Below are 72,089 nucleotides of genomic sequence, written 5' to 3'. Positions count from 1 at the left end.
TCATACAATGCAAGGGGCAAAAATTCCTTGGGACTCCATAGAATCAAATAGAAGGAGACAAATCCTGCTTTAAGAGCTTTCATCTTTGAAGATAATTGAGGGCAAAGGAAAGTGAGATTTCATGTAAGTGGACCATTAAATGCGTGATAGTGCCTGTCCCCTTGGATGTATTTAATTGAAGGCTGGGGAGGTAAAGTCGGGACTTACAGCAGATATAGGGTTAAAACAGTCACAGAAGTATAAAAAAGTAAGTAAGTAAGTAGAGTAAAACTATTTAGATGAAACAAATGAAAAGAACTATAGTGCAGAGCATATGGGAAGATTAAAAGACCTACAATCCTTTAAGGAAATACCACTACCTAAAATGCAAATCAGTGGAGAGTATTGATCAAAAGACCATTTTTCTCTCCCAATTTCCTAACTGATCTCTCTGCTGAAAGCTTGATTCATCTAGAATTAAAAGGAGCAAAAAATGGATAAAAATTAAATAAAGATCTTAGAATTTGGCCTCTAGTATTTTCACCTGACCTATTTTTCACATCATCCCTAGCCAGCTACAGCTTTATGTTAGAAAGGTAAAGCATCTGTGTGGTAGTAGTCAATAGTGTTCTCATTAAGAGTAACTAATGTTTTTACAATTGTTTGAAACACTTTATTTGCCATAGCAGCAAGGTCAAAGACTTGCACAAGTAAATTAATTGTAGTAGGGTTTGTCCTAGTTGGAAACACCTGCAGCTACTCCTGAGACCTGATGGTCAATGTCACTAACCTAATCTGGGAAGCAATGATATGAAAGGTAACGATCTTGGCAGAGAAATAATCTTGTTGCTTTCAAAGATGAAGACTTAAAAAAAACCAAACACACCTCAACAAAAAACACCACCCTACAATAATATTTTAGCATAATAACATTTAAATAACTATCAAGCCACTGTAGAATCAGCATCACGGGATCAGTACTTCCAATGGTGCATTATGACCTACATTTATTCCTTTGTATTTCCTTTGTTTATTGGAGTTGCATGTGTTCGACTGCACTAAATATCCAAGTGTTTCACAGCTCCATGTTTACACTGCATGCAACGCTCCGTGACCTTTCCATGCAGGTCTGTTCACAAGTCTATTGAATCTGACCACAGCATAGGTGCTCTCCCTCAAACAGCGTCCAAATGCTTTTGCAACATTCATGTAATAGTTGATCTTGGTCGTGATTTGAGTCTGTATGCTACAGAGCTAATATCTTGTTAGTCAGTCATGAAATGTTTCTCAATGAGAAAATGTTTGCTGCCTCAGGCTATGTTTCAGACAATTTAAAATCAGATCCAGTATTAGGTTTTTAGGATAGTATATTTTTACTCTTCCTGAAAGCTCTTAACACCAATAAAAATAAATGAGAGATTCATATTTTGAACCATTTCGATATTTTTGCGTAATTTTGAAGTCATCATGTCAAGTAACTACTTCCTCTGAAAATCAATACCAAAATAATTCCATCTTGTTCATACTGTGAAGAGATGCGAATAATGGTGAATCCTTCTGCCTCTAGCAGAGCAGACATTACTGGACAGAAGATCTGTGTGCTACGTGAGAAACCAGAGGTAGGACACCTGACATATATCTTCCCCGTATGACTTGGTTTAGCAGGGATTCTCTGATTTGCACGGGATTTCACACCAACTGCCTCTCTTCAATTTAAGTGTTTTTGTTATGGCCCTGTTCTTCTCTCGGTAATTCCTTAGCAGCTAGTCTGCTCAAACAGGGTGGAAGAGAGCAGGACCCAATTTTCCTTTACCTTGGGGGATTAAAACTTACTTTGCAAGGAAACTTTATCACTTGACTATAAGTTAAGGGTAAAGGAGATGCTCTGCACTCTTCTCGGTGTGATTGTGCCACTGCGCAGCCAAGAGAACATAGATTCCTTGAGAGGCAATGTTTCAGTAAGACTCTGTTGCTAAGGCTTAAATCTTCTCAGTTTGCCTTATCAATTAGCCAGATTGCCAGTTCCCACATGAAGAATAAAGTCACTTTTTTTAAATGACCTTTACTTCCCCACTGTGACTCTTACAGGCTTCTAGAATGGGCAAAAGCTGGCTGCGCTCTGGTGCATCACCCAGTGTATGGATCCCAACACTGGAGTAAGGACATACTCGTGGTGTCACCAGGCAGCACCCGTGCCTGATAACCTGGTGCATCAAACCTCCTGGAATGGGACAGGACTGCTTTAGCCAAAATGCAGTTCATGAATCTAAATTGGGATTTTAATTTGTGGAGCTATAAATATTGCGTGCATATCTAGATCCTCACTCAACACAAGGATAAGGTATTCTAAATATCCTCACTGAGGTGTCTTTTCACAAGCGCAAAGATGAAAATAGAAAACAAACATAGGGCCCCACAGACCCTCAATTAAACATACAAGGTTTCCATCTGTTACCCATTCAGTTAATTTAACCCTTAACAACTACAACTCAGTGCCAAATGTCTGAAGCAGTGCTGCCAGCTTACAAATACACATGCACGTCTTGAGAACCGAGCATATACTGCACAGCCAGATACCTTATATTTAGTAAATAATTTGTGTTTAACATTAAACCTCCTTGTGCTTCTGATGCAGTTGCCTAGTTGCAAATGCAATGTCAGGTATTTTTATCTTGTGCAAGACCATGCTTCCATGAGCAATTATAATCTAATTAAAGTCATTAATGTTTATGCCCGAGGGAAACATTCAGTTATTTGTAGGCATCTGAGTTTTTCCTGTCTTCTGATTCTTGTTGTAATTTATGCTTTATTGAGCACTTCTAAATATCCACAAGTTATTTCACTGCCACCCCAAAGCAGTGCCACCCTGTACCCTATAACACTGTTTTCAGTGCTTCTATTTAGAGTTAAATTGAATAAAACCAAGTAATATATCTATTAAAGTTTCAGAACTGGAACTACAGCTTTTGAAGCCAGGTTTTATAAAGTTTTCCCTTATACCTAAGGATGTTCGAGATTTTCATGCTGTAAATCATGCCTAAATCAGAGTTCAGAACTCTCTATGCCTTTCAAATGCAAGCAGATATCTAGGCATGTCAGAGAGAATGCACTGGTGCTTTCAAAGCCTAGAGCAACCACAGGAGATTTTATAATGCTCTATAAAAATTATTTTGGAGCTAGGAAGAGCACACAGCAAAGTATCGGTAAAGATTTAAGGTAGTGTTGGAATATATTCCGTCGGTTATTTACCGATTATATAGCCAATCTTTTCATCACTAAATTAATAATGTTGCATAAAGCATTAAGGTTTTCTTCTCAAAGTTCTGGTAGGACTTGATCCATAGACATTAAAGCCAGTATAAAGGATCGTACTCATTTAGTTAAGCTCTAGAACAAACTTCAGTGTCTTACCCAGCAAACGCACTCAGGCCACGAGGCAACAGAATGAAGGGTGCCATCAATACCAAAGGATGTCACTAACAGGTTCCCAGGTTAGGACCTTTCCTACTTGGAACTGAGAATGTTTGGGTGCAAGGTGAAACAGCCAGGGAAAGAGCACATGATTTCATTTCAAGCAATCTAACTCAATTACTGCAGAGGGTGTGGGAAGTGATCTGTGCGTATCATTGCTGTCAGCCCGAGGGAGGATCATTGCTGATGGCCTGTGACAAGCAAAACATTTTCCCAGCTGTGTCTATACTAGCCTATCACCAAAAATGTTCCTCACCACTTCAGAGAACAAGGTACTTCAACTACAGCAATGAAAAACGTATTTTCTCATTCCATGTAATTCCAGTTTTCAAACATTTTTCACCCCATGTTGCTGTGAAACCAAAACTTCTTGAAGGTTTTCACAAAGAGAAAGCATGCTTTCCCTGGCACTCCCAGATCAGGTTCAACATGTTGCACAACCTGGTCTAAACAAGGGATGTATGGCTAAGCCTTTTTCAAACTATGAAGAGAACCAGGCTGTCATGGGGCAGATATTAATCTGTACCGTTTGAGCTGTTACATATATATGCTATCTATAAACACTCAAGCATTTTACTGCAGCCAGGACTTGATCCCAGCAGAGTCGATGAACTTGATTGTTGTGATTTGGGACTACATCTACTTGTCCATCTTTATCATTCTTCAGCATGTGGCCACGATAGTTGTCCCATACTAAGCTAAATATACTTCAGTTTGACAACTAGTCATTTTATGATAAAAGTAATTTCATAAAATATTCCCAACCAGTGGCAGTAATGCTTCTTTTGGAACAGGTTCTAAATAGCAATCAGCATAGCCAGCCTGACCTTGTCTGAAATCTGCTTGGAATCGATTTAATTAACATGACTAGAAAGCTAGAATACAGCCTGACATGGCCCGTGTTCTCCACAGACTGTTTTTTTAGCTAAAGTGTTCTTTACTAGGGGTCTGATGCCCATATAATACAGTCCCATGATCAGGGCAGCACTTAATTCTGTCGTTAACATGAAATGAGTGGGACTTAAGCACATATTATTATATACAGGTTGTCCTAACTATGGATTAAGAAATCATTGTTCCTTGGGAATTAATATGTGTAGAATTAAGAAATGCAGGAAGAGGTTCTGTGGGGCTTTAGTCCAAATAGCACTGTATAACTTCATTTGCAATGCTTTTAAAGCTGACTTAAGAATACATACAGAAATGGCCTTCTTTCTACATGCTCTTCCATTCACCACCCTAGAAAAAAAAGTAAAATCTAAAATAATTTTTTCTGTATTTTCAAACAAGGAACACATCAAGCAATTCTGAACAACTGCATTGCTTCTATCAGCAGAAGTGATTGTCAACATTTAAGCATAAAACCCCCATATATTTTAGGTTCTATCAGCATACTTTGTTTAGCGTGCATATTAGGACACTATAAATTTAAACATTATGCTTAGAAGTTTAATTATCTGTTACTTCCATCACATATCTCCATTCCACACTTTACTGTCCAAGCTATTATCTGAAAATTTGGAATACAACTACAGATGAAAATGGATTTATTTGATTAATGTGTGTATACAAGTGTGGGTTCTCTTGTGAACTATTCAAGTGTTGAGTTTAATTGAGCTACAGCTGGTGCTGACTGTGTTTTCAGAGAGTAGGGATTTACTGACTGATCGACTGTCTCTCCCTTTTAACCTGGATGAAGATGCGTTCAGTAAGAAGTGATATTTCCTGATGATACAAAACCACAGGGAGAATAGTAAAAAAGAGGAGAACAATAAATTGAATAGAAATAAGAGCACATAAAATCAAGTAGCTTATACAGAAGCAGGGAAACAAGGCATACCAGTTAGAAAATGCATTAAATCAGGGATTTTATTTGTAAATCTTCAATTCAACTTGGAAAAAAAAAAAAGAAAAAGAAAAAAACGAACAGAATTACTATTCCAATGACAATGCAAATCTCCTTTGGAGAGGCAGAATAAATTAGGTCAATGAACTTTTAAAACCCCTCAGCTGAGAACTCTCCCTGTTGCCAGAGTTAGATACAGCTGTTCAAATGGTATCACAGAGAGAAAGCTAAAAAAAAAGCAGAAAATCATAAAAAGAAAGTAACGAAAAATTTGTCTCCGCTGTTCATGCAGGTCAAACATTCTGTGTAATGTGAGGTAAGTACTGCTTATCCTAAGAAAAAGGCGTGAAACCAAATGCAAATTGCTAGAGCACCAACAAAAGTATAAAATGCAATAATGCCACCCAGTTAAAAGCAAAAAACAAAACCAAAAAACCTCCACAGCCTTTAGTGTCTGCAAAAAAAAATCCAAAACTTAACCCTTTCCATCATTTTGGCCAAACAGTGGCAGTTCTGGATAATCATCCAGAAAGAGGCCACCACAAGGGCTCTTTCCAACTATCCTGGGTGTGCAGAACCAACGCTCCATTTCCATCCTGCCTCTACTCCATCTTCCAGCATTAAACAGAGCCCACCCTGCCCTTCTGTAGGTAGGAAAGTCACTTCTGTATTTCAGGTATTTTCTTCTGTTTGACCTTTGTTCTTTTTCACCAGTAATTTCATCCTGGTCTTTCCATAAACTGTGATCTGTTCTTTACATGCAGGTTTAACATACTCCTCTTTTTTCTTTTTTTTTGTCTTGCAGGGGAAGAATACTGTAGTTTCTAATTCTACAAAATATGTAAGTCTTGTTGCTGCCCATGGTTATAAATTCAGATATTCTAGAAATATGGTTTGTTTTCACAATGTATGTTTTCATTCACTTGGAAAGAGTGGGTTCTATGCAGAAATAATTGAGGAAATGCAATTATTTAGAAAAATCTTAGTAGTTCTGAATAATGTCCCTAATATGATTTTGTATGTAAAATCTAGGAAGCTGTAACACCAGAATTTCCTCATTGTTCTGACTTTTTCATACCAGGATAGAACAGTTACAGGAAGACTCTGGGACAGGTTTGCCAGTGTCTCAAGGGCTTGAAAATTTCAACCAACATCTGATTCAGTGGGTCATGGGAGGAGATGCACTTCTAAATGGACACGAGAGAGCTGTGAGTAAAGACATACAATGTCTGGGACTCTAATGCTATTCTGTCACTGGGCATTTTGTCTTCTAACTTCATTTTTAAAGCACAGACCCCTCTACCTGCCTAATCTTAAACTCCACTCCCCCAGTGCTGTGGCTTCTCTTCTATTCTATAACCCTGGTTGCCAGATTCATCTGTCAACAGCTGGCTGATTGGGACAACTGGCTTCTTCTGGCACATGGGGTCACCAAACAGGAAAGAGCCATGTGCTCAATATAGAAATAAAATATGAGGCTGGTGCTTAAATGACTATCTGTTCCCAGTAAATGAGATTTGACGAGTCTAAAGAATGTATTGGAAGTGTAAGACTTTATTCATATGCTAGTCAGAGCAACTCCTCAAAAGTATCTATCCTTATCCATCTGTCTTAAAGCAATTCAATGCAAACAAACACTAAATAACGAGAAGGAAAAAAAATGCCAGCGAGTACACACACACTCCCAGTAATAACCTCTGATCATTGAGTATCATGATGGCAGAGCGCCCTATATTCCCCGAGTTCTTTGTTACAGTGTGCACACTAAATACAACACAGAGTAAGAATCACTATGTGCTTCTACTGTTGACACTTCTTTAAATACTGTCCCACGCATACATATAGAAAATAAACAAACTGAGGAAAAGTTGCTGGGAGTTCTCTATATTCAGCAGAGTATAGAGAAGGTATTTACAGTTTGGTATCCTCTCCTTTTTTCCCCTCTAAGAATTCTCTATTCTCAACACCAGAAATAAATTAGGTGCCTTTCTGGATTTTATGAAGAATATTTAAAAGAGAAATACAAAAATGGCATAAAAAAAACCCTACAGTGTGTAAACTGTTAATAAGCTTAGCATTAACAACCTGAATTTCTTTAAATTGTACCAAGATTGACAGCTATCGCTTCAACCTCACAGGTTTGCATGTACATTCCCAAATATAGCTACAGTGTATTCCCATTTTATTCCAGCAAAAGGAGATAGCCTTTGCTTCAGCCAGCAAGTCCTTTAGTTCTCCTGTGCTAGAGTAATTAAAAGCAAACCCGTAAAACTTCTAATTCCTCCAAGGATTTATTGAAATCCCACATATTTTTTTATTATCTTTCTCCAACATACTATTTATAAATCCTGCCTTTGAGACCTTTTATGCGAGCTATTTGCAAAGCACATTCAATTTGCAGAGTAATCTGGCTCCACCAAGTGACGATTGCTGTGATTGCTAGTCAACACCTGGACCTAAGATAACACAAATGGCCATTAAATATTAAACTAATTTGGTAACATTCGGTTTCTGTTGGAGAGCTTTGAGCTTCAGTAATTCATACATTTTAAACAGATTATTTTGCTGTAGTGTAGACGGTAAGTAAATAAAAACACCAAAGTATTGTAAAGAACTTACGTGCCCCGCTTCTCCTGGATGATGCTGAAATTTTATCTTAAAAAAGTACCCATACTATTAGTAACTCCAACAATAATACCTGTGAGAATAACTGTAGTAGGGTAGAAGGGCGGCAGGAGAGTAAATTATCTCCCTCAAATTCATTCCACAGCTTCCAGATGCTGTGCAGGTAGACAACTAGAGAAAGTTTGCTGGAATATGAGGAACGCGTGTGAATGAAGTTACTATGCAGTCTTTAATATAAGGTCTGAAAGAACATGCTTCAGATGGCTCAAAACGAAGTGGAGAATCTCGCTGAAAATCACAGGTATAAAGAAGGCTATTCTAATATGTTTTCTGCATACTGTTTTTGAATGACCTGATATTCTGCAAGCTTTTTAAAGCACTCAAGAGCAAAAAGGCTGAAGGCCAGGGACAAACCACGCACAGCCAGACAGTGAAAGTGATACTGTTTTGGATTCTGCCTGCATAGGCTTTGTGAACCCACTCAAAGATCCCAGGCTTAGCTTTTGCAAGTTCACAGAAGCACTAAAAATTAGATCTGCTGAAACTTGAAACTACCATGAGGCAGTTGATACATTTTAAATATCATTGTTAGAAAGTTGTAAATTTTACCATAAACAGTAGGATTTCCTTTATCGTCATTATTACTTGCAGTTTTGTTATTTTCAGTGAGGAAGACTATGGAAAGGGTGAGGAAGCTATCTGTTGCTAGCTCAGAGTTCTACTTCAATTAATTATTAGCAGAGATACCAGTAAAATGGGTCAGCAGCTATCGGAAACTATCATAAACTCATGCACAGAGATATGCATGTGTGCGCACACATATGGGGCGTACAGAAAGGAATTCAATGTCTTCGGCATTCTAGTTCTTTCTGCCATTGTCCCTAGCTACAGAGTACATGGACTATAGAACAACACAGACAGCATTTGTTCTACTTCTGTGTTCCCAGCTTCATGTTCTGTTCCTTCGAAAAGACTGGGTGAGGAGGAAGCCCCTTCAAGACAATGAGAGATAACTCAGCATGCTCCAGGGAGAGAAAGTCAGAGGGATCACGAGAAGGAATAGAACAGGAGATTCTCAAAAAAAGAATAGCCTGGCTCCAGGAAGACTGGAAAGAACTTCCCGATCAGGACAAGAGAGAAATTGTGGGCACTCAGCAGCTGAAACCCAGGATCAGTCTGCAAAGTGATGGTCAGCAAGAGGAGAAGAGTGCATAAATCTTACTTCTGTTCTGTTGCCTCAAGCTGCCTTAAGTTTTCTTTACATAAAAAAGTAGAAGTGCAACTTTTCATTTAAATTGAGCGTGTCTTCTTTTTAGTTTAGATTTTTTTTTTGGTCTTTTGGGGGAGCTCATTATAAGATGAAAGTCTGAGGCATTTCCACATCAAAGCTGTATTCCACTCTGCATCTTGTCACAGGAGGGAACAGACAACCTTGCAGACCAATAGAAGCTGGCAGCGTCCTAGATCCTGGTATTATTCTGAGGAAGGGCAGGGGGTTGTGAATAAAATAACAGGGGAAATCACCTTTGAATCTGAACCGATTCCTTTTGAAGAACATATTGAGGTGCTTCCTGAAGCCAGATTTTCACTCGGGTTCTTTGTCATATTGTGTTAATCTGTCACTGCACATAAAGTTTAAAAAGAAAAAAAAAAAAAGACAACTCTTACTCTCCTTGCTGAAGATCGGGGAAAAATAAAAGTCTTGGGTTTTTCCCAGATTCAGACCAGGATTCTGTCCTTAGCATTCTGGGACTTTATTCTTTTGGAGTTATAGACTGTGATTTACAGACTTTTGATATATGGACTTAACTATCAGTTAGTGGGAAAAGAACACTTGGAATGTTGAACAATAAGTGTTAGTGTTACTGTCTCTAACAAACACTAGCAACACCAAATTCCACTAGCCCCTAAGAAGACACCCACCCTAGGGTTAAAATCATATTTACCCCAAACTGTAAACTGACTGTCCAGCAAATAGCAGCTTAATCAGGGAACAGAAAGGAAGGGAGCAGGTAGGTAGAATACAATACAAATAAAAAGAAGAAAGTGTAGGTCCTGATAAAATCTGTGCTGAAGGATCCACTGAAGTAAAGAAATACTCAGTTGAAATGTTTGGGGAGTAAGCTGGTAATTTTGCATTAAGGTTGTATTTTGGTGCAAGATTTCAAGATGAAAAAAGCCAGAGTGGGTTGGTTTTTTTTTCATGAGGCAACAAAGAAGCCACAATAAGCCAGTACCAAAGCAGACACATCAAAACATCATCTTTAGCAAAAAAACATACGGCGAATGCAGACTTACTCACTACTTCCTGACTAGTAATTACTTTCTGGTTGACTACAGAAGACCATGGACTAAGACCCGAGCTTCTTCACCATCAAATAATGCATAGTTTGATATATTAAATAAAAATAACAGAATTAAAATTGATTGGCAGCTGGGTAAAATGGGGTAATTCAGCCTATGGGCAATCAGATAAAATATGATGTGCACATTGAGCTTCTATTTTATGTGTAGCAGTACCTTTCTCCTATTTCTATAACTTCCATGTTCTATAACTTCCATTTCTACATCTATTTTACAAAAAAAAAAAAAAAAACCCAAAACCAAAAAAGGCCCAGGTTACCTATCATTTCTCAGCTGGCCTAACTTGACCGAGAGAGTGTGTGTGCGCGTGTGGCTTTGTATTTCCTCTTCTGACTGGGGCAACAGCCAGCATATCTGATGAGGAGAGACAGTATCCATAGGAATGAAACTAGGAGAGCCAGAAATAAGTAGTTTTATCTAGATGTACATAACAGGAACCCAGGCAGACTGTCTGTCCTGTGACAGTCCTGCACCTACTCTTTCCAAAATAAAAAAGCCAGGAGAGATGTGTAGGAAGGTGACTGAATGTTGAGTGGGCTCAGTGTCTGCACTTTCATTTTCTCTACATCATAAGCACAGAAAACTGTCATTTGAGCAACTCTGTTTAGATTTGTGCTTATTTCTCAGCAAACAATTACTTCATTCTAATTTCTCTCATGAAATTTCTACAAAATTGCTTTGTTACTAAAGCATTTTGAAAGTTTCCTATTGGGTCTTCTCCCAACCTGTTTATATCAGAAATTGTCGTGTTAACTACAGTGAAAACCTTTCTGGGAACATACTGATTACGTCAAAATTTGTGACATAAAAGCTTAATTACTTTTTTTCACTAATATTCAAGCATTTCACAATGATTTTATCATGACACAGCCTATGCTCTATTTCTATTGATTTAAATATTGTTAAGATTGAAGGAAATTTGGTCACAATATCTCATTTTTCAAACGTTCTTAAATTTTAAAATACTTAAGTCACACAAAATAAACTAAAAGACCCATGGAACATCCATTTAAAACAGTCTTTTTCAACATACTGCTTCTGTGCCTCCTCTTTGTTAATACAATCTTTAGTTCTTACTAGTGTATCTGCATATAAATAGAAAATATCTTTTTATTCTGATTTCTCCAATAAAATTGTGGGAGAGTATTGTGAAAGGAGAGAAAATCAGACAAAATTGTGGGAATGAAAAGCTGTAACACTGGACACTATAATACAGTTGCAAAGTAAGATAATAGAATGATAAAAGGTAGCGAGATACAGAGCAGCAGAAGTAGAGAAAAGTGCAAAGATAACAGCGCTTGGAGAATTCTGCCACTGTTATGCTTTTCTGTCAGTCAAAAATCTTGCTTGTCATGTTTGAAGTTCACATCAGCTGCAGTTCAGTTGCCTTTCCATCTCTCTCTACCACTGCCATGCCACTTACAGCTTTCTCTGGTGACAGATTTGCTTCAACTCTTCAAATAAACATCAGAATGTTAGTGGCAGGGTAAGTTACAGAAACTAAACAACTCCAACTCTTATAAGCCATTTTAATGTCAAACCTTGTAATGTCATTTTGGCCATATAGCTATTTGGCCATAGTAGCATTCTCATGAGTGCTACTCTTTCAAGTCCCTCACTTCTTATAAAGAAGCAGGAGCCTTAGCGTGAGCTGAGCTAAATTATCAACAGAAGTACCGAATGATGGTTGGGGTGCATTGCTTTGTTAAAGCACTGACCACTCATTTTTTGCTTCTGTTTTCTGTCTGGTATTACCCACACCATTTCCCACAAAGTGTTTAAGTAATAAAATGACCCCACTTCTTTTCATATGGGCAGAGTACCTAGAGCAGAACCGAATGAACTACTACTGGGTAACGATGTTTGCTTCTCTGTGTATCCCTGGTTATAAATTATACCCTACCTTCTCTCCCTTGTTCTCTGTGGTGGACTGAAGTCATTAAAAAGTGCTTGCGCGGGGCCTGTTGTGAGAGAATAAATAGTCAATCTATATCTATGTCTTCTACGTGTGAGCAATGATTAGCTCTTTGAAAGTCATTCACCCATGACCCAAACCCCTGAGAGCTGACTGCAGCAATACAACCCCAGCAGGAAGGAAAATTGCTTTTCCACACTTCATAAAAATCCTCCTTCACCGAATATTCTGATCTAGAAGCAGTGATGGTGTCTAGACATTTTTTCCCTGCCCAATGCCAGTGTGTTCTAGACAATGTGCATGCAGAATGTTGCTAGTAATTTCTTCTGTCCTTCCATCCTTCATTGTGTTTTAGCAGTGGCTTTAGGAGCCAGTAAAGATTGTACCGTACCTACTGCTCTAAGGCCTCAAATAAATACTTGTATTTAACATGTACCTATAGAATAGTCGTGTTTAAAGAAAAGTAAAAGAAAAGAGATCAGTTCTAATCCTAGGTTTGCCCAAATAAACCAAGACCCTCTCCACTGACATTGCAAAATCTATAGAGGGGAGGTATATAAGAGCAGGAAGTTGGTGGCACTCTGCTCCATCAGGATCCAGGGTTTCCGCGCATATCATTACATGGTTAATATTGACCTCTCAGATTATAACAGGTGTTTTAGCATTAAAAAAGCTACACTAAGATATGCTCTTGTATCCATGAATGAGTTTCTTTCCATTATGTCAGTATCATCATCATCATCAAGATCCACTACGCAGATAAGAGAGCACATTTTTCCCTTTGTCTCTTTATGCCACTGTTCTACTAGTGTGTCTCTGAGCTACTTATCTATCAGGAAAACATGGGTAATAATTAGTGGAAAGCCACATATTTATGCAAACACTATAAGGAAAGTAAATATGTCAGTAAATATGCCATTCAATAGTTAAACAAACTTTAAAGCTTTTTTTTTTTTAAAAAAAAAAGTTTACTTACTTAAAACTACCTGGAAACCCAGAATCAGTGATAAGTGGACCGATGGGCTGAGACCAATGGTATGAGGTTCAACAAGGCCAAGTGCCGGGTCCTGCACTTGGGTCACAACAACCCCATGCAGCGCTACAGGATTGGGGCAGAGTGGCTCGAAAGCAGCCCGGCAGAAAAGGACCTGGGGGTGTTGGTTGACAGCCAGCTGAATATGAGCCAGCAGTGTGCCCAGGTGGCCAAGAAGGCCAACAGCATCCTAGCCTGTATCAGGAATAGTGTGGTGAGCCAGACTAGGGAAGTGATCATCCCCCTGTACTCGGCACTGGTGAGGCCCCACCTCGAGTACTGCATTCAGTTTTGGGCCCCTCGCTACAAGAGGGACATTGAGGTGTTGGAGCGTGTCCAGAGAAGGGCTACAAAGCTGGTGAGGGGTCTGGAGGACAAACCTTATGAAGAACGACTGAGGGAGCTGGGGTTGTTTAGCTTGGAGAAGAGGAGTCTACAACTACCTGAAAGGAGGCTGTAGAGAGATGGGGGCTGACCTCTTCTCCCTGGTGACAAGTGATAGCACGAGAGGAAACGGGTTCGAGTTACGTCAGGGGAGGTTTAGATTGGATATTAGGAAACATTTTTTCACTGAAAGGGTTATTAAACATTGGAATAGGCTGCCCAGGGAGGTGGTGGATTCACCATCCCTGGAGGTGCTTAAAAAAAGGGTAGATGGGGCACTGAGGGACACGGTTTAGAAGTGGCTTTTGTCAGGGTAGGTTAAAGGTTGGACTCGATGATCTTAAAGGTCCCTTCCAACCTCAGCAATTCTATTATTCTATGATTCTAACTCTCACTTCAGTAATGTGAGACAGAGGCTGGTATGAGATTTTGAGGTAGAAAATTTGAGGGGGAGGAGGTTGCTTCTGACTGCATGCTCTGTAACTGCTGCATAGTGGAGAAAGTCAGGATTCCAGTCAACTGACAGATGGTATAATGAAATTAAGATACATACTCAATGGAAACATTGATAAAACATTAAATGTTGATATACACTTTATTGACTCATGATTCCTCCTTTGCTTATTATATCCATGTAGTTTCAATATTTCAGATTGCTACTTATACTGTTGTAAAAGTGCCATGGGATCAAGACACCCTTCTGGGATTCAGGATCTTCCCTTGCACTGAAAGGAAAGATTTTGTGGCAACTCGGGACGAGTATATATCACATTACATAGAATAAATTATGTCTGTAGCGGAAAAGACAGCTGTTATCTGACCCATATAAAAATCATTGCATATATTTTCCTGTCTGGAATCTCTCTCATGAACAGATCAAGATACTTATTAACCTTTCACCTCTTTACTTATATTAAACTGATTAATAATTGAAAACATTTTAGAATATACATGTACATCAAAAAGACGCTGATGCAATTAATGTAGGTATGCCGATTTATAGCTTATTAATTTTAGCTTAATGAAACACATGTTGTCTCACGCTTCAATTAACTCATGCTTGTTTTCCTCTTATGTATGTGGTTTTAGTTATAAGTAGAACAAAGTATTTTTGAGAAAGAAAAATATAAAAATTGTAATTAGAAAGTGTTTATTGATAACTTAGAATAGAGAATACACTACTAATAATATATTCCAAAATAAAAGTGGCCTGAAATTTAGCAGCTTGTGGGCCTGACGGACAAACATCAATTGGCTGGTTGTGAAAATCTTTTCAGCTCATTATTTTTACAGGATTTTCAGCCAAACTTGGTCAAGTTAGTACATGACCTTTTTGCTCAGGTAAGTCTGTGCCAGCTTCTCCAAAAAATGTTTGCTGCTTTTCTGTTTCTTGGGGAAGCAGTGGGTGCACCAGCATCTTACAGTCCCCACAGCTCTCACCTACCAAATATTCCTAGACTTCTGATATGACACTTCCAAGCTGATGATAGGTACACACATCCTACTCAAAACTGATTAGAACTGAACAGTTTGAAGGCAGCTCATAAATGAGACACCTGATAGTCAAGGAGAAAAGCACTGCAAGGCAGCATGAGTGTGCAAGTCACAAGAAATTAGAACAAAGCTGACTCAGCAAGCCATAGGAGCGTAAATGATCTTCCCCACGTCCAGAGGTAATGGAAAGAACGACAGTCCTGTGTGTCACTCACCAGTCTCGCTCTCCAGCTAAAGGAAGGAAATACTGGCAGTGCATAAGAGCCACTTCTAAGGATGTCCTCTAACAGAGAACACTTTGCAGTGTTAATTTGGTATTACACATATCGTAAATACTTTTTCTTTGTCCTCACAGCATGCAATGCATTGCAAATGTTTGAGTTTCCACCTCAGTATCTTGTTTTGACAGAGGTAGTGAAATATGAGTCACATCTACTACCTTAACCTAACTGAGCTACTTTGACGGTTAAAACCGGATGGTATAAACATCATCACTGCCATTACCTGATGTAGGGCTGGACATGAGGCAGTTGAAAAGATGGGTGGGGTATTTAAGTTGGGTATCTGGAGGTTATCCAGCTGCCTGCATCAACAAAAGCTTGCCATTGGTCACCACATCATGGCTGCTCTCCTGTCCCCTACTGGTGATCAGCAAAAGTGAGTGAAGAAGTAGGTAAAGGGAGTTTAATCATCTGTCCTTATAGAGACATATAAATTTATCCTGTTATTGAAACCAATGGGAGTTTTAAAAACATTTTCCAGCAAGGACTGGATTATCGAGACCTCTCATGAGCATCCACTAAAAAAGCTAGCTAATGTTCCATTTATTTGAAGACTTTGACATTGGTAGCAATAAAAGTAACTAATTAACATTCTGTAAGATATTTCATATCTGACTGGCTTGCTTAGTTGGGAAAAACAACTTACTAACTTTGTGCCCTTTACATACACCACCAACAGAATGCACTGGACATCAGCGTGTAACATCACACTCAGACTTGAATCTCAAATGCTCAATGCTCAATAACGCAAATGCTCCCAGAATCACAGCTCCAGTTCCTGTAATTTGCTGTAATTATATGAAGCAACTCTTTCCATGTAATATGTCAGTAAATCTAAGATGAGAGCAAATCTTTTAATACGCCACCAACTCCAGTCACAGTAGCAGCTGTCTTGCCACACAAGCACACCCGCTAGAAATAAACTAATAATCTAGAGCACCTCTGGCATCAATCACAGCATCAATCTTCATAGAGGAAAATGTGAAATTGCTTACAGCAAAGAGTCAGTCGAGCTAAAAAATCCACTAGTTGGAATCCCACACTATAAGTAAATAAAGTAATGCAGAGGGTGTAACCTGCAATAACCTAATAGAAATACGACTGTCTTGAGAATAATGCAGAAATGAGCGCACCTTGGTAACAGTGAAAATGAGATTATCAGGATATAGAAATTCAACATTAGAAAACAAAAGATAATCTGCAAAAACATCCCTAAGTGCTTCTGAGAGAGGTGTAACAAAATTGGTAGGTAACATTAAATACAAAAGAAAGAAAAAAGGTAATGAGAGTTTTTTTAATCTTGATATAGATATACTCAGGGAAAACAAGTAATTAAGAGTAGCACTTAGATAGCAATAAGGAAAGCATTCTTTTTCAATCAAAGCATGGTTCATTTAATCACAATCAGTGTATTTGTGTCAAGCAAATGAATGGCTAATGTCTAAAAGACCTTACCAGCATTGCTGGGAACTACCAATTGCTACTTGGCCAAATGCAAAACACCTGCTAGCTCCAAGGGAGACAAAGTTTGTAGGGAGAGGTATTACTTTTGGTTAGAACAGCTGGTGCTTAGCTGAAAAAAAAAAAAAAACCAAAACAACAACCCCCCAAGCTCCCAGAAGTTGAGTTCAATGAGATAATGTCATCTAATGTTTAGAGAGAGCTGTTTGCAAGGGTCCAGATGAGGCTGTTAGCTGCTGTCGAGTGGAGGAGTGTGCCCAATTATTCCCTGTAAAACAGTGAGAGGCCTGTAGGAAGTGGATAGGAGGTTAATTGTACAATATCAGAAAAACAGTATTTCTACTGGGTATGTGATTTTTAATCGCCAGTACTTTTTTCTTTTTCTTCTTTTTTTCCTCAGGCCTATGGCATTTTTTATTTGGTTTTGGGAGGGTTGTTTGGGGGCTGGAAGGGTGAGTTAGTAGGTGTTTGGTAGACTCAGCAAGCAGACAGAAAGAAGTAAAAAAAATGTGAAGAGAAATTAAAATTGTGTTGTTCTCATTTTGTGTAGCACTACTAACTAAGGAGGACCTTACTTACTAAGTAAGGTCTTGCATATTAAGTTGCTCATAACTTCTCATGCCAAATCCTATAGGAATTGTGATTCTTTCTGACATGATCTCATGTTTCAAAAGGGATCTTCACACTGCAAATTAAACTGTATTTGCAGTGCAACTTATTTGCTGAGAGGAAACGCAACCCCAATTTTATCAGTATCCATTGATGAAGTAATAGAGTAAGTTAAACGATAGTTACTTACACTACTGTAAAAACTACATAAATGAGACCAGCTATTCTGAACTGTAGAAACAAAATATATATAATCTGTCAAGGAGTGGGAAAGGATAAATGCACACATATCACAGACTACAGTTTCTGTCACGATCTATGAGAATTTTTCAAGTTTGAAATCAGCTTGCCACACCACATCCAAGCTGTAATGAACAAAATCAAGTAGGCAGGAGTAGCTGTTAGAGGAGAAAAAATGTAGCAGCTACAAAAGGCTAATTTCTCAGATACAAGAATACTATTTATTCTACTGTTAATAAGATATTGCTTAGCTGATTTTTTTTTTCTTCTCCCATCATAAAGCAGTGTTTAATCAAAGTTCAGCACTCTGTATTCAATATGCATAGATATTAGCATATACTAATCAGTTACAGTTGTTACAAAAATTACATAATCAAAGAAAACGCTCATGGGGTGGCAGGGAGGTGGACAGTGGCCTCAAGCCTGGCACTCCACAGGGAGGGAGCTTCCCTCGCAGCCAGGCCACGAGCCTCACCTCAGTCATGCTCGTCCTATGCCTCATGGCCTGGCCACGTAAACTGCACAGAGCAGTAGTCGCCACCATCTTATCGATGAGATTTTTGGAACAGTTTGGAAAATAGGTTTAACCCTGCAGCCTTTATAGAATTTTCATTTCATAGAATCATCTAGGTTGGAAGGGACCTTTCAGATCATCAAGTGCAACCATCAACCTAATACTGATGAAAATCACCACTAAACCATGTCCCTCGGCACCACATCTACCCATCTTTTAAATGCCTCCAGGGGATGGCAATTCTACCGCTGCTCTGGGCAGCCTGTTACAGCGCTTGATAATCCTTTTGGTATAGAGATTTTTCCTAATATCCCATCTAAACCTCCCCTGACACAAATGGAGGCCATTTCCTCTTGCCCTATTGCCTGTTACTTGGGAGAAGAGGCTGATCCCCACCTCACTACAGCCTCCTTTCAGGTAGTCGTACAGAGCGATAAAGTCTCCCCTTGGCCTCCTTTTCTCTAAGCTGAACATCCCCAGCTCCCTCAACAGAAGGGGTTAGGAACGCTCTATGAGAAGCATTTTCCAGGAGGAATTGGAAAGACTCATCTTGCTGCCTGCTGCACGGGCAACTGCTGGATGTACAATGCCTAAAATGAACGGGTTTTCTTTCCTCATTTTGCTGTTTAGTAACCGGCTCCTCTATGCCCTTCTACTACAGCAGCTGAGGTGGTGCCGGCGAACGCACTCCCCGAGGCAAGGGTCTGGCCGGGGGAGACACGACAGGGCCCAGCAGGCGCCTCTGCCCTGAGCCGTGACCGCTAACAGCCGCAACAACCCCCGAAAAGCTGCCCCAACTCAGCGTAGCCGCCGCCGCCGCCTCAGCTGTTGGCTCTGCCGGGGGCGGGGGGGGGACCTCCGGTGCCGCCCGGAGGGGGGCGGGGCCAGGCGCGAGGCCCGGATGAGCGCGGAGGCCGGGACGTGACGCCACGCGCCGGCCCCACCAATGGGCGGGCGCAGCGGTGGATTTTGAACGCCGGCGGAGAGGTGCCAGCCACCCGGCCGCGCGCGGGGACGCTCTGCCGCGGCCCACCCTCCCGACCCCCGTCCTGAGGCTGAGCGCGCAAGCAGCCGTTGCTGCCGTTATCAGGTAAGCCGGGGCTCTGTCGGGGGGCGCCGGGTAAGAGCCGGCTGCTGCCGGTGGGGCCTGGGGGGGCGGCCGGGGCGGTATCGCCTCCGCTTGGGGCTAGGGCAGCCGCGGCCGTCTGTGGGAGGTGCCCGGGGGTGCGTACGCCTTTCTGAGGAGGGACTGCTGGTCGATGCGGGGCGTGGGGGGGGCGGCAGAGCTGGGAAGGGGTGGGTGTCCTGAGGGTTTTCAGAGTTAGAGGAGCTGGGGACCCGTTCCTTGAGGCCTCAGGGACCCTCCCGTTCCTTGAGGCCTCAGGGACCCTCCCGTTCCTTGAGGCCTCAGGGACCCTCCCGTTCCTTGAGGCCTCAGGGACCCTCCCGTTCCTTGAGGCCTCAGGGACCCTCCCGTTCCTTGAGGCCTCAGGGACCCTCCCGTTCCTTGAGGCCTCAGGGACCCTCCCGTTCCTTGAGGCCTCAGGGACCCTCCCGTTCCTTGAGGCCTCAGGGACCCTCCCGTTCCTTGAGGCCTCAGGGACCCTCCCGTTCCTTGAGGCCTCAGGGACCCTCCCGTTCCTTGAGGCCTCAGGGACCCTCCCGTTCCTTGAGGCCTCAGGGACCCTCCCGCTAACCGCTGCACTGCCCCGATGCCGGCGCTTGGAGGCCTTGGCCTGGTCTTCGCCGTGGACACCATGTGTTTTGCGGTTCACATAATGGGAAATAGCAATGGTAGCCACGCTGCAAAAACTGTTTTGAAAATGGCTACAGCTGTATGTCTTTTTGTATTTGTAAGTCTCTTTTGTGTGTGTATATGCAACTTAAAAATGCCATAAGCTTTACTCCTGTTTCTCTGTGCCTTTTCTTGCATTGGGGAGCGTTGTGCAACACTAGCTTAATGAGTTCTTCACCGTTTATATTTCGAAAGGTAGAAGATGGCTAAATACCTTAAAAAGCCCTTCAAAGACACTCTGGATGATATAAAAGAACGAATGAAAGAAAAAAGAAATCAGAAATGGACAAGGTTGGGTAAAATTAGCCAGATCTCCACTGCAAAGTGCAAAATAGCAAGTAAGATGATTAAGTATCTTAATATTTTTCAGAATATTTTTTTTTAAAACCAAGTTGAGATACTCACTGTTATGTTGCAGCCAACAGCTCCATGCAAATGAAGAGCATCCAAGCAAACAACAAAGCTCTAGCTCAGGCTTTGCAAGAAGAAAAGCTCAAACTGAGGGATGCTGAGGTTACCATTCTTCAATTAAAGAAAGAGTATCAAGATCTGAAGGTTCAGATGTTTGACTTGCAAAGAAATCTTAGGTTCAAGCAAGCACAAGGATTTATTGAGGTATTTTTAATAATAACTTTATTTTTTAGTGAAGCTGAACATCAGAATCTGTGCCAATCCACTGATCTCTTTATGATCTTAAATGTTTCACAAAAAAATAACTCAAGATATAGAACAAATTGTCTCATATTTTCATCTAATCTGTTTTTTTCTGGCTACTCTTTCTTCTTTAATTAAAATCTATATTCTGTGATTTTTATGTGTTTTAATCACAGTTGAAGGTACCTGACACAGGTATCCTCAGAATTTATTCATCTCGTAATGCTGTTGAGAAGCTATTATACTGGTAGTTGATACCAGAATATAACAGCAACAGTGTTTTTCTTCTTTTGTCCATTAGAATCGACTATCAGCCTTGAATGAGATAATTTCAAAAGTTTCTGAGAATTTACTGAACTCAATTGACCTCCTTGTCCCAGCAAAGAATTTGTGTTCCACAAGCGTAGTAAGTACCTTTTTCTCTTGGGGATCAGGATTTCTATTTATTCTTTCCCTTACTCTTTCCAACAGAGATGCATGTAGCTTTTGAGATTTGAGCCTTAATTTGGGGGTATGACTAGTCCCATAGTTGTCAGTATGACACGGGGTCCCACTCTGGGGGTGTGTAGTAGGTTGTTAGTGGGACTGAGACTCTGGTACGAGGTGGTAGGGGCAACCTGATTTTTTATGGATATGTGTCTTTTTCCCTGTACCATCCTTGCCGTTCCTTCCCCTGTCTGCTCTCTGTAAAATTGGGCTGGTGGATGAATGTGCTGACTTGCAGGAGCTGAGTATGTGAGACCCTACAGCACTTTGTGTTAGCCAGCCTCTCTGTGTCTCCCTCAGTCAAGGGCCTCTTTTGCCTTTCTGTGGGTAACTTGGCTGATGTCTAAAACTTATATATGGTGCAAGACTGTTTCAGCTATTTAGTCACAGTAAGATTTATTTTGTTGACAGAATCGGAGTGTGCTTTCTTCAGTTCTTGAAAATAGTTCCACTATCGTAGGACAAATACGTTCATTGTAAGTATCTTTTATTAATACCTATTTATATCTGAAACTTCTTTTATAGTAAGCTTAATTTTCTGTCTGGAAAAAGGTAAGAAATACAATGTAATGAAGTAGTTCATTGTCATAAAATATATTGCTATTCAGTAAATACTACCTTTGGTATTTTCTCTAGAGGACTTCTACAGTGTGCTGACAGAGATGATCAAGTACTTCCAAGTGGGATGGAGGCTGATAGCGATAGAAATGAGTTGGCACATTCTGTGTCAGAGATCTGCGAGGAATCTGACAATGCCGTTTCCTTAATCAAAATAGTTCCAGACAAAGGTAACTGAATCAGTTATCAGATGTTGCTTTAGTCTGAATCAGGGGAAAAAAAGTGTGAGTATAAGTTTAAAATGTAATTACTACTTTTGAAGTAACTGTCAAGTAATTTTCCACTTATTATCAGAAAGGTTAGATAATTAAAGTTGATAACTGGTAAACTTTTTGGATGAAGATGCCTAGCAAAATGGGGGAGGAATTTGAAAATGCTTTATCTTCTATATACCTGCAATCTAGTTTCATTATCTACCAAAAGGTTCAACAGAGTAAAGTCATCTTCAGTTGTTTATTATCGTTTATTAAATCAACAATTGTTAACAAAGAAAAATACTCAGAAAAATAAATGACCTGAAGATAACTTTCCAAACAGAACAGTTTAGAGGAAAATCCTCATATAGTATACATAACTGCTTTCTGTCTGGAAGCTGTATTGAAAAGAGCTTATCTTTATCTTCATTGCTAAATACTGGTCTATACAAATCTGGAGAAAATTCTAAGAATAGTCTTAATTTCTGACATGTTCAGAATTTGCTTAAAACCTTTCTAGATTGTTACTGTTTAGCTTTAATATGACTTTTTCCTCTTCAATTACAAGGGCAAACATCTGATTTTCGTCTGGACAACACAGGGTCAGAGCTGGAAAATGTTTCTTTAAGTGGAGACAATGGATTTGGTAAAGTGTTACCAAAAAGTGTGGCCACAAGGCGTCGCTATTCAAAGATGAGAAATCGCGATGAACTTTGCACTGGTATCTTGGACCATTCGGAAGCACCCGATTCAACACGAGAGCTTTCTAAACAGGATGAAGTTAGACTTGAGGAAAGTCTAGAGAAGTGTACTGTAGAAAACATAAATTCAGATATTTCTCAGTTGAATGAAAACAAGTTAGGCTTAGAGCTGGTGTTCAGGCGGATGGATTCTGAAACTGCACAGTTCAACTTAAGCAATAATTCTGATCTTAAACAACATGAGCGTAAAAGCAGAGAAAACTCTCAAGCAAGGAAAAAGAAGCATCAGAAGGGAAAACTGGAATGGCCTAAAAATTCTTCCAGACAACAAAGACCAAAAAAAAGACAGGGTAAAGAGGCTTCCAAAGAAAACTTGGAGTTCTTGGGTGGCTCCAGTGATGCTTATGACTTTCACTTTGAAGAGAGTATCCATCTTACACCTTTTCGACAAAATAAGGTGAATGACCCAGTGAATGACACAGATACCCATGTGGATGACAAAGATGACTTACCTGAAACTAATACTGACGAATCAAGTGCTACTGAAGATTCAGATGATAGCCTCTACGAGCCTTACAAGAGTAAATCGAAAAAAAGGAAAAGTTCAGTGGACAACAAAGATACATCACCAGTCCATGCAAGGCCAAGGTCTAAAAGATGTTTGGCACAGCGTGAGCAGAAACTCCATAATGAAAAAGAGACTGAAAGCAATAAATCAAGTGACAAGTCTATTAGTAAGTGTAGAAAGTGTTCTGTAATTGGTTTTGTTTCCTCGAGAGATAACACTGTTTAAGGCATTTAGGCTTTTTTATTTTCGTGTTTTTAATAAATACAGGCAGAATAATGTTATAAAAATCATTAGATTAATTCTTCTGTCTGCCTTTTTTTCTGCAGCAGAAGTTGGAATTTAAAGACAACAATGAATTAATACTGTATTTTAGATGTGTTTAATGATGTATTAAAGCTGAGAAAAAAAGAGGAGAACAAGAGTAGAAATAGAGAAGTGGAATAACAAATCACACTTTGCCTGGCACTGCTTAGTGTTAATTTAGTTTTCCAAATTAAAATCCTGACTACATGTTGACCCTCTTACGTATTCTTAAGTGGAAAGATGAAGATAATAGTTATATCTGAGAGGTACTTCACACCTAGTATGTTTATTGACATTCTCTTTTAAGCTAGCTTGCCTGAATTGTCTTAAGTGTGCCTAATTTCTTCCCAGGGCAGCCTTCTGAGCCATCTCGTGGTCATCTTAGTGACGTTACCAATACCGCCTCATTGCTCCCCAGCACTGGGAATGCAACTACTGTACCAGAAGGTGAAGGACCACAATCTCCTAAACGCAAGCGACGCTGTACTCTTACTGTGAGCTATAAAGAACCAAGTATCGCAGGGTAGGTGTCTTACTCTCCAGTTTGATATCAAGTTCATGATATTCAATCAAATGGAGGATTTGAGGGGTTTATTTAAATACCGGAAATAAGTTTTTAGCAAAACATTCAAAGAGGGCTCTGATGTTGGTAATACAAAATAGTTCATGTGAAATTCAATTTACTAGGTGAAAGTTAATGTTTTAAGTGATGTGGGGAACAAAACTCAATTTTGCCTTTTTTTTGTTGGTGTTTTTTTAACAGGAAACTCAGGAGAGGAGATCCATTTACAGATATGAATTTTCTGAGTTCTCCAATTTTCAAGCAGAAAAAGGATACTAGGCGCTGTTCTCTTAAGAAAGAATCTCTGTCAAAATACAATGAGAAATTTGTTGGTTGTCGTTGAGATTTCCAGCCATGATAGCAGAACCATGCTCATGCCGTGAAGAAAGGAAATCTTTCATCCAGGAAATCAGTGTTGCACAGTATCTTATACAAATGTGCAATTATTTCTACATGTCTAATATTAAGGATATAAAATTAAGGTGTCTTGGTTTTAATCCAGTGACTTGTTATTAATGATAAGGAAGACACAGGACTACTTTTATAACTAAGGTGATTCATACAAGCTCTTTTGAGAGGAGGCATCCCTACATCATGGATCTGTGAGTGTATCAGAAATACCTGATGAAAAAGGTGGTGGATGTAATTTTATGACTTATACCCTGCTCAATCTCACAGTGTTTGGCAAAGGTGAACTCCAGGCACTTAGGATGAAATGTTTTTGTGGCTTTTTTAGTAACAATGTTTGTACAGATCTTGTTTATGTAATGGTTGTAGTTTCATATTGAAGCTCATAATAAATGTCTTGGTGTTTGGAAACAGCTTGGAGTTGGCTGTTATTTTTTGCACAGTTTCCATGTTTGCTTCAAGGGTAGCAGTGTCAGCTGTGGCCATACTGTAAGCCACTGTACTCCTTCCCCCACCTTATGTAGCATAAGCATTGCTTAGAGGCAAGATTGCCAGTTGTAATTTGATTATGTAGCTGGAGCTCTTAGAAGTAGCAATTTAGGGTTGGTTGGTACTAAACTTACATTTCCTTTGTTCCTATCTGGTTATCAGTGAAGGTTGCAAAGAGTGCTCTGCTTTGGTGGAGTGTAAAATAAACCACTATTACAGGACCTCATAATTATTTTGGCTCTGCTTTGCCAAGTATCTTTACCAGGGGAAGTATTCTGCCGCTTCTGAACTGGTACCACAATGGGCAGTATGCTGGAAGAATCCTGTTATAAATGGTCCAGCAACATTTCAAGGTTGTAGAGCACTCAAACTCGCTTTTCTTTGCTAGACAAACATTTAAGAAGTATTAATGGATACATGAATGCAAAAAGTAAAGCTACATTGAAAATAAATAACGGGAAATTACAAAAATACAGGTTCACTGTCTTGCGAGATTGCCTGTCTCACTTCAATAGGTGTAAGAGCTCTCCCTTTCTGTAATAAAAATGTATAGTGTAATTACAGTTTTACTGATAATTTCTTACATGGCTCTCTCAACAGTAATAATAAAAGGATTTGGAATTCCCAATTGCCTTCATCTAAGTAACCTCATGGTGACAGTAGGTACGTACAAGCTCAACGTGGACTGTAGTTTGCTCCTATCTATCTACATGGTGTCTTGTGAAAAAGGGACTCTAGTAGACAAAAACGAGAAAACAGCACGAGCGTGCTTTGAGGTGATAAATCAAAACTTGAACAGCTAAATCAAAGAATTGTTTGAGCTGTTGAGGAGATGGGAGTAACAGCACTGTAGCTCAGTTAGTATGGAGCTGGGAATGCTATTTGGAATGGTCGCAGCTTTCCATGTTGAATTCTCAGCTCCGCACACCATGCTCCCTGTGAACTCCCAAGGCTTTTTTGCATATTTTCTAGTGTGCCTGGAAGATGCGCTGACAGCATCCTTGTACCTTCACTGTGCTCCGTTGTGAAATTGCTTCAGTGTATATATTTATAGTGCAAGAACTAATTAATGACAAAAGAGACTGAAATAAGTAGGATTTTGTACATATATAATTTAAAACTATTCTGTACCAGTACAATATATTAATTTTACAAATGTAAAGTTCATCAGCTGTTAAAGCATTTGCAAAACCACATATCCTACCATAACTTTATTGCACAGTATCTATGAAAATATTAATTCTTAAATTAGAAAACAAATGTTTCAATATAGAAGAGACAATCTGATTGAAAGACGATAAGAAAATCTACTCTGAAAAATAACGAAATTTCACAGGATACCAAGCTTAACAGGTGCATCTGTCAGCCCAATCTACAAAACAGGATTATAGCATCCAGTACTGGCTATTTAAAAAAAAAAAAATAATACTCACTGTACCTTTGTTATAGATCCAAATGTAGGTCAGACTAATCTCATACAAAACACTATGGCAAGTCTAGTGTTAACATTTTGAATACTTTGTGTACCACATTTACTACTTCCAGGTAGTTCCTGACATCTACTTGCTGAATCGACTTGTGAATTAACGTTGCACAGGCATTTCTGCAGGAAAATATTCTTTGACACAGCACAGGATTGGGTTGGGTTTTATTTTTTCAGTCTTATAACTATTGAATTTTACCAGTGTAACATCTGTAAATATAAAACACCAGGAATGAAAGTTAAATCTGTTTTTCACAAAAGCAATTATAAGTTACAGTTACAAACTAATTAGAAAATGTCAAGTGACAACTTTTTGGCCTGTTCTGTTCTCCATTAGGAAGTTAGGTGTACCTCTTAAATGTAGTGTAAGCAGCAAAATATATATATTTTATATATATATATAAATGCTCAATTTGAAGATATACTAACACGAGTTGTAAAATGTTAATATGTTCCTGGGTCTAAATAATCACAGTTAATAAGCATTTACAATAAAGCTTGGTAGAAAATCCAGTTTACCACAGAGCCAAGTATATAAAGCTAGAAGCTGTCATATGTTGATTTCTTTTCCATACGATAGTCTTATCTCTGCTGAATAATCTAAAGAATTTATCAGGGAAGAGTAGTAAATAGGGTGGATCATGAAGTGCATCAAAACCTTAACTCTACTAAGCCAATTAAAATTGTCTAGTATAGGCAAATCAGATTCTCTGAAGGTATTTTGGGTACTTATGTCCTGCATAAGCCAAGTCACTATGACGTTACACATCTAGCCAGGTTTTTTTTATTTATTTTTTTTTAAATAGTGGTTATGAGATTACAATTTGCAGGTAAAATATTTATCAAAACCCAAAAGGAATAGAAAAACTTGCATCTAGCAAAGATTACAGGCAGTCCTTTTTCAGAACTGGCTGCGCTCTCACAGCTTCTCAACCAGCTGAGTGTTTCTTTTAAAAAATAATATCTTATAAAAAGATTCTACAAAGAAACAAGTGTTTCAGAACCCCCCTCCCCAACTGTTGTTTTCCCTTACTGTTTTCTTTTTTACTGGAAAAAAAAATAATAAAACTTTATCAAATAGGTACTGCATTAAGTAAGCTATAACATCTGTTGTCTGGGAATTTTCTTCATATTCCCAAACATGTGCAATTTCCCACATGTTTTGTGTGGGGTTTCTGAGGCTGTAGCTGATAAACTTACCATGAACATACGGTAATGGGCACACCAAAGAAATTTTCAGTAATTAAATACATTATAAAGCATTTTAATAAAATAATTTTTGTAACTTCAGTATAATACATGTTTGCAAAACTAAAAGGGTTTTTAAAAGTGCTAAGTATTAAACAGAAGTTTCTTGAAACCTCAAAGTCCCACAACTCAGATATATAACGGCTTCCCCTGCCTGTAAAGTAGGCACACTGTTTGGTTGTAAAAAAAGACAGTGTCACTTGTCAATTAATCCAGCTTCTTTAATTTTGGTGTAGAAGAATTTCTCCAGTATATTGGCACATTTGTAGTATTCGCTCTCGGGGGGGTTGTACTCTCTGCAATTTGTAAAGACTCGCTGCAAGTCTGCCATGAATAATTTCTTAGACACGTAGTACCTATTCTTGAGACGCTCGCTCATTGTTTTGAGATCTGTACAGAAGAAAAATAGATTAACAGCGTTTGATTCAAATACTTTTTGTATGCAATATCCTTTTAGACTGATTTGTCGTCTAACACGAACTGGCAAAGCCAGGATTTGGAATTCCTAATTGCCTTCCTCTAAGGCGCAGTCCCTTTTTTAGCTTCAACAGCAACTGAGCCCCTGGAACTAAGCAATATTTCGCTGTAAGAATGATTTTGTGTAGAGTTTATTTTTTCTCCTTTAAAAGACTAAAGCATCATTGTTTTGTGTTCTTATGGTACTTAGAATTTTCTGTGGGTATCAATCAGGTGTCCCTAACTCTCCTCTCACCGCTCCGCGAGGCAAAGCTGTTGTCAGCTCTGCTGGAGGGGGCCTTAGGGGTGTAGAAGCAAAGGATTCAAACATCACAAAACACGTATGTTAATCTAAAAACTCCACTTCTGTGCGAGCAGAGCAGAGACATCTGTCTATACTACAAGCAGTACTTGCAGCTTTGAAAAAAGACTAAATTTGTTCCACACTCTACATATATTTTAATTACATCTTCAAAGTTTATGTATCCCTTTTTAAGTCACGTGAGAACAGATCTCTCCTGCTTTCAGTGCATCACACAAAACCTTTACTTACAAGAACATTGTCTAAGAAATGCCTTCCTTTATACTAAAAGCAATCATCCATAAAATACATAAATCACCTCAGTGTTCTCCACACAGTCACTTTCCCAGTAATTCTTATCAGGCATTTAAAACTTCTGTCTGCATTACAAGTGTTCCAGGAGTGAGTACAGGAACAGAAGTAGTGGGAGGGGTGCTGGGTGCCTTGACTTTTCTCACCTCAGATGCTCTAACAACTATTTTTTTTTTAGCACTGCTTGAGCCAGGCTTCAGCAGCACCTTTGTGTAACCGCAACAGAAACAGCTGAAACAGAGAAGACTTACTGCCAACAAGTATTGCAAGGAAAGCACAGACCACAGACCTCCAATGCAAAGGCATTAAACCTTAAAAATTAAGATTTAAAAATACAGCTATGGGTATTTTTGTTTTGGTTTGGGGGTTTTGTTTTAGTTTTTTTAATGGAGATTTGACTTTGGTAAAACAGAGAAAATACCTGCCAAACTGCCAAGAGGGGACTATTTAAGAAAACTTTGATGGATGCTCTCAAATACCTCTTCCAATGATACATAGCTTGTCATTCACTAACGTTGCACAATATTTTCCAAAAGCAAAAGCTCGTTCAGCTCCCATTAAATCCACAATTTAGGTGCTACCTCTACACTAGATGTCCGTAGCCTAATTATATTATCCAACTGAGAAAGTTGTTCAGCTCACCCTAAAGCAAACATCGCCCGGCTGGTCAGTTAAACTGCTCTCCTCTAACTACAGTGAAAGCTTGGCTCCGTCTGTCACTCAGCTGTACAGCTTTTGTATTGCAGATGAAAAGGAAAAAAAAAAAACCCCAAACAGTATTTCTTGAAAATAAGCAGCTGAAAGAGCACTCAAACCAAGAAAAAAGTTGTTACACATCAGAACTGACCTTGAGCCATAGCCAAAAAAACCTACAGCCACACCTCTAAAATATTGTACAATTTAGGCTGTGTGCAAACGTAAAGAAAAATGTTGTATCTTGCATGTGGCAGCATAAGAAAAGACAATGCTGTTTCTTTTTAATTGAAATTACATCTGAGCGATTTTTGTACAGTATCAGCGTGCTGGAGGAAGAGAGGAGAAGTTGGCCATGAACCAAAACGCAGTTTAGTTGTGCTGGGTTCCGGAGCTGGAAAAACAAAGCAAAACTAAACCAAAGACCTCAGCTTAATCCTAAAATGAGAGCTGCCGCCCCCACCTCCAATGGAACACATCCGAACAAGGAAAGGACAGGCAACATTCCTACTTCGGGTTTGCCAACCCAGACACTAAGTTCTTTGTAACCACAGTTCAGATTAAATGGCCATCTAGATCCAGCCTCTGCTCAGAAAAGCAGAGAAAACTCCACGGGAGGATGTCAAAATTCTTTTTCTTCATTGCTAGAAAATACATTTGTGTCAGGGATACAGGAAGCCGTCTGCTGTTTTATAAAGTACAAGTATATTTACTATTTGGAAATTATAAATTGTTTATTAAAAAAAAAAAATCATTAAGCCAAGTTGGTACGCACAGGCTAGGAGCCTATGCAAAGTCTCTTATTCTCTGAGAAACTGACTGATAGTAGCCTGCAATGAACTTGTACTTCATTCTCTAATAACATTAAAAGGTACGGAAACTGTAATCAGAAAGATGGCGGTGGGTATTGCATAAACAATGAAGTAGTAAGCAGGATTCAGGTTCAAATCTGCTGCAATACAAATCAAAACAAGCATCTATTTGGAACAGCACTGAATCATCATTGAAATTATATGACCCAGCAGTCACAAGCAAAGAAAAACGTTATTAGTAGTTGCGTACTTCCCTTTGCAAGTAATCCTGCATGACTTAAAAATAAAAATAAATAAATAAATAAATAAAAACCACCTCTGACAACTTTGGCAGATCTAAAATACAAAGATAAAAGTTATCTTACAATCAGTTGCACAAAGCATTTTCCTAAACTTAAAATGGAGCAAACCGTTAAAACTCAATTAGAAAACCCTGGTACTTTTGAAAAGGTTTTCTCTGTGTGATTTAGAAAGCTTAGACCTCTTTTTCAAAGCAATTAAAATGCTCAGGCGTTCCTGAAAGTTAGCCTTGAGTTTTTTTTGTTTTTTTTTAACATAGCAGTAGGATCTGCAATGACCGGGTACCACACACAAGAACGCATTGGCACAACTCACATAAACCAGCTCGGTCCCAGAACGTTTCCAGCTGGCTGCGCCGTTTAAGAGCTCGCTAGGCCTCCCTCGGGCATACTAAGATTTCACATGTACACACTGTAGATGCTTCGCAAAGGTCACAAAGCAGTCATAAATTTCAAACGACAGCATCATACTCTTGGCACTTCAGAGCTGCAAGCTATTCAGCTGCAAGTAATATCTACCTTTTAACATAAAACAATCCAATTACAATTTATCTGCTATGTCTCCAGCTATAAAGATTTTTAAACTCTATACTTAAAAAATGTTAATGGCATTACCCATGGGAAACCTTATAACTTCATAATATCCAGGAGCTTCTGTTCTCTTCACAGGTTCCATGAAGGGCCAAGCGCTTTGATGGCTCTTTGGTAAAGAAAAAAGTAAGGTATCTAATATGGAAACTCTATATCAGAAATCATTTAAAAATCTTTACAGAAGGTAAACTAGAACTAGCACTCACCTTCACCTGTTGCAGGATGGTTTTTAACGTGCTGTAAAGTTGATCTGGATCCTTGGGCTCCTTACTTGAAAGAAAATATGAATACAAAAAGATTAGCTTGAATCCCGTATCTTCATTCCTATGATGTGCTTCTTACCTAAAAGCAACTCCAAAGTTTCAAGCATTTTATGGAAGAAACAAAATTAAAACAAATAAACAAAAAAACAAACCCAACCAAACCCCAACACCTCCCACCCCTCCAAAAATAAAAAAAAAAAAACAAAAAACCAAGCAAATCCACTTAAGAACCATCCTTTGCGGATTATTTATGTTTTCCAATGGATGGAAGGAAATATCAAATGACATTGTTTCAAGACTTTTCTCAAAGGAATCTCCAAACTGCTTCGTCATTTTGCTTTGTGCAGCACTTACCCTCTTTCTTTTCCACTTGGTTTCCAGCCAGTCTCTCCTGCACACCAACAAGATGAGAGATTACATGGGAACTACAGCAGGTCAAAACATTAACTGAGTTATTGCAACTCTAAAAGATAAGCCATTTCAGCACTGCTGCAGCAAAATGGGTTTGTTTTAATAAAAGCTGCTCCTAATAAATAACACAACCATCTAGCCTACAGCCCCATTCAACTTCCTACATGCCTCCCTCCAGACTGCCGAAAAGATTCTAAAACGTTCCTACATGAAATACACATTTTTTCCATAATTCAATACATATTTTACCACAACCTCTGTAAAGAATTATGATGTTGAAGTCATCCAATTTGACACCCTAGGGACAGAGAATAAATTGCAGAAAAGCACAGTTGAAAAAAAAGCCCCCAAAAGATGGCAAACGTTCTAATTCTGCTTTGTGTCCTCTAAGTCCATGTTGAGCACGGAACTCATCCTTGTACAGGAGTGCAGTGCACGACAGTGGTGCCAGAGGGTAACTGCCGACTACACCATGATACAAATCAAAGAGGGATCACATATAAATAAAATTACACACATGTACATAAAAGAGGATCAGCGTAGGATGCCTTGGGGAAGTCTTGAAGACAGTAATTGTAATAGAAGCACAACAATCTTCACAGAAATCTAATCAGCAGACCAAAACAATTACATTTTAATCAAAAAGAAATATGTGACTACATTAGCATTTCAGGTCTTGGACCTCTCTTGGGCTGTTCTGCTTCTGTTCTACATTAAAAGAGGTTGATACGTACTAATTCCAGGAATGCTTTCTATAGGAATCTGCCGTACTCCATCTTTGAAGCAAGAAAGGCCAGGATAAACTTTGCGTATCTGAGCTTGTTTCCTCTCAATGAGCTTTTTAATGATCTGTAATAAAGCAGCAGAGAAAACAATAACTGACTTTCTTAAAAGTAACCCAGAGAATTAATGCAAAACTGTGATGAACAGAAACACTCTCGCTTCCTAATCTTATGGTCCTTATAGATCCACTGAAGCTGGTAAGAGGGGTGAGCTACCTGGCCAAGCACGGACTCTGCGGATGAGGCTACCAAGTCTCTCAGCTGCCTATTTAGGCACAAATCTGTAAGAAAAGAGTCATCACAAGCTGCACAGCTCCTGGGAAGATGGCAGCAGAGGTAGGGAAGGAAAATCCCTGGAAGTAGGTTTGGGAACTGACTCTAATTCCAATAGCTGGTGTTTCTGAACTGCTTCAGCACAGCGGGTCAGATATTTCAAGGCATATATTAAATGCACATATTTCAATGCACGTATATGTTCATATTCCAAAATTTTAGAAATATCTGTTCACTTTGAGGTCTCCACAGGAGACGTAGGAGTTGCTCAGATATCAGTCAGAGCTGCTTTCACTGAAGATTTTCCCTCGAGGAAGTCGGAATGACACCACTCTGGAACTGATAGTCTGCTCTGCTTGTAAATGCCAGAAAAGGCTTTCCCAGTTCTGAGGTACATTCTCTTCTGCTTTGCAATCTCATTACCTCAATTCTAAGTAATTTTCTCTGGTGCTTTTGATACACACTTAGACGCTTACCTAAGCTTTGCGTGTCCTGAATATGTCATTTTCAAAATGGCTTACTTCATTACCGGGAGTAAACAAATGTGCAGCCATTCAGACCACCACAGTTTGAGAGACTACTTTCTTTGGAAATAATAAAGATGGATATATTTTTATCTTTAAGGACTTTCACTCCCCCACACATAGTACTTTCTCTCAAAGAGGAGGAAAAGAAGAAAATCAGACTTTCAATAGAGGTTACAAATGTTAAGAGAAATACAGTACACGACAGTACCATGGTGAGATTCCAGGTACTTTCAAACTAATTGTGAAATCCAGCTTAAACCCTTCTTATAATTTAGGAACTAGTGGCTCTTCCTGATTAAAACAAGCTGTTCAATCAGTAACACTGACTACTCACAAGTCAGCAGGTCACAAAGTTTGCATAAAGGGATTTTTCATATTTTTCAGAATGACTGTAAATTAGCTACCAATCAGGCAGTGCAAACTCACAAACGGTGGTCTGTGTGACTCGTGCCCAGTCTTGGGTGACATGGTCTTAGCAGCTATAGGCACATACTCTAATTCTTTAAATAAAAGCTTAGATCCCATGAAAAGCTTCGCTTCTAAAAAGACAGGACTAGAATAGTCCAGTCTGGCCAATACCAGCAGCAAAACAAATCCGTACATAACCCATACTGTCAACATGCAAAATTCTAATTATGTCCAGGTATCATCTTCATTGCTTTTGATTTGAGCAGACAGGTGAACATTCTTCAAAGAACTGCAGACCGTGAGGGCTATTTCTATATTTACTTGGAACAGAGAGAATGAAAAGCCTGACCCGTGTTCCGAGTGCCGAACAGGCAATCCTAAGAGGCACTTCCAAAAGTGTACATATTTGTTCTCAGAGAAGATACACCAGTAATCATAGATCAGTGTGTAGTAACAGCTTGCTTTATAACAAGGGGTTATATATATGGGGATATATGGTTATATATATATGGGATGTCTGGAGGACCAAGGTACTTCACTTCCAAGAGGAGCATCTCTAAGTGCTTTGGAACAAAATGGACAGCACACCAAATCAGAGAGTGAAGAACGCAAAATAACATATGTTAATAAAGCAGTCCCAAAATGACTATGTTAAAATCTAACTTAAGTTTTTGGAAATGACATGTCGACGGTTTGGGCCTAGAACTGCATTACTGCAGTTAAGCACGCCTGAGATGTAACAGGCTACAAGAGACACGTCCATTATCTGCCCACCCTGACAATAGCCCATCCCTGGGGGGAAGGTAGACTGTGATCTGAAGAGTAGCCCAGCCAAGCACAAATGAAAGGGAAAAAAATGATGATCTATGCTGTATGGACATATCAAAACTTTCCCAATAAGTTAAGAAACCTTGTAAACTAAATATATAGCACTCAGGTATTGTCTGTCTTTCTGCAAGCATGGGCCAAATAGTTCTACTGGAAAGAAAATGATTGTTCCATAAAGAAGCGTTTTAACAAAACAAGAAGTCATGAGATTTGACCAACCTTGAAAGAACAAATCATCCTTGTAATTTCTATTTAAGAACCCAGGAAGGTATTTAAACACAACTGGAAACATCTTAATTATTTTGCTAATAAACCGCCTTATTATATGGAATATTATGATGGATTAAGTAAAGAACATCCCACAAACTCCAAAAACGCACAGGCTGGAATTTAAGACAGCCCACCCTTGATTTGTACATTAAAACACTGGCAGAAAAAGGAATAATCTCTCTCTCAAGTAAATACAGGACATGCAGTACAAACACCACATTGAAAATTCAACCTAACGAACACTACTGTCTTGGAAGGGTGGGTGGAGAGAAAAAAAATTCAGAACGCTGCAGAACAAATCAATCTCACAAAATTTTGCTTAGTTATCATCTACAATGATAAAATTTATCTATGAAATACTGCTCAAAATATCAGTACTTCTCAACACATCTTTTATCATAAAGTTATTAAGGTAGAATTGAATGCCCCAACTGCAATATTATGGCACTGAGAATTGCATGAAAGAACAATTCCAACTAATAAAAATATAAATTCCAATGTTTTAAGCTCCAAAGCAAGGAAGAAAGCCAACCTGCACTTACTGAACTGTGTTTCTAAATATCTGAATGAATTGTAACATTCAGCCTTTACCTCCTTTTGCTTTTTAATGATGACAGAAAATTCCGTGTAGGGGATCCTTGGATTTAATTCACATCCCATTAACGTGGCACCCTCATAATCCTTGATGTAGCCAACATATTTTGCTTTTGGTACTTTAATATCTTTGGAGAAACCCTAAAAAAGAAAAAACCCAAGTTGCCATGACACCATTTTGCTTTTACATTTGTTTTAAATGAAATGGGATGACGATTTATGACCAAATTCACCAGCATGTTAAAACACAGGCAATACAATGGAAAGAGTAACAGATCATGGTTCATTGTGTTACAAACACCTTCTGATGGCAGTCACTTAACACAAGAATAGTTAATTCGATACGTATAGGAAGAGAAGGGAGATAAGGGAGACAAAGAGATGGAGGAAAAGATTTTTACTGTAGTCAAACTGGGTTTGTTTGGTTATTTTTCAAAAAAAAATATATTTTAACATTGATGCATGCCAGTCCTTTAGTCATTAGTGAAGGAAAATTACTGTTCAAGTTTAGGAGGCCTTTGTCCAAAGATAACAGTAATTTTATAGCCAAAAAACCCAGTGTTTCTTGTTGGTTCTTTTATTTCCATATTTCAAGTGAAAAAAAAAAAAAAAAAAAAGATAACAAGTCCTATTAAAAGTTCCAAAGTTACATTACAGCCTTCATACAGTTCAGAAGTTAAGTGAAAAACAAACCCACAAACGTATTAACGAAGACAATAAAAAGCAGTGCAGGACTCCCACTGTTTCATTCTTCTGTTACAGTGGTATCTATGAAACCTCAGTAAAAATAAGGAACCCAACCAGGACTTCTGCTTCACAATTTACAGTCAAAGGCTTGAGAGAGAAGGCTCACATGGAGAACCGCACCTTCAAATCGGGGAAGGGTGATTTCAGAAGTGAAAAGGGACTGTCTGCACAGATCTGACAGCAATATCTCAAGCCCACGTTTTATTCATTTTGAATGCGCAAAGAGCAAATTGTACCAGTTTTGTATTTGGAATCATAGAACAGCTGAGGCTGGAAGGACTAAGGAAATTCATCTAACTCTGTCCTTGCTCAGAGCAGGTCTCATCAGATCTGGTTGCTCAAGGCCACGTTTGCTCTTGAAGACTGCCAAGGACAGAGGTTCCACAGCCTCTCTGGGCAACATTTGCCAGTATCTCACCACCCTTATGGTTAAAAAAAAAATAATTTTTTAAAAAAATCTCCTTATATCTAATTATTATTTTCCATGATCCAACTTGTGTCCATTGCCTCTAGTCCTATTGTTGTACACCTCTGAGAAGAGTCCAATTCTATCTTCACTACGTTATCTTGACCAGATAGTTAACAACTGTTTATCACATCTATTTTACAGATTAGACATCACAATCTTTCCTGAACTTGAACCTCATGCTTCAAATCAGGAGGAGCTGTTGACCACAGGTCAGGTAAGTTCTAGTCTGCTGAAGGTATGTCTGGTCCTTCTTCTGGACCTTCTACCTTCTTCTGGTACTTCTTCTAGAATCAGTGAAGGAAGTGAATGAATGAAGGAGCAACCAACCCATATTCAACTGGTTTTTAGACTTGACAAATTATAGGCTATGCACCTATACCGAGATGATTCCATCAAAGTAAAATGCATTATAAGCCAATATCATTACACAAGATGAAGACAGAGCACATTCTGTAGATATACACATAAAACTGCAGTATACATTTTATCCAACAACTTTATCAAGTCTAGTTGTTTAGTTCATCCCTGCTAGATGTTAACTTCTTGCACCAAGTAATTTCTTACATCAACTTACTTGTTTTTTGAAGTAGCCGATAGCATATTCATCTGCATATGTGAGAAAGTTGAGAATGTTGTGTTTGATATGATACTCCTTCAGATGGTTCATTAGGTGAGTCCCATAACCCTGTGTGAGACATACAAGGAAAAAGCCATTACAAAGCCTCTGGGGACTGCATGTACTAGAAACTGTGGACCAAGGGTTATTACAGACTGTTTTTCAAAATGCAGTCTTTGATCTAGATCCCATTTTAAAGATTTTCTCATAACAAACTTGGTGAGGTGTACTCAAGACCAAACTTTTTTCAGCCTTTTAAGGGTATCTTTGTGACCCATCAGGGAACACAAAATATCACAGCTTAGACTGTTATAATCATTTAGGTTGGAAAAGACCTTTAAGATCATCAAGTCCAACTGTTAACCTAACACTGCCACGACCACCACCAAACCACATCCCTCAGCACATCTACACGTTTTCTAAATATCTCCAGGGATGGAGACTCAACCACTTCTTCCCTGAGCAGCCTGTTCCAATGCTTGATGACCCTTTTGCTGAAGAAATTTTTCCTAATATCCAATCTAACCTCCCCTGTCGCAATTTGAGGCCATTTCCTTGAGGCTTCTAGCGTCTGATTGACTTTTAATCTAAAGGAGACCAACACCTAGACTTTCTCTAGGGGTAATGCATAGCTCTAAAGAGGTACGTTGTCCTGGAAGTTGTAATTCAAGGTGCACCCATTATTTTCTTCCTTTTAAGTTAGATATTAACTAGTAATAGTCACATATTTCCCCAATAATAAAACTACATATATTGTAATAATAGGGCATCCTTTCTTAGCCATATCACTTCAAAACTGCAAAGCAGTAGCAATGCCAAAATGACTCCATCTAGAGGAACCCATTCTGAGATGAGATCTCTGTTTTACTGCACTCTGTGCACCTGGAGCAGAAACAGCCTCTGCCTCGAGGGATTTATAATCTGAACTTATCATAGGGCATAAAAGGGAATAGTGAAAGTTATTACCATAATAAGCATCAGAAAACTACTGAGTCCCCAATCAAATAAACAGCTACGCCTTCTGACTGCACACAGGAATAATTTCCATTTTCATTCAACCCCAAAGTAAACAAAAGGTACCATTTATTCACAGTTCCAAGTAAGCTTCCCCTTCTGCTGTGAAATGAAGAAATATAAAACAGACAGGAAAGCCAATAATAATGTGTTGCTCCTGCATATTTTCCAGTTTTAACAGCATGCAGAATAACTGGACGCTTACAGAAATAGACAGGGAATGGTTTTGGGTACTCTGTTCTTGGAAACTGGGGGAATTTCTAGTTATATACATAAGTCAGAAAAATAAATTAGAAAATAGATAGTTCTGATTTAATTCACAATTTAATAGGCTCAAACACGGAAATAGCCAGACGAAAGCAAGTTAGGTTATTGCCAAAGCTCGATACAAAAAATTTTGTAGTGGCACGTTTTCTTTAAAAAACTACCTCTCTAGGTATAAAATTTTGTGCGTTAGTCCTTTCTTTCCAGCTAATGAATGTTTGAAGCACCTCATATTCAGACCTCATATTTGAAATTAAGGCCTCATATGTAAAAAATAAGTACTTCTGAATTTGAGGAAGCTCTTAAAGCCGTATGTTCACTTGTTAAAGTGGCACACATCATGCACGGCATCAAATACAAAGGGGTTTGACCACTGACAACATGTTAAGGGGCGCTGCATTTCTTAGAACTCAGAAGTGCTCAAGATAATGAAGATACTTTCTAATTGCAAGTTTGAGTTCTCAAATTCTTTGAAGAGGATGAAAATCCTGAACCAAAAATTTGAATGAAAAATGTATTCCTTAAATGCAAGCTAGCAGTACGTCAGCTAGCCAAGCTCCTCGCTTCCCTTCTCATCAGCAGGGTGAAGGGAACAGGGTATGAGGGACTGACATTTTACTTACACCTGAAACATTGCAATTCATTCCAGTAATTCTAAAGCATCTCATCTCTGAGAAAAAATGTCAACTTTGTGTCTCGAAGAAATTCCAGCAATGATGATGGCGATTACCACAAACATTTTCTGCTGACCTATTATTTTTATAACCTTCAATGGATTTATTAATTTTCACGAACACTTGCCAAAGCCTAACAATCCTAAAAGGAAACTAAGCCATATACAGTAAAATTTTAACTAATTTTGTAACATGGTATCAAACTATCTCAAAAACAATCCAACTTCTAAATATGACATATAAAGGAAAACAGTACCCATATTTCTTACTCTACCTGCAAATTGAATTAAAATAGGAATTTATCTTTCCCAAGAGCAGGCAGTTCGCACACGTGTGAACATTTAGTTTTTCCTCAGTTATCTGCTGGTGGGGGTTACCTTAGTCAGATAGAAATGTGGGAAGGCAAATTTTCAGAAATAGTCAAGTAATACAGCGAGGCACCCAGAGGGTAACAGAAGAAACTGTGCGTTATGTGTGCATATGCATCCTAGGAGGCACTCTGCGAGGTCAGATTTGTTTGCTCTGTTATATTCTGAAAGGTTACTCCTAGCGAATCACAACATACACTTTTGGCAGCCTAATTCATATAGGGCAGTCGGTTGGTTTAGTAAAATGAAAACACCTTTTATGAATTAGTCAAGCTTAGAATAGACGTGACTTAAGCAAATTCCGTTATCGTTCGCATTTGCTAAAACACTTTGGATACTTTTATGACAGGCCACCGCAAAGTGCAGGGGAATGCTCCCCTCGAACACCAGAGCTGACTAAAATCAAATGTAACCCAAGTCCTAACAGCCGTCGCAGGCTGTCATTCCCACCGTCTTACCCTTCCACAGCCAGAGCTCTTCCCTTCAAAACAGGGCACACAATTTCTGCACAGTCAACTGCTACAAACTCCGAATTAACCCTCATCTCAGCTCTAACAGTTTCAACTGAAAAACGAAGCTACAGCACCATCTAAAGGCAAAATCCTGAATCAAATGGTCATAGTTTGATCCACCTGTAATCCCCAGGAAAGCAGGAGGAACCTCCTGTATTCATAGGGCTCTATATTCTTTCAATACAGCCACTAATTCTCAACACTCGGAGAACATCTTGTGAGATTAACTCAAAAAAAGGATGTATAGAATAGACCACGTGCTTATTTTGAGACGCAAAACTATACCTCATTTTTTTGATGTATCTCACTCTGATTGAAGTCACGTAACGCCACAAAGTGATTGAACGCAAATTACTGTCACGCACAAGCAATACTGATTTCAGTCACCCATGAGGCGGTACGCTACACAGAGAGGCAACTGCTGACGACAGAGGAGTCAATAGTCCAAGAAGGGGGAACTACTGGCCACTATTGTTATGTCGAGAATTTTTTTTTTTTATTTCATTAGTTACAAGTAATCTTACTATTATGCTGATGATTCCAAATCTGCACGTTTCTTTAGGTTTTGTGTATTATATTCAGAATCACTGTATTTTTCAAATTCTATTTCTGTTTGGCAACTCAGCAATATATTCAACGTGACTAATAAAATTAGGAACATACCCAGTAGTGAATGGGACTCAAATACATTTAATAAACTCTAGCAGAGAATTATTTTTACCTTGACTTGCTCATTAGAAGTCACAGCACAGAAAACAATCTCCGTAAATCCTTGGGAGGGGAACATCCGGAAACAGATACCACCAATAACACGACCATCTTTTATTAATGCAAGGGTCTTGTGTTTCCTGAGTAGACAAAAATGTCACTTCAATTCATGTACATAGTACATAAAGTGCCATTACTTTCCTTTTTTCAGAAACTTGATTCACTTCTTTCCATGATGCTAATGCAATTGTATATGCCTCTGTTAAGTTAGCTGCTTGTATCTACAGAAGAGTTGCTATTTTAACATTATGCTTTGAATTTACCATAAATTCATCGTTCACTCAGCAAGGTCCTGGCCTTGCCAAGTACTCCTAGACACTAGGGTAATGCCCAATAAATAAGAGTCGTATTGCTTTCATTGACTCTATTGCTGACAATTATGCCATTGCACAGTTCTCAGGGTGATTTTACCCTGACTAAGTTAGAAATTAATGGAGTTACAGGACAGCAAGTCCTTTCTAAGGGATTCCTGTTTCCCTGCATGCACCCTCTATAGCTGAGCTATCAGTTTCAAATGCAGCCGATGAAGCAAGAAATGATATTCTGTATTTCTAATTATCCACTCCTAATGGAATCAAGACCAGAATAAATACCCATTTCTGTTGCACTTACATTGACTGCCAGGAAAGATATAATGAGAAGCAATCTGAACTCTTGTGTCAAGGATTAAGAATTTTAGTGTAATCCCCAAGGTCTGCAAAGATTCGCACTGCACCTGCTCCCTAGATTACTCAACACATGGTATCATATAAATTGTATAAACACCACCTCAAATTTACAGAATACATCTTGGGGGAGGGGGAGGTTGGTGCCAAAAGTGAGCTCCTTCCAAAAAAGGGTAGTCTGAAGAGTAGTTATATTTTATGTGCCATCATGGAAGGAGATTTTATACATTTTATATAGTCTTATTTTTCTCGTACTTATTTTGGTGCTTTTATTTGCAGAATGACAACAGCAATGTAGAAGCTTGAGCTTTTCATTTTGTTTACTCGTGTTTGAGTTGTTTAAGCAACAAGATTCAGTAATTCAGTGATTCACAGCAGATGCTGAGGTTCTCTGAGCTGTCCAGGCGACACACTTCGCTTCCTTTGGGTCAACCGTTTGCCACAGGCACATAAAGGAGGGAACTTTCCTCCTGTAGCAATACCCATACCTCTTTCTCAAGCACAGCCTGCTCTCTAGATGGATATCTATACTAAAAGGCACTTAAATCACCAGCAGTTCCTCTCAGCCTACTAGAAGAGTCTTTCCCAATAAGGGAGGACCTAAAGAAATATGGGAGAAGGCCATGACTCAACACCACTACTTCACAATCTTGCTTTGATGTTTGGTTCTGAGGGAACCTGTATTCTTCAACCAGTGGCCTCTGCTTGCAATCACAGCGCTGCTAAGGCTCCTAAACTCAGACAGAATCCTGGTGCTGCCTCTCTCTCCCAATGAAGCGTTTTTTGCGCCACGTAGAGATGTAAAAGACTGGTGCTGGCCCTCGTGAGAACAGTGCTGTTTCCCCTCTGGAGAACACAGAAGGCCCCAAGATCAGACTTCTGGGCAGGATACTGAAGTCCTGCCCAACAGTTCCCAGCACTGGGCTCTTTGTGCTTCACACAGACCCAGCAGCAGCGGTGTTTGCTGGCACCGAGAGTGTATTGCCGAGGGAAAGCCAGTGAGCCTAAAAGCAGAGAAAACGGTTCCAGAAATGTTTTCGCAATGGCTGCAGCTGCAATACCGAGCACAAAGACAGAAGCTGGTATCTGAGTCCGTAAGAGAGCCACAGAAACGATCAGAGGGATGGAGCACCTCTCCTATGAGGAAAGGCTGAGAGAACTGGGGTTGTTCAGCCTGGAGAAGAGAGGGCTCCAGGGAGAGCTTGCAGCCTTTCAGGACTTAAAGAGAGCTTATAAGAAAGATGGGGATAAACGTTTTAGCAGGGCCTGTTGCGATAGGACAAGGGGTAATGGTTTTAAACTAAAAGAGGGCAGATTTAGACTAGACGTAAGGAAGAATTTTTTTTCAATGAGAGTGGTGAGACACTGGAACAGGTTGCCCAGAGAGGTGGTAGATGCCCCATCTCTGGAAACATTCAAAGTCAGGTTGGATCGGGCTCTGAGCAACTTGATCTAGTTGAAGGTGTCCCTGCTCGTTGCAGGGGGACTGGACTAGACGGCCTTTTAAAGGTCCCTTCCAACCCAAACTATTCTATCACTGGTGGTGGAGGAAGGTTCTTCCACAAACCAAGCTGGGCAGTTGGCTGCGGTCAGCTCAGTCAGAGCTCCTCAAGGTCTCCATTGACATGCAATGAGCCCACAGGCATGCTCCACTGTGATGTGCTGCAGTCAGTATGGTGGGCCCCTAGGCTATTCTTGGGCATGGATCATTCAGAGGCAGAAATTTGGGAGGGACATCTTGGTCAAGAAGAAGCAGGCTCTGCAGGAAAACATAATGGTAGAAAAGTGGACACTTCTGAGGAGAACCTCCCTTCGTGCTTTAGCAGCTAAGGCACAATTCAGTCAGGACACTAGGGTAGTGGAGGACCACATGCAACCTGTGGATGCTGCTATAGCCAATGTGTCTCTTTTCAAGTGCCTGCAGCGTAGAGTTGCACCCAAAGCAAGACAGGAAACTCGCACTGATAAACAGAAAAACGATGTGTTTGGGTGAGGAGTGATTTGTTCCACGCTGACTGAAATGCTGCTGCTCTTTATAAATCCCACAAGTTCTTCTGATTGAAAAACTTCAGCCTCTGCTGCTATTTCATTCACAGTCTCCGCACATGGAGCAGCCTGCAAGTTAGTGTGGGCCTGGAAACCACTAATAAGCACCATAATAACTTTCGACTTTCAGTTCTAACATCCGAAAGTACAAGACAGTTTGGTGCCTTCCCTGCAGGCCCGCTTCCCGCAACTAAAGCCACTTGTCATTAATACCGCCACCAAGACAGAATTTGGGTACAATCCAATTAGACCAGCCAGAAGCTATGGGGGCTTTAAAAGATGGGAAAAGGGTAGCACGGGCAGAGCTGCCCTCCACGCCACCACAGCTGGCCCCTTCCTACACCACTGCCTGCAACTAGCACCAGGGTCTCTCGGTCTCACCCACCAAAACCCTCTCCAGCGGCACTCACGGATCAAAGACCAAGCGTGTGATGTACTCCTTTGGCATCCGAGGCAGCTGATGGGAGAACACGTTCTGCAAACCAACCAGCCACATCATGATCTTCTTGTTGGGCTTCTGGTTCAGGGAGTTGCCGACCACATGGAATTCGATCACCCCCCTGCGCTCCTCCAGCCTTGCCGCCTCGTCCCGGGCCGAGTGCGCCGAGAGGAAGTTGGTCTGTACCGCACAAGAGAGGAACAAAATCACATTTTGGAGATTTCACATCCTCAGACGTAACAGCCTTAAGGAACAAACAAACGAAACCCCCTCTTTTTTCCAAGCCATCTTTTTACAAAAACAGCGCTGACAACGTTGATCTTTTTTTAGCAGAAGTGACGCTGTCAAATAAGCTGGATATAATTCTACACTACAGCGTGCAAAGGCTTATTCAAACTTTTTTTTGGTAAAGATTAGGTAACAACAGCAATGGTTATGACTCAACAAGTTCCAAAATCTCTCACGGGACAGCACTCATCCAGTAGAAGCCTATGCCACTAAGTCTTCATATTTTCTTTAGTTGAGCCAGCTTGGACAAAAGTAACCTACTACGTACGCTAGTAGTACTATATGTACTACAAATCACATATTTTAATGGTGGTGCAGGCAAAGTCATATTGTTTTCATTTTAGTATTGCTTTCCACTATCTATGCCACCATTGTAAGAGCCTAAAAAGAACATTTTAATTCCTACTGATTTTGCTGTTATGTGTCTAGCAATTGCATACATACATTTCAATGAAGATGAAATTAATACAGACAATTTATTTAACTTTTTTTTTTTTTCAAGATGATTTTACAATGCCAAAACAACTCTGCATGCACATACTGTTTACTTTTTAGAGCAAAGTTTGGCTGCTGGGTTTCTAGTCGCTGCCAGCCCCAACAGCCAGGCTGGCACAGCATTTGTAATACGCAGAGCCATCAGTCACAGTATATAGTTTGAGTAAGAAATGTACGTGATTCCAAATCTTCAGCAAGCTAAACCTTGGCAAACAAGAGCTGCTGGCAAAACATAGCCTGGCGAAGGGAACAGAAGGAGGAAAAGCCAGCCAAAAAAAAAAAAAAAAAGTGCAATTCTGTACATGGCACCATTCTGCAATTCTGTTTGTTTTCCTCTTCCAGCAGGAAAAAAGAGCAACTGTGGAAAACAGAGCAAATAACTGTTTAGATCAGCCCTTCTGCACTAAACAGAGGTTTTAACTTTGGATCTTTCATTCTGCTGCAATATTTGAACCCCATTTACCTTGTCTTATGAGCTACATCTATAATTAACAATAAAAAGCATACTCTGGAACTGTTCTGTAACAAAAGTACCTTGCAAAATAACCTGGGATCTACTTTTTTTATTACCAGTAGTTTCCAAGTCTCTTTGCAAACAGTACAAAACACATTAAAAAACTGCAGAACTACTCTTCATGTTAATGATGCATCTCATCTGTGGTTTTTTTACTTACCTAATCATACTCTTTGAAAGTCTCTACTTTTCTTACTGACAGCATGGTAAGTTTTGTGGACTCAGCTTATCCTAGTCTATCCATGTGGAACATTTATTGAAAACAGACCAGGCCCCTATATTTCTCACCTCTGGCCCAAGCATTGCTGCAGGATCTGTAATTGTTGACATTACTTCATTGATTAACTCAATAGGAATATCTCCTACAACCCTTGGTCTTTTTGAATCCTCCAGAGAATAGGGTTCATTATTTTTTCTCTTTTCCCCTATAAAACAAAACCAGGACAAATTAGAACAACCAAACTGTCACAGACTAGCACTGTGAAGTCTAGCACTGCTGCTACATTCTTTAATTTGTATGCCAAGTTTGGGGATTTATTTTTTTTTAATCCCTAGGGAAAGAGAGAAAGGAATGCAATCTGAACAATACTTATCATTGCTGCAATTTTGTCTTTGTGCTGGAATATTAGCATGAAGCAGGACGAATATACCTCTCCTTCTCCTATACCTCTGCAAATTCACAGTGAAACTATTTGCTTTTCTTTCTGCTTCAGCATCCTCTGCAGTGAACCTCTGGGCTGCTGTCTTGGAAGGTCAGTGCTCAATACACAAATTATAGTACGTACTTTTGGATAGCATGAAATCCCATTTTGGGATTCACTAGAATTAAGTATCCATTATAGATTTCTTTCACCCTTTTTTGTAAATGAACCAGTATGTACAGTCTGACACGTCACACGCATTTGACTTAGAAAATCCATATGAAGTTTCCAAATCAAAATATACCATGTTAATTATTAACTGCCCTTCTAACTGCAGACCGACATGTAATACAGCAAAAGCAACTAGTTAAACAAATTCATGAAAGGAAAGCCCACCAAGGACTAGTGGGTACAATAACACTGATAGAGCCAGCTGCTAGCTCAGGATTTATCCAAGCAGCAAACTGCCAAACACTAGGAAAGCATACAAACAAGAATATCACTCCATGGTTACCATGTTCCCGTATTCTTTCCCTAAAGATCTGCTATGGGTCATTGTCAGAGGCAGGATGCAGAATTTTGCCTTTGTCATCAGCACTTAGCAGTGAGATAAGTTGGTTTGGTTTTGCTTGGGTCCATCGTCCCCCCACCCCCACCCCCCCAAGGAAAATCCACAGTAGCTTTAAGATCATCTTTTTGAAACAAACAGGTAGTTTAGGGCCCACTGTGCCCACTGTTTTACATACATTGTACAGATGGTTTTTCCACAGCTATCGCGCTCTAAATATATGAGGATCAAACTGTTCATTCCCCTTGTCAGACTTTCAAGCAGTACAATTGGTCTTTTAACAACAGAATTTTATTGTACACCTCCCTTCATTGTGGAAATAGTTTATTCCTACTCTTTATTTCGTATGGGTTAAACAGTTATTCATACATGAACGAACCTTCCTTCATGTTTCCCAAGGGATTAACTTCCTCTTTTAAAACAGATTTTTTTTGAAGCAATTTGTCAAAACCTTTCTGGAAATCGAGGTACACAAAACCCTTTCCAAATGCTCACCGCTTCTTTCACAGATACTTACAATTTGAGAGTTCTAGAAAAGGCACACTGAATTCCCACACATCACATTACTCACATTTATTCATTCCATTCTTAATCACTTTATTACTGTTTCTTCTAATTGTCTGAAATACTTAAAATTGACAGTTTCCTGAATTCTCTTAAAACCCCTTTAAAAACTAGTTTTGCATCTGTCTATTTCAATTCCGCAGCCCTGAGAGCAATTCCAATGACAGCTCAGCTGCACAACTAAATAATTAGTTCATCTATTTCCTTTCACACTTTCAAAACAATACAGATATCTAGTGACTACTTACTACTCATTTTGCTGATCTGTATAAAAAGAAAATAAAATCTTCTACTCATTCCCATTTTTAAGACCATTTCCCAACTTGTCCATCAAAGAAAACTACAGTTTATCGGAGCCACTTTAAGTTCATCCGTAGCAAACACGAGGGTAAGAATTCATTTAGCTTTTTCTGCTTCCTGGAGGACTTACTTTACATGAGCTCGTGATCATCTCTCTGACCTACAAACTCACTTGACAGGCTCATTAATCCTGAGTTGTTTGGAAAAGGATTTATTAGGATAACTTATGCATTCAAAAACTTCTTTTTCCCAAAAAACTTTTTTTTTTTTTAACCTGACCTCATTCAGGTTTTAAATTTAACGTGGTTGGTGTGTTTGTGCCTTTCAGTACCCTGAAAGATTAAAAGAAGATAAATGCAATGGCCCCTTCCACTTGGTCTTTATTTAAACGAAACCTTTTTTCATGGCTCATAATACATGTACTCCAAGTAAAGCGGTTTTCAACAACCTCTAACACCAGCAGACCTTTCCCTATTTTAATTGAATTTAAACAAACCAATATTTTTTCTTCAAATACAGTTGCCATTTCAGCTAGTTAAACATTACCATAGTGGAGAAGAAACACGTGTGCGTGCACGTCTTTTAGCAAAAACACCTCAAGGTCGCTATTGCAGAAGGAAGGCAATGGTCACCATATACTGCAACTACTGATAACATCGACAGAGGACCAAAAGCAAGTCTCCCTCTTCGTTACCTAAATTTGGGTCAAGGGCAGAAGAAACTTTGCAAGCAGGACTCATATTTCCACTGTTGGGTTGCTCCAGAGACGAAGGACTTGCGCTGTATGAAACAGATCTTGCAACAGGAGGAGGACTGATAACTGCAATGACATAAAAGACAAACACACAAAAATCAGGACATGGAACCTGTGACTGAAGGACGTGGAATGGTGCTGACTGAAGGACTGTCACAACGAGGGACCCAACTTCAGACCCGCCACCTGAGAAGTAAGAGCTAATGTTGTGCAAGTGAGCAATGCCTCCAGTTCACAAGCAGACATTAGAGCCTTATCTCAACATATTTTCCTAAATTTCTACCTAATGAGGGACTGTATTGCTGCTGGGCCACAGAGTTAGCTTTACTTCATTGCAAATATCAGGCTTTATTATTCTGCAGTGCTGAGCACAAGCTAAGAAAACAAAACTTCCTTCACACACCTGCCAAGCCTGCTGGCGTTCAACCTCATGAAAAGGCTTTTTGTAGGGTTCTACTGAAAAGCAAAATCTCATCATTCAGCTTCAGCTGTCCACTTTAACAGTGTTCAAAGACTGGCCGGACAATTCAAACTCAATAAAGGGAGAAGAAGCTGCTGCACCAGTCAAGAGGATTAAATTATTATTTTAAAAAGCCACAGGCTAACCTTTCTCTCTCTCTTTTAAAAAAACCAAAACACTCATCCCAAATCATCCACTTTTCATTTGCGTCAGGACTTTTGGCAGGCAGGTAGGGGGCTGAGGCGACAGCTCGCAGTCTGGACACCTGCAGCCTTTCTCCTTGCATGCCTTTATCCTGGTGTCATCGCCAGCACCAGCTCTTTTGTGCCACATTCATGCCAAGAACACAGTGCTTCAGAGGCACACATTAAAATGAAGCGCTGCAGAAATGTACATGATAGAGGGAACTCTGAGAGCAACGTGATTTTAGAGTCACAATGAACTTGTGCCTAAGGCATAATTCGCTAGTTCATGGTGCAGACCAGAAATTTCTCAAAAAAAAAAAAAAAAAAAAAAAAAAGCCTGACACAGTAGAATTTCCCTACTACTCTATAGGAAATTCACTATCAGATAAAGTGCTGACATGATGGTTTTGTCAACTGACAATCAACAATTGTTCCAAAATACTGTATGGTTACAAAATATTGAACTAAATACCTCCAGTCTTCACTTCCTAAAATACTGAAAATTTAAGTCAAGCCCTGAGCTGCGTAAATGGATTTTAAATACTTCTGAGCAGAAAGGAAGAGGGGAAGGTGTAAGTGAAAGAAAACCATCATCGGCATCTCCCTACAATTTTAGGGATGACTTATACCTCAGTGCCCTGACTGAGGAAAAGTGAATAAAGCTGCAGCATAGCTAGTGAGGCACATGAATAAGAAACAAAGCAAGGAAAAGCTGTACGTAACCAAGAAAAAGGCACGTGTGCAAAGGCAAAGGGACGTGTGATGTGGAAGGTCCCTACATCCCTACTGCTAGGGAGTCGGAGGACTGGCGTGGCTCCTCACGCCAGGGGACCGCTGTCCGGTAGGCGACCCACCGCGGCCATTTACCCACTGGCCATCCTCACTTGCCCACACTGAGTGCACTTCTGCTGCTTGAATACTCGGGCGATTTGCCTCAGCACCCAGCCTGCTCCACTGGCACCTTCCATTAGCTGGATTTCATCGTTAAAATGGGATCTTTACATAAGGAAGCACCAGAGTGTCGGACAGCCATGCTTACTCGAGGTAGACTGATTCTGGTATAGCCTGCTATTTATAAAGCTGCATATCTAAGTCTCATTAGAGAATTAGAATTCATCACTTGTACAGGTTTATCTTTATATTCAGGTGCTCCCTTACCCGTAACTAAATGCAAATTACCTGTCTGGATTCCCAGCTGGCCAGTTCGGGAACTAGACACCATGAAATCTTGATCCCAGATGGGAGAATTCTGGCTGTACACTTCTTCTTCCAGCATCGACAGAAACCTAGGCACAAAAACAGGTGAAATATTAACTTAATAGAATCATTCAAACCAGCTTCTTTTTCAGAATAAGTATTTGCAACTTTTATTAATTTAAAAATATTTAATGATATGGTAAGAAAATGCTGTTGGCCAATTCCTTTTAAAAAAAAAAAAAACAAACACACACACAATCACAAGTTAGAGTAGGCATTAAGTACCTTAATTCAGTAGAGTGCTTTCAACTATGAAGATTTATCTTTGGTTATAAGCAACATTTATCTCATTTGAAAACGTAGAAACAGTTACAAACTACTTTTACAGAACAAAACTGCACTAATAAGAAAGCTATGAATTGACAGATGCCAAGGTACTCATGTCATACAACGATGACAAAAAATGTCTATTTTGATAAACTGGTGTTTTGCAGATGCACTTGCTTTTTGCCTCTTACAGATTTATAAAATCACACTGTTAGTTATGAACAATGCTCTTAGGAAGATATTTTCATTTCTTTAAGTGTGCTACTGTAACACTTAATGGCATGTTTGGGCTTGCATAAGAGTATTTTTAATCTTATTTTGGTACAATCAGAGAAACAGCGTGATTTTAAACCTCTCTTGGTATTATTATATGTGCGAGAAATTCCACAGATCAGACTGTGCAGCAGGCTTCCCTTCATGGGGCTAATACATCAATTCCCTTTCAGAAGCCAGACAGCTGCATATCCTATACTGCACAGAAGAGGTTTTCAGACCAGAAGTTGACACAGCACATTTTTGCTGTCCAGGGTCGTGGGTATGTATAGAAACCGTCTAGCTGAAACCAACGCGACTGCTGAGTAAGCCTTTCTTGAACAGGGTAAGGTTTTTCAGGATCTTGCATTTTATACATAGGACATTTATACCTAAGCGCAGCAATGCATGGTGCTTCCTGCTATCTGTGATAATGGCCAAAAATGTTTGTAACAGCTACTTGAAGCACAAATGACACTTTAGCCATGACCACCTTTACAGGCAGCACAGAGACTCTGCGTTCAGACCCCTCGGTGACTATTTCCTAGGTAGACACAGACACAACCTGTGGGTGCTCCCTTTGCCCGGGAAGGGGCAGCCGGGGCAGCCAGGAGCCCTGCTTGAAGCCAGGCACCGGCTCCGTGCTCTGAGCCTCGGCTCCTCCACAGGGTTCCCTCTGCCCAGCGCCAGCAGAGCGACAGATGCTTCAGACAAGTACAGCCCATAAGAGATTTAAAACGCTATTCGTATTTCCCCACCGATCACGAGCAAACAGTGCATGTCTGTTTGGTTTTTTTCCCAGGCAAATATTAAGAGGAATTGCAGTGAATAATAATGCTTTTAAAATTACTTATCTAGGCTGCAAAATGCAGTGGAAACATAGGGTGTGCATATGCACACCTCCTTCCTCCGCAAATCTGCTCCTTGGATCAATGCGGTGTTAAATCCTTTTTTATACCTATTTCAGGGCCAGGTCATGATCTTATTCCCAGATATACACAAACACTTCTGTATCCATAACAATCTACCCTAGAGACAGTTTACATTCTTCAAAGTGGTAAAAGGCACTATTAATATTAGTAGGAGCAACAACTCCTGGCTCTACCCAGCTTTGGAAAGCTCATGTTGTTTTTCATTCCCCTGAGCACTAAACCTAAATCTCGCCTCAGACAGCAGCTTGCGTAGCATCAGTGACACCAGCTCTCCTGTAGGTTCAGTTCCTTTTTTGTTAGGAGGGACTGACTTTTAAAACATGGGATAGAGAGCCAAGCTGCACTCACAAAATAGGGGTATTTTTGAAGTGAGACACTACCTCAACAAGAAACGTACAATGAATGATCCTGTCACCACCACCACCCATAACCACCAGTAAAATGTTTGAAATTAAGGACTGTCAAAGATGAGCACGTTTCACGACAAGTCATTCTCCCACATACCCCAAGATGTAATTATTGTTGTTTAATTGTGAGCGATCGTCATCAATATTCCAGTACTGGAACAGGCAGTCGATATGAAATTCATGAGTTTAGGATTCACTGATGCACCTTTATTCTAACTACTCTCTTCTTTGTCAAATGAACATATTCCTTCTGGGGGTGGGGTGACTACTTTGTTCCCTATTACAACGTTGAATTAAACTGAAATTCTTAGGTGTATATAAACTCCAGTACAACACTCCCTTTTTCCTGCGCCATCACAAAAGCAAAAGCAAGCATGTTTTTGGAGATCTGGACCTATGTTGCTTCCAAGGACTACAGAAAAGAAAGTAAGTGACCAACAATACATGCTAACAGGCAATATGCACAATCCCCCAGCAAGACGAATAATCCTTTTTGTAAAGGCAAGTCCTAGGACAAAGCATAACAAGTGTCTGTGTACATAAAATACACTCATTCGAACTATGTCAGAAATGAAACCTGCAGTATCTACTTGCTACTGAATAAAAGGAGGAATGACTTTCAGCTGTGGGTAATTTTTCCATTTGCATGTCAAATTTGCATACTACTGGTTAACCTTGAATGCAGGCACATTGCAACTCCTTACTTTGGAAAATGGGTGAGGATTAGCGTTCGTTTCTCTTGAGGAAGCTTGTCTTTTTCTTGCCTGGCCTGCTCCAGCAGCTGCCGTCTCATCACAGTGAAAACGGAGCGAAGCAACGTCCTACCGAAAACCTGGGTGGTTTCATACCGAGGTAGACTGTCACAGAACTGAGGGACATTGCAATAACAAAGCCACCTGTAAAGGGGAAAAAAGCCAGATAATTATTCACCACCTAATACATGAATTAATGCAATAAAACCACTACCTACATCATTTATAACGCAGCTGAGAGCTATATGACCATATAAATCAGTTCCATATCAAGTCTGGACAGAGTCAAGCAGCGTTTATATTGCCCCGTTTTTTAAAGAAATGACAGCCAAGTACCTTTAAGTCTCCATATATTCTTTCTCTCTGCAGTCTAGTTTCCACAAAGTGCTCTTGGTTCCAGACAGTAATCATAGATCACATAGAATTCGTGTCGATGTCAGGGATTCTCTCCACAGCTCATTCATTCAGCCTCCCACATCTCCTGCCTGCGACTCCCCAGACCCTTCGCCTGGCACATTTCCCCCTCTTTCAACTTCTGCATTTCCCCACATAGATGCAAAAGGGGCGACGCTTCTAACTCTCTCCACCCCGATCCCACTGGACTCCTCACCCTGCTCCCCCATCAGCTGGCTTCGTCCCACCACGCCCTGACTCGATACGCTCTCGTTTACCAGTAGCTCCCTCTGTAATGAGTTTTGCATCAAGAAATTAAAACATAGCACGTGGTGTTACTCCTCTTGAAAAAGGGACCACGGTACTGAAGAGGTAAATTAGGAGTACGCTGACTATGTAGGTCACGATGTGGTATCTGTAGCTTTAGCAGAATCAGGCCACGAACATTACGAAAGCTCCAACAATTAAAATAAAATGTTAAGAATTGGCTGCAAACAGCCTGTTCTGGATCCTGCATGGGTTTTCTCATCCACATCCGAAGTACAGCCTGTCTCAAAATGCTCTCCCGAACTCTTGTCTCTTAATCTTCGCAAACACAAGAATTGCAAAAGAGTTGTGAGATACAGTTGTTCGTAGCCCTCTACTCCCTGTTCTTGGCTGATAAAGCACACCTCTCGAAACACAAGGATGCATGTGAAACCCTGATATAGTTTCACCCAAATCATCAGGCTTTCAAACGAAGTTGGAGACTGCAAGAATTCACGAGGTGCACCCGTGGCACACAGAGGCTTCCTCTGACTCCCGAGCGGTGCCTCGGACACCGCCGAGGGCAGAAGCTTGCAATGACAGGTTAGATCAGATGGAAAGGATCAGAGGGAACCTTAGGGACTGCGGGCAGGAAGGTTTGAGAAACCACAAACGACGAAATGATTAGCAACAAAAGTCACCAAGCAGAGCCAATGCTAACTATTGATTCCTAATAAAAGTTGACTCCAGCCAGCCCGGGCTATCTGACATCTGTATCACAAATAAACGGAGGTCAAAGACCCACCAAACATGGTCTTAGAAGCCCAGTACCTGTTCCTTACACCAGGCTGTTATTCAAGGGCACAGGTCACCTGAGAGCATCCCGGCGGGACGCAGACACAGCGCAGTCTGCTGTGTCACCAGCCACAGCCTCAACTCACACCAGGGTTTGCTCTTCTCCTTCATGGAGCTGAGGTTTGTCAGAGGTAAGGCCACCAGGAAAGTAGGCAGAAGGCGGTGCTCATCCTCAGCAGGGAAAAGTGTCCCTGGCCGTTCCTGGGGGCAGGCGGGCCAACAGGGACGCTGGCTAACTGCTGCCTGCGCTCACAGGTGGCACGTTAACTGTTGCCTGCAGGAACCTCAACTGCTGTCGCTGTGCTAATTGAAACAGGCACTGCACTCCTGCTATGAGAAAAGCAGAATTAAGAGAGACGCGGCTTTTTCTCCTAGCTCTTCTTCCCCCAGTGACTAAGTTATTCCTTCGAATTCTGACAACTTTTTAAAAGGTCATAACAAGAACTATCATTTTAAGGAACCTAATAATATCTATTCACCTTTTAGCATTCAAGCACTTACAAAGTTATTCTAATTTTTCAAATCTTTCATGATTTGGTTTCAAACTGTGACGCTTTACAATGCTTAATGTTATCTTCTTTATTTTTTTTTTAAATTGCATAACAAATTGCCTGAATTTTTAGTACATGAAATAAGGATCTTACAGGAGGCTTATACCTTAAGAAGACTAAGAGCAACTTTGCAAACACAGGACGTGCAGCAGCGTTGTTAGATACAGATGTTCACGACCTCTACGCCCTGTTCTTGGCTGATAAAGCACACCTCTCAAGACACAAGGATGCCTGTGAAACTCTGGCACGGTCTCATGAAAATCCTCAGGTTTTCATATAAACTCCATGACTACAAGAATTCACAAGGTGCACCTACGGCACACAGGCACTGGTGTACTCCTGAAGCACGTACACACCATATTTGTAAGCAAGCCTTGTAACAAGCGACAAGCAGCGTTACCTGGTGTAATTCACTTTATACCCCGCGATATCGTCATTGGGTGACCTTAGTCTTCGCTGAGAAGGCGTCTCCAGGTGCCAGTAGTTAATGCGGTTCAGAAACATTTTAGCCAGTTCCACTATCGTTTGCCTTTCCTTTGAGGGTAAGTGGCTGAATTTGTACTGCACGAAATTATTCACACCCTTAAAACAGAAGAGAAGGATGTTCAGTTAGTTAGCCATCATTTTTGCAGGAGTGTCTGTCCTCAGACATTCCGCACTTTATGTTTATTAACCCTGAACTTGCATTACACGGGAAAGAAAACAAATACCGGAGACCATGAACTCCTTGCTCAGCTACTCGTGTAGCTGCCACAAGCCGGTTCCCCTGTACACAGCAGCAGGTACATCCAGATGTTCTTATTCTATCCACCTCCAGCAGCTGACTTAAAGGGAGAGAAGCAAAATTCTTTATTTTTCCTTGCTTTTCAAAGTAAAAAACTTTGTCAGGGAATAGAGAAAGATCCAGGGGGACTCCTTCTATATGCTCAAATATGCACAATTTTGCTGATAACCATGCTGCATGACATATTTCCTCTGTAATCAAGCATCACCAAAAATCCTCTCCAGCCACTTTTCAATAGTAGACTATGGCTACACATCATATTATTTCTTCAAGAAGTGCCAGTATTTCACAAGTACGTCACTTCATTGTGCTTTGTATACTGCCTACTTTAAAAAAAAAAAAAACCAACAAACTACTGAAGATAGTTAAAATGTATGACTAAAAGTGCTGCAATACATATATAAGTCAATTTTAATAATGCTGCTTAGCAAATAATTTTGTGTGATTGAGTTGCTGAAGTGCTAAAAACAGAGTTGAAAATAGTCGTCTATTTTTAGGGAAAATTATTTCAAAATAAACTGCAAGAACTACTGTTTCATCTCTACATTTTACTTTCTGGAGCAAATTAAACTGTATGAAGAATGTGACAAAAAAAATCATACTGTACAAAACCTTTTTAACAGTATACTTTAAGGGCTAGGAGTGTATGGGGATTACACACAGTCATTCTTTGTTCAGACTCAAACTAAAGGAGAACTTAAGGTGAAAACTTCACAGAAATTCAGCAACAAAGTGTTTTGATTTTCCTAAATTACAAGAAGTGAGAGTTGTAAGGAAATAATTACTACATGTAACAGTCTTCATATTTAAAATATCCAGCTTAACAACACAGTATCCATTCACACACTGGTGGGAAAACATCGAGCTCCTGTTTCTGCAAGGTATGTGAGCCTCTGCATAGTCTCACTGCAGCTAATGGGCCCACTTGTGTGCCAGAAGTGCGTTCTCAGGAGCTTGCTTAACCAAAATCTGCCTCTGTCATATGTTCTTTATCCATTGAGAGTCACAAAAGCCTCAGTTACTCTTTGGTTTCAGCTTTGTTTTCCGGTGTGCACCCTTTGAAAGAGAAGGCTATGATCTCACTGAATTGGACCGTAACATTTTCACTGATTTACAGAAGACAAGTGTCATTTTGATATTGGGTTTCAAAACTTCAGCAGCATTTTTCATCACCTCAAACAAAGAAAGGTTAGAATTACCAATAATAAAAGTAGCATTTTAAGTTCGTTTTCTAAAACCACAAAAAAAAGTCTGTTTCATTAAAGCATAAGATGAATGATGAGAGAAATCAAATAATGTAACCATTCTACCAATGCTAAAGGAGAAGCAGCAGCAGAAGCATCCTACGATCTCCTACGCTGTCCTAAGTAATATATAGAAACATTTCCAAACTGCCTATAACGCCACGTTTTCAAAACCAGTGCCTACGTTGACCTAAAAAAAAATGGGAAAAAGCAAAATCCAAAACAAACGAAACCCCCCAAAACCCCCACCAAATAAAAAAAAAAAAAAACCACACCAGCCAAACACACGTGTTGGTTGCTTACCTGTTCAATGCTAGGTTTCTCAAATGGGGGACATTCCAAAGATCCTTCTACCACAGGTTTTCCCATCTGTAAAATGCACTTCCTCAAAAGCTGTTAAAAATACACAAATTTGTAAGAATTAGCACATTTGCATACATAGGGTCAATGGAAGTCACAGGTGCGCAACACACTGCAAGCAGTGTTGAAAAACTCCTGGGCTAGATATCTGCTTGCTTAGTCGTCTAAATTTATAACTACTTTACTGTGAATTTCTTTATATCTTCTTTGAAATGTGTACAAGAGGCTTCTCTGAGAACGTGTAGGCAGCATCTCTGTCAACTGACTTTTCCCCCTGTGTAAGGCAAAAGGGTAAGGCTTGCAGGTGGCTGCATGTCGTGGTTATGGACGGGACTCAGGGTCAGCTCCTGAACCATCTGGATGTCTTCTGGAATACGGTACGGTACACTGCAAGTACCACAACGTCTCGCCCACGCTAGAGCATCACGCTAGAGAAAAGAAAACCTCGCACCACGTGAAGTCAACACATGCGTGAGGAGGGGCAGTGAAATCAGCTTGTGTGTGGGAGAGTGAAAAACCTCACTTCAGCTTACTTTGAACAGGTAGAAATAAACTTGCTTGGTGTCTGCATCTTCTTCTTTGTGGACACAGGTGAACAGATACTCCACATCCAACACAATCCCCAGGAGCCTATTCATTTCTTCTTCAGACACATTCTCCAGGTGAGAAACATGAGCAGCTAAACGAAATAAAAATCCGAACCTGTAAAAAAACCTATTGAGAGAACCGATAGCACAGATATTCCCCAGGATATCTCAAACTAAGCCCTAACGGTAAAGGCACTGATCCTGTAATAACCTACCTAATCAGAATATCTTATCAGAGGTAACTGAAATATGTGTCACATCGGAGCAACTTGTAAAGGTAGTCTAGGGGTGCTAATTCCCACAGGAGAGGAACGATGGCTGGTTGAATCACAGTATCTGTTAACACGCAAGTCCTATCTGTACTAATATGTTGCAATATATAAAAAAACTACATGTATTTTTGTCCAAGAGCTATGCTTTTGAGACAAGGTTTCTCAACTAAAGAAAATAAATCCAGAATTCCCATAAATTAGGTATTCCAGTTGATACAAGTTGTGTCTTATTCCATGAAGATTAAAAAAAGAAAAAAAAAAAGCTCTGTAAATAGGCTTTTTGGTTTTAACTGGGCATTACTGGCTAAGTCTCATAATTTCATATCATGTAAAGTCAAACAAAGCTTTGTGCGCACTGTATTAACAAAGCTTATGAAGACTGTACATGCTCATTTGTTCAGAAGTTTACAAAAAAGCATCTTCCAATGTATCATAATTTCCAAGTGGCAAATGTCCTTTTATGATCTTCAAAGGCAAATACAGTTCCACGTTTGTCATTTTCAAAAGCTTGAGGTTTGTACAGCTGAAGCAGGGCATTCACTTCAAGCTGGTTTGAGTAACTGGCCCCAGGAAGAAAGAAGGCAATTTAAAACAAAAAGTCAATTCCCAGAAAGAAGATATTTGCATTACAAAAAGCAATGATCTTCACTGACTCCGGGTCAATGTACGTGGAATGCATATCCTTTCCTCTGAAAGGACAAGAAAATACCCTCTACAAGAAAAGAAAAATTATTTAAAAGGTTGGGCATATTAGTTTTTATATCTTTTAATAACTTGTATTAATTTTTACGTCTTAGATAATTATTATCTTAGATACACTAATGTAAATAATAAATAAAACTCAACTTGAAAACAATCAATCGTATTTATTGTTCATTCAGCAAAGACATTTTGTTTCAGAAAGTCTGGCACGACACCTGCCATTTAAGTGCAATAAATTTGCGCAGCTTCAAGAAAAAGGGACACCGTGGCTCAGAACGTTAGAAAGTGTCAGCAATCATTTCCATGGAAATGAACTCTTACAATACGGTGTCTTAAGTTCTGAGCACACGATGAGAACTGAAAGAGGGATGGTCACCATCGGCTTTCTTTAAAGACAAATATTCAGCATTCAGGGCAGAATAAAACAACTTCATTTTTGTCCTTGAGCCAGATATGAAGGTTTAATATGCCCAGCTGTCTGTTCTGATCTTGTAAAAGTAATAAATTCCATCCTAGATGAGCATTGCATGAGAAATCGATAATGCACTAAAGAAACCTTGCACTCAGCTAACAAATGAATAAAACATCTGCATAACAAGCCATTTCCACACAGTTTCCATAACAATGCTGAAGTTACCTTGACTACTTAGTGGCTGTATTTAAATGTTTTATTAAACTAGAGAATTATTACACATAAGGCGAATCTAAAAGTAACATAAATGTATTACCACCACGTATTTACTACTGGTTACCATTTACTATAGAGTCACGAATGTTTGTACATCAGCCCAACAATCTTTTTTCAGATGTTCACAGCCCATTCCCAGATTCTTGTGGCCATTAGTAAATGTTCTATTAAAATCAAAGCTTTAGTACCCTGACATCAACTATTCAGTTACTCTTGACTAGAGCTACACAGTCCCACGCAACTGCATTGCCCAACTGGGACATCCTTCCTCAGCTGCTGTTGTGTTTGCAAAATAGTAATGTTTAAAAAAATAAATGACAAATACAGGTTGCTACAGCATCCAGAAGAAGAAAGCAAGCAGATAGAGCAAGGCCAATGCAATGATATGAAGACCTGAAAAACAGCAAGTTAATTATTTTGTTGTGCAACTTCAATAAGCAAGTAGTTGAGTGTATGAATTAGGAGCAGTTAGAAAACAGACTCATAAGGAACGTGGCCACGGTCAATCTCAAAATCAGCGTGAACGTAAAAACACTAGTAATGTATATGGGACAGGCAAATCAAGAAATACGCAGATACGCTACCTAACAGTGCATAGCAGGAACTGAAGAGAGTGCCGGGGGTGGAAAAAAGAGCCTGAGTGTGTACTTAATGTACTAGCACATTAATTAACGAGTTTTAAAAGTGCACTAGACTCAAGACCGAAAAGGTTTACCAACAGGAAAATGCACCCTGTAACACAGGAGAAACCAATTAAATATAAAAGAGAAAAGAGCCTCTGACTGAGTAACACCCGGTCTTGAGGCTGGTGGAGAGGGAATTCTCCCGGCTCACAATTCAGTGTCCACTTCCCAGTGTTACGGCAGTGACCCAATATATCACCCAAATAAAATAAATATTCATTAAAAGCCTGCTGTAGAGACAAGCTGTGGGGCTGAGCCACAAATAGAAGAATACAAGTTATAGGTAAGTAGACAGAATACAAGAAAAGAATACAAAAAGGAATGCAAGAAAAGAATAAGTTGTAAGTAAGTAGATAGAAATAAGCTTGACAAGCCAATGCGCACTGCCAATCAAATTTATGCACCAAAAACCGCACTGGCTTGAAGATCGAACCATACCCCCAAAAAGAGATGTCTCAAGAAAGACTAATGTCTAGAATTACCTTTGGAAGAAAATAATGAATTTTTAAAAGGCAAAAACCCCAAGCATCCTACATTTTATACCAGGGATGGCTTTAACCAGTACAAGAATTTCTACATTGCTATTTAAATGGCTCTCGGAGGAATAGAAAATGCAGCACAGATGATAATCTGAAGCCTGCACACCTTGTGGTCAGTCTGGCTTTAAAGGCATTCAGGAGGAACACACTAATTTAGAGGAGATGAATAGGAAAATTATCTTGGAAAACACCACTGAAAGACATATTTTTGCCAGTAGTATGGGGAAGCAGACAGCAACTCATTCCAGTTATTTCAAATGACACATCATCCTCATTAGCTGCAGCCAGCAGAACAAGAAACTTTACCTTTTCTAAAAACAGCAATGAATAAAAATACAGTCTGTTCCATAAGGTGCATTTCACTGGTCCTGGTTTTACAGTACTGGTTTTCCCTGGTTCCCTAGCTAATGAGCAATATAAGGTTTTTGCTTATTGCAAAACAGTCTCAGCCTTAAGAGCTGAGTTTTTCTACAAAATACAGAGCAAAATTCTGCTGAAGAATAGGGAATGGACAGAGACAACAAGAAAAAAAAAAAAAAAAGAAAAAAAGGGGAAAAAAAAAAAAAGAAAAAAAAGGCCAGGAATGAAAGGGACAGGTAACACAAGCTACCCCGACTGCAAAACCAAAAGCGGCACAGAGAAGCTGCGTGATGAAAGGTTGAAACTAACTTGGCTAAAGCCACCGAACTTTCTGTGATACTGTGCATTTGTTAGTCTTCTCCTGCAAGCAAACCCAGAGATTCGGGATATCAGGAAAGGAAAGGAATCTGCTGAAAAGCCCAGAAATAGATCAAAAGTAATGAGAGCATAAAAAGAAAAGAGAGCAGAAACAGAAATAAATCCCGATTAAAAAAGGAAAAAAAGTATTCCACATAAAGTATAATATTATTTTCAAAAGCAATTCCATTATGAAGGCTTTAGATTTCCTTTTTCTTATTTCACTGTCCTAAGTTTTCGCTATCAACAAAAATTAAATAGCGACTGCTTCTTTTCAATTAATTCTGAATTTTATTTTAGCTCAATTTTTAATCAATATTTGCTAATGTATGCAGAGTCATCAGCTTTTATTTTGGATAAGCACAAATTCTTAAAAAAAAATACTACAGTGATTCACCACTCTTTCTGGCTATGTGGGTAACAAATCATTATTTATTATTTGTTTGAAGAAGGAAAAAAAAAAGAACAAACCAAATCCCCACAACAGCATTTAACAGTGGATTTTGAGCAGATGCTTCCAAGATATGCAAGCTGTCTGCACAATAATTTAGGCAATGCTAAGTTGTACAAGCCCGGTATTGTTCTCTGTGACACAGAAAAGGCACAGTTCTTTTTGTAGAGGAGAGTACCTGCTTTAGCAATGTTGAAAAATATTTGATAGTTTATTCTGTAGTAAGAAAATATAATACAGTCTACAGGAGAGAGTCATTCACGTTGTAACTAAGGCGGCTGACATATAAGATGATGTGAGGTTAACGCGTATGTTACCCAAAGTATTAAAATTGTTATCGGTAGCTTAAAAGCGCTTTTGCACTTCAACAACTTAAGATGTCGGGGTTGTTAGAAGTTGTACCTTGGTTCAATTTCTTCAAAACTCATTTTAGGATATTTCCAGCATATTTTAGTGTATGTTATTGACATCCAATTTTAAGCCCTATATTTTAATCTAAGTTACGGATGCTTATGTTCGATCGTAACCCCCCCTTTCTAGGTCTTGGCATGGCACCTTGACTTTCGTCTTGCCAGAGCGGGGTCTCCCGGGTAGGTGGGCTGCAGGAGAAGGGCAAAGTCTTACCCAGGGGGTGGCTGCAGCTGCGGCAGGGCTCGGCCAGGCTGACAGCCGCCTGCTGCAGCTCTGCCCGGGGCGGCGTGGGAGGCGGGTTGGGGTTCTTCCAGCCATTGCATTTACACGATTCCTCAGCCTGAAATCAAAGCAAAGGGATAGATCGATCAAGAGCGGGGAAAAAACACAGGAACTTGCTGCAGCTGCGTTATTTCAAAAGCGATTAAAAGTAACATTATTGTAAGTTGGTGGGTTTTTTGTTATATTTTTATGTTTCGGCAGGATTTTCAGTGTGTTTTGTTGTTTTGCTTTGGTTTTAGTTTTTTATCTACCACACAGATAGACCTTATTTTCAAGAAATAATCAGAAATAGAACAGCACCCCAAATAGAGAGACTAACATAGTTCTGGTAAGCAAACGGCTCAGAAAAATACATACGCAAACTCTGGCTAATTCCTTTACAGACAGCCCTCACTCTAGCTCCTATATGAAAGAAGTATTCAAACAGTTACTGGTACCTCAACGTGTACAGATCCTGCCACCACGACAGTTTTAATGATTTAAACACAAACAGGTTATCTAACGGGAAACACGTTTATCACTGCCTTCTCAGCTACACCAACAAGGAATCACACAATTAAATCCAAGCCCATGACAACCCAAGTAAGGTTAACAAAATACTGGCATAAGCAAGCCATAGTTGCACTATTGGAGAATGCAGCCTAAAGCAAGGCTTGGCCGCAAAAGCAAGGGATCACAGAATGGTTCGGGTTGGAAGGGACCTTAAAGATCACCTAGTTCCAACCCCCCTGCCATGGGCAGGGACACCTCCCACTAGACCAGGCTGCTCAAAGCCCCATCCAGCCTGGCCTTTAACACTTCCAGGGATGGGGCATCCACAACCTCCCTACCAATGGAACCTCCTGCTCACCCTGGAAAGTTTATTTACGCTCTCTGACTGTGAAACACCACCAACAGACTGCAGCTAAAAGGGGTGACCATGAAGGCAGAGGCCACGACTTGGGTAATCATGTTTCAAATCACTCAGAAGTTCGAAGTCCTGATTCACATTATCCAAAGAGCAGCTTTATAGGAGGGGATTTTCTTTGCCATATCCAAAAAAGATCTTAGTTATTTTGATGGTAAAGCTCTTCTAACAGCATTCATATCCCTATGTGAAGATCTAATCGGAAGAAAAGCGTGCTTTCCTACTGTTCAGAGAGATCTGTGCCCTGGGCTGTAACAAGATACTCAGAATTTGCCATGCCAAGACCTCGCTGAGGAAAGTATGCCAACTGCTGCATAATATTTATGAGTGAAACAACCTTAGTAGGAAAAATTGTGATGTTAATACATCCAGCACTAACGTGTCATTTTTCAAACCCGATTCTGAATATATTTAGTGCAATCTATTTCAGGAACCTATTTCGTTTTCCTTTTATGTTTCTAAATCCCATCTTACCTAAGGAAGGAGCACCCAGGAGAAGCAGAAAGGATCACAGCTTGACAGCTCCTAAGACTGACAGCTTTGTCGACTGATGGTAAATCGTGCTTCCAAACTAATTTCAATATTCAGCAATCTGAGCACCAAGAAAACTGCTGCCTGCAATTTGCTGAGCACCACGTGATGGTTTTACCATCTCTAATGCTTAAGTCTTTATCCGGCTGGGCTCCTGGGCTCTGGCAGGTACGAAGGGGCGCGAGTGGTGTTTTCAGCAGCCAAAGCCACCAGGATGACTCAGAAATCCACCTGCGAGTGCCCAGCGAATCCACTTCCACATATGTCCCTTGGAAGGGGGACAACCTGCGCTGCCTGAAGCCCCTGGCTCTGCAAACCCACTGCGGGGGCACAGACTCCCTGCCACCGCACGTGGCATCAGGGTGGCATCAGGGAGGTTTCAGTACGGTATGTGGAGAAAATTAAAACATTATTTTTATTAAGTCTCATAAAACGTAATCTGGATAGATTTACAGTGAATTTTATATTACTTTTCTACCACAAAAAATGAAGAAGGCCCAGTGTCATTTTACAGCAGAAACCGCCTCTTACACGTTCACAGGCACTGCGACAGTTTACTTTTGTTCGTTATCCAAACCTACGGGACCTCTTAAAGTTTAATGACCAGAAAGAGAAGTCAGTGATTGAGTGACACCTGCGAACCAAGGACTGCCCTGCTGCAGGGACTTTGGACATCGGTGAGATGATGTGAAACCCCACTTACAATTAGCGTCTCGAGCTAGACAAAACCAAGGCCAAATAAGCTATCCATATTTGCTTTGTGGGAGAGGCAACGTTGCCATGAAAGTTTTTGCAGTTATGACAAGGATAGAGAAACTGCCACAGGAAAAAAAAAAAAAAAAAAACTGTCAGAAAATAAGACTATTGCCAAAGAAAATTCAAGAGACAATCATAAAGAAGTCCTCAAACAAAAATTGACTGAATATTATATTAGGGAAGCAAGATTTGATCCTTCCCATGCAACTGTCTGGACAAATGTTCAACACTGTAAATTACCAACATATCATCATGCTTATCATTAATTGCCTTAAATCATACTACAATTTAACGTGTCCAAAAAAACCCACCCCTCAACTAGGCACAAGCTTTCTGAGAATTTTTTCCCCAATTGGAAGCAGTATTTCACAGAAGCTCACCACACGATGTTTACTATCAAGCCTAAAAACTATAAACAGTGAGTAACTACACAAACTTTAGTGTCACACAATAATTAACAGCAAAGATGCAAACAAACAGATGTACAAATCGTGGTAACAGCTCAGTTAAACTGCCAAAAATAAATATCAACCCACCCACAGAAGAATAAAAACAGCGTGTTCAACGGCAGATTTTTTCTGCCCTCGGTAGTATTTCCTCGCCAGATCTTTCTGAAGCAGCTGTTAATTTATATTGTTCAAATTATTCCAGAGACCTTTCTCAAACAACTATTAGGGTGGCTTTTTTTTTTTCCCCGTTAATCTCTCGATAAAACACCAGAATCAGCATAAATGTTCTGTTAGCCAAGGGGAAACACAACCCGAAAAGGTCCTCTTTAAAACTAAGCTTTCATTGTAGGTGTTGACAGTGCAAGTATTTTGCAGTGAATACGCAATGTGCATTCCTCAGTGGCTTAAATTGCTGAGTTGTTTTCAGTCTTCCACAGTGTGTTTTTTTCATTCAATCCTTTTTTTGACTATCTTCAGCTTTTTCCTTTCTTGCTCCTTTTTTTTTTTTTTTTTTTTTTTTTTTTAACATCACTCATCTGCTTTTCATTAGAAAATAAAGTATGACTTCACCTCTGCAAAAACTTAATTTAAGATCAAAAATTGTCTGGAGGGGAGGAAGGAAAAGAAGCATTTGAACTAGTACATCCAGTCCTTTGAGCCTTGTTTTCTGGGACATCTGCTGAGCCTTGATAAAGCCCCTGGAGAAAGCTGGGGACTTCTGCCTTACTTGAAGGCTCATCTTTGAAGGCCCGGGGATCACAAACACTGCATCTTCCTTGGTGGTTTTTAATAAAATTGGATGAGTGCAGTATAATAAAACACAACAATTGCTCACTGTTGCCTGTCCCCGCCCCCCAAAAAAAAAAAAAAAAAAAAAAAACAACAGTTCAGAAATTATGTACATTTTGCGCTGTACAATATAATTTCAATCATTTTTTTGACCCCTTCCATGTTTGGCGGAGTGTTACAATGTGAGAAATCAAATTGTCTGTTAGCTCTGGGCAGTGAAAACTGCAACTCTGGACTAACTAAAGTTACTATTTCCTTTAAAATACTGAATATACTGATAGCAGATCAAAAATGGACCGTGAAAAAAAATACAGCATGCATTGTTAGCATTTTTATTTAAAAAGGAAGCATGTGAGAGTTACAACATTGCACATCTCGTCCCCTTTTTAAGCGGGTTTCAGGTGTCTAAATAATAACAAATAAACAAAGAATGTCACAGTAACTTACGGACCAAAGCATTCCTCCCCTTTTTGGATAGTGAGATGAGCACAGGAACGTGCAAACTTCAAACTAACTTAACCACGAAGTAAAAAAACCCAACAGTCTTAAAACTGAGTTTCAAAACAGCTGTTGTGCTGGGCTCTCGTTCCAACTCAAAATCCTACAGGTTGCCCTGCCTGCTATCGGAGATGCAAAGCAGACTCAACAGATGATACATACACAACATTACAGGTCTTTCTATTTCCAGCAAGTGTAATTACTCCAGAAAAAATATTCTTCCTCCCGACACCGAAGCCGTATAAAATACCCTGTATGTTTCTTCCCGCAAGCAATAATCTCAAATTGATGCTTTTAACAAACAGCATCACAGAAACCACAACAAATACATTGGTGAACTTAAAATACATGTTTTTCCTACTCAAATATCCAGTCCCCAGCAACCAGACAATTGGACACTGCTTGGAGAGACACTCATACGCATCAGGAAATTTGCTGACGCATTTGTCTTTAACTAAATACAAAATAATCAGTTCAATGTTCAGCTCTAAGGGCATGTTCTTCATTTATTGATCAATCCAAGTATTTTATTGCCTGTATTTTCCAGTTTCGCTTAGAGAATACATGTAGGCTACCATATAAAGCTTTTAATTATAATAGGGGCCTGATTCCTACCTTGTAAAGGTAATAGTAGATTTCCTAATTAATTTAAAGGAAGATGCTCTAATTTGGCCTGTAAGACACTGTAAAACAGATTCACACCATTATGAAAATGATGATAAGAAAGCTTTAGACATCTTCTATGTCTCCTATACGCTTCTGCAGAAAATAACTTTAATACATTTCCAGTTGAGCTTCAAGGAGCTGCATTCGCACTACGCAGAGTCCAGCAGTAATAGGGCCGAGTCTGCCTCATCTTAATCTGCCTTATAAAATTTTGTCAGGGAAAAAAATACTTCATTATGGAAATGGTGGTACATATTTACCCTATGAACTCTTTTTTGACGTGTAGGAGCAGGAAAACTCCACAGAGGTCACTCCAGGATGAGACGTGGCAAGAAGTGCCTCTACCAAGGGTCAGCAGCTGGTCTGGAGCCCGGGACCCAGATTTTACTTCAACCTCTGCCACTCGCTCACCTGCCGCAGGGCCTCGGCCACGTCATCTCGTCATAACCCTCCTCACTCCCTGTCCATGTTGCGGATCTAAAGCACAAGGTCTTTCTCGAAGGAGGACTTATGCCCTGTCACTTGTGCAAACGCCTTAGGCTACCGGGCTCTAATTATATTTATAAGCATCCAGACATTACTGTAAGATATATAATGAGAAATAACCAATTTTACAGAAAACTTGGTGTACTAAAACAGTACATATTTCAGCTTGTTTATAAGAAAAACTCCCAGTGGGACTAGAGAGAGCGCTGTATTTTCACATACTGTAAACCAATAGGGAAAAAAAGCCGAGGAGACTTCCTCCTACATCTTCATTAAATATATTTATGTGTGTAAGTCACACAGTGCTGCTTTATATAAAAAGTGCTGCAGGCTCGCATGGCTAAATGCTCAGTTTCACACTGGACAAAACCAAAACCATGTATGCGGCCATTCATATGTGCACAGATACCGCCAATTGCCAAATACAAAACCCCACACAGCACTACTGCGCACTTCCAAAAGTCGTGAACACCGTGCCAATTCCTAATATATATCTTATTGTTCAGTACATGCTTTTCCGCCCACACACACACACAAACTTGGGCATTTAATGAGGTTTTGGGTTGGGGGATTTTTTTTTGGTTGGTTTTTGGTGTGGTTTTTTTTTGTTTGTGGGTTTTTTTTTTTGTTTTGATTTGTTTTTTTACACAGAGGAGCCTGTTCTCTCCTTTCCACCCTGACCTTTTCTCACAGGGGAAAAAGTCAAGCAGAGCAGCTCAACAGCTACAACTCTCCTGTCCCAATCCTTTATCAGGAAAAAAGGAACAAATCCCACATTTCTCTTTTAGCTCCCTGAACTTCACTCTCTTTCGCCTCAGAATACGCTCACACCGAAGATGTCTTTGCCAGCAGCCTTTGTACGAGTTTCCCGCGAAGAAAAGGGATTGCTGAAGAAGGACCAGGAGGTCCCTCTTGGTGACTGAGCACCCTACCCCAGAGCAGCGGCTTCCACCCTTTTCTGCTTGGCCTTTCTGCTGTCACCAGTGAGACTCGCCCTTTACACGGCCACTGACCGCTCCATCTTCTTGCGTTGCTGCTCTTCATCCCCAGCGAACGCAGGCTCCCTGCCCCTGCTACTCCCACCTATTCCTAACAAGTCCTGCACGGTGAATTTTGCAATGAATTTTACGTGGGAGAAGGCGATCAAGGCTAAGGATGCCGTTAGGTATTTTCTGCACTCCAACTTGTAGAGCTCTATGCGGACCTACACAGGATTCATGTATGGCCACTACCTGAATGAACACAGACGTCCCCTTTGGAGATGGTGTGAGTGTGTTTGCCTTCTCTCACTCCCCCGCACTCACGCCCAGAAACACAAAATAAATGGAATAGAGAGAAATTGCAACCCGAAGTAAGAAAAAGTTCAAAGTTAACACTCTGCACTGCTACATTTTATTGCAAACCGCTAATGTTACAAGCCAAGCAGCATCGTTTTGGAGCACCTGCCAGGTGTTCAGGAAGAAAAATAACACATTCTTCCACCCCGCTCCATCCTTCCCCCTTTATCCCACAGGAGAAGCCTCTTGATTAGTTTACAAGGAGCTTCCCGTCTGCCTACTTGCTTCTGTTTTGAGACCTGAAAGCAAGCTGCCTGCCGCTGAACTACTGAAGAGGAGTAGCAAAGGTGGGTTTTGCATTTTAATCTGAACACAGAGCAGCATTTAGCGCTGCGGCTGTCCCAGATCCTGGCAGGAGGAAGAGGCCCTGGGATGCCGTGTGTCCAGCTCCCATCCATCACTGGAGTGCCAACGGGGCACGCACCCAGGACTTCCCACAGAAGAGGGACACCAAGGACACCCCAGCGGAGCACTGGCAGTACGAGCTGTCACCACACCATACCCCACCACCGGGAGCCCTGTGAGAGGGAAAGAAGGGCTGATGGCAGGCCACAGCGTGCACTCCTGCCCTCCCAAATGGCACCCGTCCCCCTTCCAACAACACACCTGCGGCAGTGCACACGTAGGGCTGGCGAGTCCCCAAAAAAGCAAAAGGTTTGTGAAGAGACAAGGCTGCCTGCACTTGTTCACAGCACAGCTACCTCTGTGGGACAAAGCACCTCAGGAGAAGGCTTTTGCCCTCACAAAGGTCATCTGGACATACATCAGGGGAAGAATAAAGAACTGACCAGGGATGAAAAAAGCAATTCACACACACGCACACCCTCCTAACAGCCCATGAAAATCGTACCCACGCCACATCCAGTATCATTTAACAGCCAGCCTTGGTAACATTAAAATGTGGAAGTGTGAAGAGGACTCAGCACTGGGAAAGCTTCAAACCGTGTCACCCAGCCTGCCGTGAGGGCCGCAAATTTCAAGTACAGTAGTTGCTCTTTTAACTTATGGACACCTGTGTCATCTTGCGATGTCCCGCGTACGCAACCAAGGCTGAAATGGAGGCGCGTGCGCATTTGGAGGCAGCTAAGAAATTGAAATGTGTGCAGCTTCCTTAACTTGCCCTCACATGACAGCATTGCGCCATGCCTTCAGCACACAGTTAAAGATCCTCACACCAGCAGACAGGGCTGCCAAGCCATGCTGTGGTGCTTCCTCATGTACGTTAGCATTTAGTTTGGCCTTTCACTCATTATTTGGCCTTTTGAGGCTCCAAAGTAAGGCAACAGAGAAAATAAAATGGACATCTCTCACAAGCAGCTATTTTCAACGCTGAAAGTGCTCCTGGGGGATTTGACATCAGCACTGCCAACCTGAACATGTCAGACCCGCTGTGCATCCAGGAATTGCCCTGACAGCAGCCCCGCAGCCAGCGGCCCACGCTGCCAGCCCAGCGCTGGTCCTCCTCTGCGCACCCCATCGCAACACCAGTTGTCCCAGTCCTTGTCCCAGTGCAACGGCTCTGACCTGTCTCCCTCCGACAAACAGGCAAGCCCTGCTTCTCCCACCGAGGGGAAAACCGCAGGTGGAGGGAAGGCGCTTGCGAAGGGAGACCCAGGGCAGCTCTCCCGAATCGGAGAGGGGAGCGCAGGGCAGGCGCTGGAGAGGAGACCCCCGGACACCGGCCCGGCGCTCTGTGACCGGCTGGGACACAACTTTCCCAAGCCGAGAGGCCGCGCCCGAAAGCGGCTGGCGACGGTGCCAGCTCCGGCCGGCGGCTTTTGCCATGTCAACAAGCTCCGGGGCTGCGAGGCCGCCGCCGCCGCGCCCCGTCCCACCGGCTGCCCCCGGAGCGGGGCCGGAGGACGCCGCAGCAGCCCGGGCAGGGGGGTGTCCCCGCTGCCCGCCGGGATGTTTACGCGCCGGGCAGCCGCGGCAGCGCGATTCACCCGGCGCTCACCGCCGGCACCAGGAGCCGCCCCGCCCGCCGCCGCCTCCCGCGGAAGGACGGAGGGACGCCGGGCACCTCCGCTGCCTCCTCGGGCTCAGGCAGGAGGAGGGCGGCGCTGTGTCCAACCCCCCACCCCCCGGTCTTCGGCGCGTTTGGGGTTTATTTTCGCCGGCCGGAAAGCTCTGGGGGGAGCGGCATCCACCGGCACCGCCACTTCCGCGGGGAGCGCCGGGCTGCAGCCGGGCCGCCTCCCCCGCCCGGCACGGCCCTGCCCTTCCCCACCGCCTCCCTCCCTCCCTCCCTCCCGTCAATCCCCACCCTCCGTGGGCGGGTGGGCGCCCGCGGCCGGGTACCTTGCAAGCGGAGTAGACGCCCAGCTTCTCCAGCTTCTTGGCCCGCGGCGCGGCGCGCAGCTGCGCCTTCTTCCCCGCCGTCCGCGCCGAGCCGGGTCCCCCGGGGCTCTCGGCGGCGTTGCGGGCCGGTCCCCCGGCGGCCACCCCCCCGGCGGCCGGGGAGCCCTGCTGCGGCCCGCCGCCGCCGCCCGCCGCCCCGGCCCCGCCAGGCTCCGCCATGCCCGCGGCGCGGCGGCAGCCGCCCGTCCGGCCGGCCGGCGCGGTGCGGTGCGCCCGGCCCTAGACCCTCCCCTTCGCCGCCGCGCCGCCGCCGGCTGCTCCCCGGGGGGGGCGGGAGGAGGGACCCGCCGCTCCGCGGGCGGCTCCTGCCCCGCCGGGCGGAGGTGCCGGGGGGGGGGGGGGGGGAGGCTCCCCGCCTCCCGCCGCTGCGCACCGCGGGGGGCGCGCGCCCGCGTCCCTGCGCGGGGGCGGGCGGTGCCCTGCGCCCCCGCGGAAAGCCGGGGAGGGGGGGGGGCGGCACCGCCCGCTGCGTGCGGGAAGCCGCTACGGAGCCATCCCGGGAGGCTGCGGGGAAAGTTGCCCCAGAAGGAGGGGGTGTCGCCTGGGTTGCGCGGTCCGCGCCGCCGGCGCGGAGCCCCGGCCGCGCTCCCGAGTCCCGGCGAGGCCGCGGTGGGGGCCACGGGCACCGATCCCCTTCGTAGTGGCACTACTTTGTCTTGACTTAACCGTTGCGTTTCCACGTTATGCACTTTTCAGCCGCTTTTAAACGATTCGTTTGGGTTTTTTCCCCCACAGATAATTTCTATTTCAGCCAATTTCAACCAGTTTTAAATACCAGGAG

The 72,089-nt window shown here is 40.9% G+C and overlaps 2 protein-coding genes across 7 annotated transcripts; one reads left to right on the top strand and one right to left on the bottom strand.

Annotated features, from left to right (window-relative positions):
- The first annotated feature begins 19,161 nt into the window (after positions 1-19,161).
- Positions 19,162-24,913, top strand: SGO1 (shugoshin 1). The gene is made up of 9 exons (XM_074573473.1): positions 19,162-19,306; positions 20,207-20,349; positions 20,430-20,626; positions 20,967-21,071; positions 21,563-21,627; positions 21,788-21,939; positions 22,532-23,398; positions 23,887-24,058; positions 24,299-24,913. Exons 2-9 carry the CDS (start codon positions 20,214-20,216, stop codon positions 24,438-24,440), a joined length of 1,836 nt encoding a protein of 611 aa, XP_074429574.1. The 5' UTR covers positions 19,162-19,306; positions 20,207-20,213; the 3' UTR covers positions 24,441-24,913.
- A 1,173-nt stretch (positions 24,914-26,086) lies between these two features.
- KAT2B (lysine acetyltransferase 2B) lies at positions 26,087-71,532 on the bottom strand. 6 transcript variants are annotated; one of them, XR_012585522.1, is made up of 18 exons: positions 71,249-71,531; positions 62,460-62,586; positions 57,730-57,875; positions 57,140-57,229; positions 55,209-55,390; positions 52,716-52,907; positions 50,076-50,182; positions 48,192-48,317; positions 45,713-45,849; positions 44,099-44,307; positions 40,931-41,057; positions 37,336-37,446; positions 35,543-35,686; positions 32,598-32,712; positions 31,807-31,843; positions 31,396-31,455; positions 31,214-31,298; positions 26,087-28,115 (listed from the first exon to the last, which is right to left on the bottom strand). XR_012585522.1 is itself a non-coding variant. In XM_074575008.1 (18 exons), the coding sequence occupies exons 1-18, from the start codon at positions 71,465-71,467 to the stop codon at positions 27,922-27,924; spliced, it is 2,412 nt and encodes an 803-aa protein (XP_074431109.1). In that variant the 5' UTR covers positions 71,468-71,531; the 3' UTR covers positions 26,087-27,921. The 6 variants fall into 6 exon arrangements, 5 of the variants coding, with proteins under 5 accessions (XP_074431109.1, XP_074431111.1, XP_074431112.1 ...); XM_074575008.1 differs by having other exon boundaries at positions 31,396-31,459; XM_074575010.1 differs by having other exon boundaries at positions 31,396-31,459; positions 57,730-57,898; positions 71,249-71,388.
- Positions 71,533-72,089: the final 557 nt, after the last annotated feature.

Source organism: Larus michahellis, chromosome 2 (assembly GCF_964199755.1).
Source record: "Larus michahellis chromosome 2, bLarMic1.1, whole genome shotgun sequence".
NCBI lineage: Eukaryota > Metazoa > Chordata > Aves > Charadriiformes > Laridae > Larus > Larus michahellis.
This window is presented reverse-complemented; position numbering and strand designations above follow the sequence as displayed.

Excerpts from the sequence above, each read along its gene's own strand:
- SGO1 (XM_074573473.1), top strand. The coding sequence starts at position 20,214 with ATGGCTAAATACCTTAAAAAGCCCTTCAAAGACACTCTGGATGATATA. Across the intron at positions 20,627-20,966 it reads AAGCACAAGGATTTATTGAG|AATCGACTATCAGCCTTGAA; the intron begins GTATTTTTAATA and ends TTTGTCCATTAG. Across the intron at positions 21,072-21,562 it reads ATTTGTGTTCCACAAGCGTA|AATCGGAGTGTGCTTTCTTC; the intron begins GTAAGTACCTTT and ends TTTTGTTGACAG.
- KAT2B (XM_074575008.1), bottom strand. The coding sequence starts at position 71,467 with ATGGCGGAGCCTGGCGGGGCCGGGGCGGCGGGCGGCGGCGGCGGGCCG. Across the intron at positions 55,391-57,139 it reads AGAAACCTAGCATTGAACAG|GGTGTGAATAATTTCGTGCA; the intron begins GTAAGCAACCAA and ends TTCTGTTTTAAG. Across the intron at positions 50,183-52,715 it reads ATCCTCACCCATTTTCCAAA|GTTTCTGTCGATGCTGGAAG; the intron begins GTAAGGAGTTGC and ends TTTTGTGCCTAG.